A 72,089-nucleotide genomic window follows, 5' to 3' on the forward strand; every position below is an offset into this window, starting at 1 on the left:
ACTGAGCAATAAACAGAGAGGCAGATGATAGGTGGAGCACAATGAGACACAGGTGGGAGCAACACAGGTAATAATGAAACAGGTGAAAGACAGAGTACTCAGTAATACAGGGGCTGGAGTAGAGCAGGAGAGGGGACAGGAGCACGTGGCAATACACAGACTGACAGCTAGAGGGAAAAACACAAAAAGACAGAGCTCAACTGGAGGTACTGACAGTAACTCCCCCCCCACCACAGATGTCTCCTGGCATCACAGCAGGTAGTGCTGGGTGCTGGCAATGAAAGTCCCTGATGAGAGAGGGGTCCAGGTGGGGACCCAGTACCTCTCCTCAGGACCGTAACCCTCCCAGTCCACAAGGTACTGGAGGCCACAGCCCCGGTGACAAACATCCAGCAGTCGATGCACCATGAAGGCCTCTGACCCATCGATGAACCGTGGGGGGTGGGGGGGTTTGGGAAAAGGACACGGGGGTGGCTCATGAAAGGCTTGATGCAGGACACATGGAAGATGGGATGAATGTGGCAGAGAGTGGAGGGGAGCTTGAGACAGACGGCAGCAGGGCTGATGACTTTAGCATCAGCCCCTTTTCCATTGAAGTGAGGGGTGAGCTTGCGGAAATCCACCTTGAGAGGCAAGTCTCGGGTTGAAAGCCACACACGCTGTCCCTGGCGGTAACGCAGGGCCTTGGAGCAATGGCAGTCAGCTTGATGCTTGATCCTAGCAGGGGCACGAAGAAGGGCAGAGCGAGTGCACCTCCACATTCACTGACAATGGCGGATGAATGCCTCGGCAGATGGAATGCCAACCTCCTCCTCCTGGGCAGGAAACAGTGGAGGTTGGCAGCCAAGGCAGCACTCGAAGGGGGTTTAGGTAAAGGAATGAAGTGTACAGACTTGGAGAAATGACCAACTACTGTGAGAATGGTGGTGTTACCATCTGATGGGGGAAGACTGGTGAGCAAGTCCAGGGCAATGTGGGACCAGGGTCTCTTGCGGATAGACAGGGGTTGTAACAGACCAGCGGATGATCGGTTAGAATTCTTGCCTTGAGCACGGACCGAGCAGGCTGAGACAAAGTTGCGGATGTCATCTCTCATGGAGAACCACCAGAACCGCCGACTGATGAAGGCCTGAGTACACTTGGTTCCAGGATGACAGGATAACCGGGAGGAATGATCCCACCGCAATACTTGTGAGTGGACAGAGCTGAGAACATAACCACGGTTAGTGGGGCATTGACTAGGGGCTGCCTCGCTCTGTTGAGCAGCTTGCACAATGGATTCAATGTCCCATTGTGCTGCACCCACAAGCAGGGAGGATGACATTGGGTACCTCAGGGGTCTCAGAGGAGGGAAATCTTCGGGAGAGGGCATTAGGTTTTCCATTCTTGGAACCGTGGCCAAAGGACAGAGTAAAATTGAATCTTGAGAAAAACAGGGACTACAAGCTTGATGGGAGTTGAGATGCTTGGCAGGACGGATATATTTTGGATTCTTGTGTTCAGTCCAGACCAAGATTGGCACCTTGGCTCCTCCAGCCAATGCCTCCAATCCTCCAGAGCTAGCTTCACAGCCAGCAGCTCCCAGTTTTTGACATCTTAATTCTGCTCTGTGGGAGTGAGGTGGAGAGAGAAGGCAGCACAGGGGTGTACCTTCTCATCCTTGGCCGAGTGCTGAGAGAGAACAGCTCCTACACCGATGTCAGATGCATCCACCTCCACAATGAACTGCCGGTTGGTGTCGGGTTGAATCAGGACAGGGGCAGAGGTGAAACGTTCCTTCAGGTCAGAGAATGCTTTTTTAGCAGCAGGGGATCAGGAGAATCTGACAGATCAGGTAAGAGCAGAGAGTGGTGCAGCCAGTGTACTGTAATCACTGAAGTAGCGACAGAAGTTATCGAAGCCCAAGAAACGTTGCAACTCCCGACGAGTCAAAGGTTGGGGCCATCCGACTATCGCCTTAACCTTCTATTGGTCCATGTGAATGGAACTGCCTGAAATTACATACCCCAGGAAGGAGACGGTATTGCAATGAAACTCACATTTCTCAGCCTTCACAAAGAGCTGGTTCTCCAGAAGGCACTAGAGAACTCTGCAGACGTGCCCTGTGTGTTCAGCAAGGGACTTAGAAAAAAAATCAAAATGTCGTCGAGTTACACAAAAACAAATTGGTTCAGCATGTCCCTGAGAATGTCATTTACCGGGGCTGGGAAGACGGCGGGTAGACCGAATGGCAAGATCAGATACTCACAATGGCCTGAAGTGGTGCTGAAGGCCATTTTCCACTCGTCCCCTTTGTAGATGCGGACAAGATGGTAGGAATTACGGAGATCAAGCTTGGTGGAAACTGAGGCTTCTTGCAGTAGTTCAAATGCTGAGGTCATGAGCAGAAGAGGGTAACGGTTCTCAACAGTGACTTCATTCAGTCCCTGGTAATCAATGCATGGACGCAAGGAGCCATCCTTCTTTTCAACAAAGAAAAAAGACTAGCACCAGCAGGGGAAGAAAATGGCCGGATAATGCCTGCAGCCAGAGACTCTTGAATATACTTTTTCATGGCTTCTGTTTCAGGTACAGACAGGGAGTACAGGCTGCCACTTGGGGGAGATATACCAGGCAAGAGGTCAATGGTACAATCATATGGACGATGAGGCATCAGGGAAGCGGCCCAGGACTTGCTGAACACAGCCATGTATTCAGGAGGGATGGCACTAAGGTCTGGAAATTCCTCGGGAGGATCTGGGCTTGGAGACAAGGGGATCTGAGCATGGCGGAGGCAGTGAGAGTGACAGAATGGGCTCCAGCCTACAACCTTGTGACTGAGCCAGTCAATGTGGGGGTTGTATTTAGCTAACCAGGGATGGCCCAGGACAATGGGAGCTTGACTGTTAATGATGGTTGCCAGATAAACTGAGACTCATCGGGGCCATGACATGGGTGATGTTAGCCAGTCTCTGACTGTTCAAGGCATTGGCCATCAATGGTGACTGGAGAGCAGACCTGGGTAATCCCCACTGGGCAGCCAAGCCAGAATCGATAAAACGCACCTCCGAACCTGAATAGACCAAGATGGAGACTGCTCGCTGTTGGACACCCCACTCCAGAGAAGCAGGTATGAGATTGAGTGGTGTCGAGGAGGGTCGGACAGGGGTCACACTCACCAATACTCCTCGTCCTACTGGTGAGCGCTGGCTTTTACTGGGCAGGTGGCGATAAAGTGGTTTGGTTGGCCACAGTACAGACAGGAACAGGTGCTGATTCTCCTGTGTCTTTCAGTCGGCATCAGGCAGGTACAGTCAACCTTCGTAGCTTTGGGTTCTGGAACAGGAATTGTAGATGGGGGCAAACGGTAGGGCAATGTAGACCGACGAGGAGCTTGGAACTCACCCAGTGCCCCCAGGGACCTTCTGCAACCCCTCCCTCTGTGGCACTGCTGAAGGCGACAATCAATACGGATGGCCAAATCCACCAGGGCTTCAAAGGTGGCAGGAAGGTCCTGGGTGACCAGCTCATCTGTGATGTCTTCGGAGATGCCATTCAGGAAGGTGTCGTACTGTGCCTCCGAGTTCCAGCCACTGGAGGTACTTGGATTTCGGCGTAATCCAACACAGATCTGCGCCCCTGGTGCATGAGCAGCATTTCACAGGCAGTCTCTCTCCCATGTTTGGAGTGATCAAATACTTTTCTCATCTCCTCAAAAAATAACTGAAAACTACTGCAGAAAGGGGAGCCTGCCTCCCAGACGACTGTTCCCCGTTCTCTCGCCAGACTGGACAGTTGGGTGATAACATAGGCTACCTTGGCTCGATTAGACAGAAATGTTATTGGTTGCAATTCAAAAATGAGGGTGCACTGGGAAAGAAAAGAGTAGCAGGTACCAGGCGCACCTGAGTACTGCATTAACTCTCCAACATTTTGACCATATTTCCCCCCCAAGAGGACTAGGAGAACAGAACTGTTGAAGCAACCCAAATACCTATGGATGCAGGTACCGGGCTCACCCGAGTACTTTTCTGGAGGAGGTCAACGGGGCTCTTGGATGGGAGAAGCATGCGAGGATGCAGATGGCAGGGCGGAAGATGCAGTCGCAGAGTGTTGATGGGTACTCTGGGACAACTGGAGTGACTGAGTCTGGGCCATGAGATCGGCTACATTGCCAGGAAGTGACTCCACTGCCCTGAGAGCATACTCCAGCTGGCTCTGGTGTCTCCCCAGTATCACTCCCTGTTGTTCCTGGGCAGCTCTCAGATGATCAGGGTCTGCTGGATCTATTCTGGCTAGAGTGTACTGTCAGGACACTGGAGCAGGGATCCAATCGCAGAGATCCAATCGCAGACCCAGTACTGTGCACACAGTGATATTAATTGAGTAACAATTCCCAAGGTGCAAACAAAGTTGGCATCAAAGTTCAGGCAGAGATCAAAACATTCAGAGAAACCCAAAAACCAGAATCAGGAAACAAGCAGAGTCAATATTCAGACAGACAGAGTACAGATACAAATGCTGGAAAGACTCGGGAAAATTCACTGGCACAATCTGGCAACAAACAGGTGAAAACACAGGACCAAAATACACTGAGCAATAAACAGAGAGGCAGATGATAGGTGGAGCACAATGAGACACAGGTGGCAGCAATACAGGTAATAATGAGAAGCAGGTGAGAGACAGGGTACTCAGTAATACAGGGGCCAGAGTAGAGCAGGAGCCAGGACAGGAGCACGTGACAATACAAAACCACAGACTGACAGCTAGGGGGAACACACAAAAAGACAAAGTTCAACTGGAGGTACTGACAGAATCTGATTTGTACATATAACACTTTGCAATATGAGAGTTGGAGAAAAAATTGAGGCTGTTCTGCAAGAACTAGGGAGTCTCAAGAGAATACGAGCACATCAGGCAAGACTGAATCATTTGCATCCAACTTGTAATCCATGACACCCTTTATATCAGATTCCCACCATTGTGGAATCCAGTCTCCAGTTCATGGAGTTAACACAACAGGAATGACGGAGCACATCAAATATTGCTAAAGGCATAATTCCCAACATGATCTCAGCTGTAGTGTCAAAGATTTGTGCTCCAAACCCAGATAAACTTTAGCCAAACTAATCTAGCGGAGCTAGAAAAAATAGCACAGAAGCCACCCTTAATCAGTGGAAGATCGTCAGCTCACTATTCACACAGCCGCCCACCCACCTTATCTGGTACATCTCAGATATGGAAGAATCTGCAGTTTCCTTACTTGTCTTATCAAACATCTCTGAACTCATAGAACAAGAATGGAGGCAAGTCATCCTTGATGCCAAGGACTGTCTGAATAACAACAGAAGACAACCCTTCTTTCTCCTTACGTTATTAATCCGCACAAATCATAGGAAATCCAGCCTAATGAATGTAGCCTTATCGGTCTACATCTAATCTTTGCAATGGTATTGCTTATACTGCCAGCAAGTAGCACCTTATCAATAATTAGTTCAATGATTATTCACATTCCACTGGGACTTATTTGATTGTGGCTTTGGTCCTATCTTACATATTCGGCCACAACCTCAGCACCACGTTGTGGGCTCCTTTATTTTAAGGAGCTGGCAATTTGCAGGGATGGCTGGTACATTCGCAGCCAGGATCACTGTAGATGAGAAAGAAGCGGGACTTGTACAATAGCAGAGATGGAGCCACCCTGAAAGCTATATGTTGCACCACTAATTTTCAAGATTCCTTGCTGTAATCTACCAAAGTTTCTGAAAGAGCTTTCTCCATATCTGTAGCATCTGCCATTTAGAAGGCTGCGGTCAAATGTGCAGTGGGCATCATCACCTGCAAGTTGCCATCAGGACTCAGAAATACATTGCTGTTCTTTCATCAATATTGGATCAGATCCTTTCCTGAAGAACATGCTTAGATTATGAAGACACGTAGTCCTCTTTATTGTCATTTAGTAATGCATGCATTAAGAAATGATACAATATTTCCTCCGGTGTCCTATCACAAAACACAGGACAGACCAAGACTGAAAAAACTAACAAAACCACATAATTATAACATATAGTTACAACAGTGCAACAATACCATAACTTGATGAAGAAGTCCATGAGCACAGTAAAAAGTTCAAAGTCTCTCAAATGTCCCACATCTCACGCAGACGGGAGAAGGAAGAAAAACTCTCCCTGCCATGCCTGACCACAGTCCGACTCTGAGTCGTCCGAAAACTTCAAGCCTCTGATCAGCTCTCCGACACCGAGTACCAAGCGCCATCTCTATCCGAGCGATTCGACCTCAATCTCAGTCGCCAATAGCAGGCAAAGCCAGGGATTTTGAGGCCTCCCCTCCAGAAGATTCATGATCGTGCAGTAACGACAGCAGCGAACCGGCGTTTCAGAAATTTCTCCAGATGTTCCTTTGTGTTTTCTCGTCTGTCTCCATCAAATCAGAATTGTCCACGGCCCCTATTTAATGGATACAATATCATTTTTCACCGGAGGGCTGCGCATGCACACTCTCTCCTCCCACTTGATGTTGGGAAGTGCATTTTATGGCACTAGTTCATCTTCACCTTCTTGAGAGCAGTTCTGGATAAGCATTAAATGCTGGCCTTTCCAGTAATATCCACATTCCACAACTGAAATACAAAATCATTTACATACTTATAATTAAGATATGGCTTGCCATATTCTTGTTACCTCAGGCATAGTTTAACTAACACATGCACTTAGTACATTAGAGTCCTGAATAATTGCATTCTTTTAAGTGGGAGAGTATAATTTATCTGCAGTGAACTTATTGCATTTTAATTAATTTGTGATATGTTCTGCATGCATGAATTATTTTTTGTTGGTTACCTGCCACTTTTTATTCAAATGTCAACATTTTATGCACAAATTAATTACGAAATATTTCATGGGAGGATGGGAGTTCCTTTAGCATTCTGCATGGGGAGTGTAATTTACATGAATAACAGCAATTTATACCATAAGACATAAGAGCAGAATTAGGCAATTCAGCCCATTGTGTCTGCTCTGTCATTTTGTTATGGCTTATTTATTATCCCCCTCAACTCCATTATCCTGCCTTCTCCATGTATCCTTTGACATCCTGACTAATCAAGGATCTATCAACCTTCAGTTTAAATATACCCAGCAACTTGCCATCTGGGGCAATGAATTCCACAGATCCACTGCCCTCTGGCTAGAGCAATTCCTTCTCACCTCTGCTCTGAATTAGAGGGCTATGGGTAACCCTAGGTAATTTCTAAGATAAGGACATGTTTGGCACAGCTTTGTGGGCCGAAGGGCCTGTATTATATTGTTGGCTTTCTATGTTTCTAAATGACTGTCTCTCTATTCCAAGGCGGGGCCCCCTAGTTCTATACTCCCACACTAAAGGAAATATCCTCTCTACATCTACTCTATCTATGCCTTTTAATATTCCTGAAACCTCATCCTTAATAATAGACCAATATCTTTCCAACCACTGAAGTGAAGTTAACTGGCCTACAATGTCCTTTCTTCTGTCTCTCTCCCTTCTGAAAGAGTAGAGTGACATTTGCAATTTTCTAGTCCTCCGGAACCATTCCAGATTCTAGTGATTCTTGAAAGATCATTACTGATGTCTCCACAATCTCTTCAGCTACCTCTTTCAGAACCCTGAGGTGTAGTCTATCTGGTCCAGGTGACTTATCTATCCTCAGAGTTTCCAGCTTCCCAAGCACCTTCTCCGTAGTAAGAGCAACAACAGTTGCTTCTGCCCCCTGACACTCCTACGTTCCTGGCATTCTGCTCGTGCCTTTCACAGTGAAGACTGATGCAAATTACCTATTAAGTTCATCCACCATTTATTTGTCCCCAATTACTACATCTCCAGTGTCATTTTCCAGTAATCTGGATTCCACTCTCCTCTCTCTTTTACTCTTTATAAATCAGAAAAAACTTATTGTATCCTCTTTTATATTATTGGCTAGCTAACCTTCATATTTAATCTTTTCTCTCCTTATGGCTTTTTCGTACCCTTCTGTTAGTTTTTAAATGCTTCCCAATCCCATACCTTCCCACTAATCCTTGCGATATTATATGCCCTCTCTTTTGCTTTTATGCATCCTTGACTTCCCTTGTCAGCCTCTGTTGCCTTATCCTCCCTTTAGAATACTTCTTTATCTTCCCTCCACCTTCTAAACTGCACTCTGAAACTTCAACCATTGCTGTTCTGCTGTCATCCGTTTTGGTATCACCTTCCAGTCTAGTTTGGCCAGCACCTCTCTCATGACTCTGTAATTCCCTTTATTCTGCTGCAATTCTGATACATCTGATTTTAGCTTCTCCATCTCAAAATACTGGGTGTATTCTATAATATTATGATCACTACCTCTTAAGTTCTCTAATCAAATCTGGTTCATTACACAATACACAATCCAGAATTACCTTTACCCTAGTGAGCTCAACCACAAGCTGCTCTAAAAAGACATCTTGTGGACATTCCCTCTCTTGGGGTCCAGCATCAACGTAGTTTTCCAAATCCCCATGACTGTTGTAACATTACCCTTTTTACATGCCTTTTTCTATCTCGCATTGTAATTTGTCTCCCACAAGTGGGCTACTGTTCAGAGGCCTGTACATAACTCCCAAAAGGGTCTTTTTACCCTTGTAGTTTCTTAACTCTATCCACAAGGATTCTAGATCTTCTTATCCTAAGTCACCACTTTATAAGGTTTTGATCCTAATTCATCTCCTATGTCTTATGGTCTTATATGTGCAGAGGATGTTTCCTATAATGGGTGAATCGAGTGGGTCGAGATTGATGGATTCTTGGTTTGTCAGGGTGTCAAAGGTTCCAGGGAGAAAGCAGGAGAAAGGGGCTGAGAGGATAACAAATCAGCCATGATGAAATGGTGGAGCAGACTTGAAGGGCCAAGTGGCCTAATTCGGCTCCTATGTCTTTTTGTCTTACAGTCTTATCACTCCATTTTTTACCGACAGAGCCACCCCACCCTCTCTGCCTACTTACCTGTCTTTTTGATACAATATGTATCCTTGGATGTTAAGCTCCCACCTGTGATCTTCTTTCAGCGAATACTCAGTGATGATCACAATGACATACCTGCCAATCTCTAAATGTGTTACATGATCATCCACCTTATTCTGTAGACCATGTGTATTCAAGTATAACACCTTCACTCTTGTATTCATCGTCCTGATTTTGTCCCCATGTTTCACTTCCATTTATCCCACTGACTGTAATTTTGTCCTATCACCTGCCTGTTCTTTCTCACAATCTCACTACACACTCCATCTACTTGCATGGCAACTGCCCCATCCTCAGCCCTATCACTCCTATGTTCCCATCCCTCTGCCCAGTTAGCTTAAACCCTCCTCAACAGCTCGAGCAAACCTGCCCAAGAGTGTTGATCCCCCTCGGGTTCAGGTGTAACCCATCCCTTTTGTTAAGCTCATACCTTCCCCAGGAGAGATCCCAACGATCCAGAAATCTAAAACCAATGCCCCTGCACCAATTCCTTAGCCATGCATTCATTTCTCAAAACGTCCTATTCTTACTCCCACTGGAGCATGGCACTGGCAGCAATCCAGAGATTACTACCCGAGAGGTTCTGCTTATTATCTTTCTACCTATATTCTTCCTCAGGACCTCCTCCCTTTTTCTAGCTATTGTTGGTGCCAATACGTGCCTTGACTTCCGGCAGTTCACCTTCCTCCATTTATAAAGTGAGAGTATGAAGTCACAATAGTATTGAGGACATAACCATTAAGGCACTTCCATCAATTTCCCTAGAGGATGGAAGTAGCTGTTGATTGAAAAATTGTTGTCTGAATTTATTTATTTTATTTAGAGATACAAGGCTTTCCAGCCTAAGGAGCTCAGTTACATTTATGTGACCAATTAACTTATTGACCCATACATCTTTGGAATGTCGGAGGAAACCAGGGTATCCAGAGGAAACATCACGTAGTCACAGGGAGAACGTATAAGGTTCGTGCAGACAGTGGTGGGATTGGAACTGTGTTGCTGGTGCTGTAATATCATTACAATTACTGCTACACTATTGAGCTGCCCTAAAGTTCAGTGCAGATTTTGTGCACTTGCTTCCCTCTTCCCCCAGTGCTTCTTCCAGTGTTTAGCATGTATTAACATTAATTCCTCCATGAAGAGAAAGGGCAAAATGTGGCAGTTAGTTGGATGTTTCCTTGTCCATATTGTTCACAGGGTCCAGACCAAACATTAATAGCACCCAGGTCATTCTATTGTGACTGCATACTATTATATTATCATGGTATTATGTCTATATAGCAGAAGAGGTGGAACTTAATACTTAGATGGTAAATGGAGACTGTCTGAATGGTATGATGCTGTGAGTAAAATTAAGATTAAGCACTTGTGGAACAATTCTCCCAGTTTTGGCAGAAGTCCCAGATGTTACAAAGGACAAACTGTACTGGGTATGCCTTTGTTACACCCACATTCAATACCTAGGTTAATGCCTGAGTGCTTCATCCAATGTTACTCTCATTACACTTCTATGTAGCAGTTTAATACAATTGAGTGCCTTTCTGGGCCATTTCAGAGACAATCATATTGTTGTGAGTCTGCAGGCATAGAATGGGTAAGAGTGGAAAGCTTCCCTTTTAAAAGGGCATTAATGAGTGTGTTGTTCTCTTTTTATAGCAACCCAGTGGTTTCACAGCACAAGCTTTTTATTCTAGATATATTTAATTAGCTGCATTCAAATTCACAGACAACCATGATGGAATATGAGCTCATGTCTCTGGTCGATTAATTCAAGTCCCTCATTTACTGGTCTTTAACATGATGATCATGCCACAGTTTCAATTAATTCCCAGATTGCCTCTTTCATTTCAAATGCAAGAGAAAAGTCTTAACTCACAAAAAAGCAATGTCATGAAAGAACGGGAGTATTTTTACAGTTTTCGGCATCGTGTTTTTAGATTTGAATATCTGGTTTGTCTGTAACAGATCACTAAATATTTGAAGTAATTTTGGCTTTTTCTGTAAGCTCTTTAAGCATCATAAACTTTCATTAAATGTTAAACATAGAATAGTACAGCACAGTACAGGCCCTTCGGCCCACAATGTTGTGCCGACCCTCAAACCCTGCCTCCCATATAAGCCCCCACCTTAGATTCCTCCATATACCTGTCTAGTACTCTCTTAAACTTCACTAGTGTATCTGCCTCCACCACTGACTCAGACAGTGCATTCCACGCACCAACCACTCTCTGAGTAAAAAACTTTCCTCTAATATCTCCCTTGAACTTCCCACCCCTTAGCTTAAAGCCATGTCCTCTTGTATTGAGCAGTGGTGCCCTGGGGAAGAGGCGCTGGCTATCCACTCTATCTATTCCTCTTATTATCCTGTACACCTCTATCATGTCTCCTCTCATCCTCCTTCTCTCCAAAGGGTAAAGCCCTAGCTCCCTTAATCTCTGATCGTAATCCATACTCTCTAAACCAGACAGCATCCTGGTAAATCTCCTCTGTACCCTTTCCAATGCTTCCACATCCTTCCTATAGTGAGGTGACCAGAACTGGACACAATACTCCAAGTGTGGCCTAACCAGAGTTTTATAGAGCTGCATCATTACATCACGACTCTTAAACTCTATCCCTCGACTTATGAAAGCTAACACCCCATAAGCTTTCTTAACTACCCTCTCCACCTGTGAGGCAACTTTCAGGGATCTGTGGACATGTACCCCGAGATCCCTCTGCTCCTCCACACTACCAAGTATCCTGCCATTTACTTTGTACTCTGCCTTGGAGTTTGTCCTTCCAAAGTGTACCACCTCACATTTCTCCGGGTTGAACTCCATCTGCCACTTCTCAGCCCACTTCTGCATCCTATCAATGTCTCTCTGCGATCTTTGACAATCCTCTACACTATCTACAACACCACCAACCTTTGTGTCATCTGCAAACTTGCCAACCCACCCTTCTACCCCCACATCCAGGCCATTAATAAAAATCACGAAAAGTAGAGGTCCCAGAACAGATCCTTGTGGGACACGACTAGTTAACTGGGTTTCATCTCCTAAGTTACAGAGAAAGGTTGAACAAGTTGGGTCTTTATTCTTTGGAGTATAGAAGGTTGAGGGGGGACTTGATAGAGTTATTTAAAATTATGAGGGGGATAGATAGAGTTGACGTGGATAGGCTTTATCCATTGAGAGTGGGGGAGATTCAAAGAAGAGGACATGAGTTGAGAGTTAAAGGGCAAAAGTTTAGGGGTAACATAAGGGGGAACTTCTTTATTCAGAGAGTGGTAGCTGTGTGGAACGAGCTTCCAGCAGGAGTGGTTGAGGCAGGTTCAATGTTGGCATTTAAAGTTAAATTGGATAGACATATGGACAGGAAAGGAATGGAGGGTTATGGGCTGAGTGCAGGTGGGTGGGACTAGATGAGAGTAAGAGTTCGGCATGGACTAGAAGGGCCGAGATGGCCTGTTTCCGTGCTGTAATTGTTATATGGTTATATGGTTATAAACTATTCATACCTAATCCTTATCTCTGCATCTCATTTTCCTACTATCTGGAATATTTTCTTTGACTAACCTCTACCTTCACCATGTTCTTAGCCGTGTTCAGGAAGGCACAAACTCTCACCTGGGCTCACCTATGAACCAGAGAAGAGTGATAAAGAAAACACCTTGCAACCAATCCATTACTTACAAACACAATCCAATAAATGACACTTTGTAGAAGGTGGAGTCTCATCTGGGGAGAGGTTGCTATGTTGACACACGAGTGATATAAAGGCAGAAATGTAAAGAAATATGCAAGAACTAATTGTTAACAATTGTATGCCTTTGTCATGAGAGAATGTGTAAATATAGTTTAGGATTATAACGGTTTAGTATTGTATTTATTTGTTGTGGTCAAACTATCAACAAAGTAATGGTCATCAACAGAAGAAGACTAAAATAGGAATTATAGTGGAATAAGGATCATTAATTTTATAATTTTTTCTTTAACCATGGGGGATGGACAGCTTTTAATGACCAATGCTACTTGATTTTTGGAAGTTGATGAAATCCCTCCATTACCTGGCCTGCAGGTACCGTCACATTTCGGAAAGCAGTTCCAAGAATTTGTCCACAAAATTTAAAGAGGAGGAGCACAGATATGTATCCAGGTCAAGGTGTGAGTTATCTCTGAGGTGTGCTCTCAAGTGGCATTTGGCACAGTAGCATAGTGGTTAGCACCAGAGACCCAGGTTCAATTCGTGCTGCTGCCTCTTTGGAGTTTGTACATTTTTCCCGTGACCGCGTGGGTTACCTCTAGCTGTGCCGGTTTCCTCCCGCAGTCCAAAGACAAACCGGTTGGCAGGGCAGATGGTCATTGTAAATTGTCCCACGATTAGGCTAGGATTAAATTGGGGGTGGGTGGAGCAGTTCAAGAGGCTGAATGGCCTCTGCTCTCTATCTCAATGAATAAAAACAACAAATAACTATTCCTGTGCATTAGTTGCCATAGTCCTTCTAGATGGCAGAACTCCTGGGTTCCGTAGGCGCTGCCAAGAAAGTTTTGATACATTGGAAAGTAGATTCTCTGCTTAAAAATGACATCACCAGTTGCCTATTTTGCATATTTCTTCATAGTCATAGGGTTCAGCTATCCAATTCACGAGCAGCGAGAATTATAATAAAATTGTGTCTTCAATCCATGCTTGATATTAGAAGGGTATTGAAAAATTGCAGCCAAATTTCATGAATTTGCTTAGTTTTTCTCTTCCTGTTGGATGTAATATTGCTATATTTTATGACCACCTAATTGTTAGAACTGATTTCCAAACAGAAGAGAGTATTCCATGTCTTCTCACATTACATATTTGCTTCCCATTGTTAGTCATCGGCAAACCTTAGCTTTACTGTACATAATCTTTAGTGCATGCCGTGTAACACCTCGTTTTCTGTTTCCGTCATCAAAAAGATATGTTTGCTTTTGCCACTAGATGTCAGCATCTCATTGGTTCTTGCATTCAATGGAATGCATGTGGCTAAATAATGCATCTTTCAGAATATGGTTATTTTCAAAGTCAAAACACCCAAGATTTCAAATTGGTGTTATTATGAACAATTATAGTGTATAACAAATAATAAGAATTTTATTTTATGTCATAATATTGCTCTATTTCTATTTCTAGGAATAGTTTCTAGGGCACTGAGGCATGCTGTAGAACAAAGGGATCTGGGAATACAGGTCCATTATTCACTGAAAGTTGTGTCACAGCTAGATAGGGTCATAAAGAAAGTTTCTGGCACATTGACATTCATAAATTAAAGTATTGAGTACAGGAGTTGGGATGTTATGTTGAAGTGGTATAACACATTGGTGAGGCCTAATTTGGAGTATTGTATGCAGTTTTGGTCACCTGCCTACAGGAAAGATGTAAATAAGATTGAAAGAGTACAGAGAAAATTTACAAGGATATCGCTGGGACTGGAGGACCTGAATTATAAGGAAGGATTGAATAATTTCAGACTTTATTCCTTAGAGTGTGGAAGACTGAGGGGTGATTTGATAGAGGTATACAACATTATGAAAGGTAAATGCAGACATTTTCCTCTGAGGTTGGGGGGGACTATGACTAGCGGTCATGGGTTAAGGGTGGAAGATGAAAAGTTTCAGGGGAACATGAGGGAAAACTTCTTCACTCAGAGGATGTGGAACAAGCTGCCAACACAAGTGGTGCATGCAAGCTCGATTTCAACGTTTAAGAAAAGTTTGGATAGGTACATGGATGGTAGGTGTATGGAGGGGTATAGACCTGATGCTGTAACTACTCGATGGGAGTAGGTAGTTTAAATGGTTCAACACAGACTAGATGGGCCGAAGGTCCTGTTTCTGTGCTGTACTTTTCTATGACTCTAGTTACGGTTGACATTCTGAAGGATTTCTTCTTCCTCCTCTTCTTTATAGAAAAGCTCTCAGGGTGGCGAAGATGATTTGTTTCCACTATGGCCATGAGGTCACCGAAACTAGCCAGTGTGGGAACTATAATCTCTTCCCCCGGTGGGACAGGGGATCTCTGACAAGGCAGGCCAGTCAGCAGATGCAGAGATGGTGTGCCCCTCCCCCGCTGACGCAAGGCAGGTGTACAGATGATGCAAAGAGCTGAGCTTCATAACATCATATTATGATATTATATGATATCATATAATATCATATCAAATCTTCCTGATTTGTGCATTGTGGGTCAGTGAGGAGGTAGCATTTCTTTAAATGCATCTCTGAGCACATCCCAGAATCTTTTCCCCTGTCTGGTAATTTGCACAGTGACAGAGTTTAGAACGGAGTTTCTATTTCAGGAATGTGGTGTGAGGCATCTGAGTAGCACAGCTTGTTCGACATTGCTGATCGAAAGTGCTCGGAGCCTAATGCCGGGAATAGTGGCCTTGGCAAAGAATACTGGCATCGATTTGCTTACCCTTCCACTGAATTTGCAGGATTTTGTTGAGACAGTATTTTTCCTGCTGTATGGAATCCAGTTTGAAGCAATTCAGGAGAGAAATGAATGCTGCCAATAGACTATCTCTGTCAAAGCGGAAGTCTTGATCTTCAGGCATGCTTTTTCCATAACCAAACAAAGGCATTGAAGGTGATGATAAATTTCAACATCAATGTCTCACTTCACTGGGCAGGACAGTAGCGTAGTGGTTAGCACAGTGCTTTACTGTGCAGGCGACCTGGGTCCAAATCCTGCTGCTTCTTGTAAGGAGTCTACACGTTCTCCCCATGATCGCACAGGTTTCCTCCGGGTGTTCCAGTTTCTTCCCAAAGTCCGAAAACGTATCAGTTGGTAGGTTAATTGGTCTTTGTAAATTGTCCCATAATTAGGCCAGGATTAAATCAGGGGATTGCTGGGCAATGTGGCTTGAGGGGCCGGAAGAGCTGTTCCATGTTGTATCTCAATAAAAATAAATATGAGAAGTGATCTACACTGTGACCCGTTATTGTTAGAGAGCAGTGTAGTACAGCAGGGGCAGGTTGTTAGATGACTTTGCCTTGAAGATGTTGAGCATAAGGCCTAATCTCCTGTATGCTTCTATGAAATAGTCAATGCTGGTCTGGAGCTCAGCATCTGAGTGTGAACAAGCCCAAGTGTCACGTCGTGCTGCCTAGCTAGTCTCGGGAGCTCTTGGTCAAGACATTTTTGGAGCATATGCAAAAAGGGTGTGAGGAGTTAGGAGGGAGACAGTGCTATTCGGCATAAACCCACTTGTGTGTTTGGCTTGAGTGTGTTTGTGCATGTGCGTGTGCGTGTGCGTGAGTGTGTGTGTGTGTGTGTGTGTGTGTGTGTGTGTGTGTGTGTGTGTGTGTGGTGTGTGAAAGTACACCTACTAAAGCACGTGAGCATGAATGCTTGTTCAGAAAAGCCTAGTTTGCGGCTGTCTGTTCCCTCCCCCCCCCCCACCCCCACCATATCTGAGATTATCATCTAGTTCTGTGGTATCAGTGAGATTATGACCTAGTTCTGTGGTATCTGTGAGATTATGACCTAGTTCTGTGGTATCCATGAGATTATGGCCTTGTTCTGTGGTATCAGTGAGGTTATGACCTTGTTCTGTGGTATCAGTGAGATTATGACCTTGTTCTGTGGTATCAGTGAGATTATGACCTTGTTCTGTGGTATCAGTGAGATTATAGCCTTGTTCTGTGGTATCCGTGAGGTTATGACCTTGTTCTGTGGTATCTGTGAGATTATGACCTTGTTCTGTGGTATCAGTGAGATTATGGCCTTGTTCTGTGGTATCAGTGAGGTTATGACCTTGTTCTGTGGTATCCGTGAGATGACAAGTTGCAACAAAAGAAGCAAGAATCTGGCAACATTCAATCTGCTGATGAAGTTTGAGAACTGGAATGTCAGAATCTTCATGGACGATCCCAACAGCGATACATCTGAGCTTCATTATCATGGCCCAGGGACTCAATTGCTTTGAAATCAACATTATCACACTGGATTACACAATACAGGCAGGATAATGGGTCGGTTAAAAAACAAGGTGATTGGTATGCAGAGTTTCACAAATAAGACCATATGAGGCATTTTATGTTTAAGAAAAACTGTAACAACTCATTTTTTGTACTCCAAAGCCAGAATGCAAAGCACAGTAACCGAACTTCACATAGTTACATTGCCACATCAGACCATCCCCTTAAAGTGAACCCCAACTCAATATGGGGGGTTGAGCATTATGTATGTTTCCACCAGTTACGTTTTCCTGCACAGGCATCCCCACAATTCACTAAAACTGGCATTATGAGCCTGTCCAGAGCTCGGATGAGCTGCCCAGCTCCAGTCCTGTGTTCCATGGGTGGAGGAACAGCAAATTCCTCTGGCTCATCCAGAGGTGTGTTGACATGTTCATGGTCACATCGTGATGGCAGGGGCATGGTAATAATCCACCAAAACTTGGGGGGCCGGCTTAAGGTGACCTACTGAAATATATTCCGGTTTACCCTTCTTATCTATGATAAAAAGACTTCTCTCTCCGATCCAAAATGTGGCTATTGATAAGGGGGCCTAAGGGAATGTTGGTGTGCACCTTGGAAGATGAAAACAGATGAGACAGAGTGTAGGTCAACAGGAACCCCAGAGTGCAGTAGGCCATGATGGGGGGTAGGAATTGAATTTACTGAGGAGAGTGGAACACTGCTGAGAGGCCAACCAGGCGGTCGTGGTGTCAAGAATAAAATCACCTGGTACTCGTAACAGCTGCCCGTATACCAACTCAGCCGTGGATGGCTGTCCACCCTCTTTTGGAGCTGTTCTGAGCCCCAGCAGGACCCACGGGAGATGATCAACCAGACAACCCAGTCTGGCACTTAGCAGGGTTAATAATCAAGCTGTGTTGTCTTAAGCCCTCGAAAAGTTTGTGGAGGTGAGATACGTGTTCAGATGTGGATCCACTGGCAACGAGTAGGTCATCCAGGTAAACAAAAAGAAAATCTGAGTCTTTTAATACAGAGTCCATCAGCCTTTGGAAAGTCTGTGCTGCATTTTTCAGCCCAAACTGCATGTGCAGAAACTCAAAAAGGCCAAACGGGGCTATTACAGCCATTTTGTGAATGTCCTCCCAGCACACAGGCACCTGATGATAGTCCCTAACTAAGTCAACTTGGGAAAAAATTCACTTTCCAGCTAAACGTGGTGAAATGTCTTGGATGTGAGGGACTGGGTAACAATCAGGGATGGTGACCACGTTAAAGCATCAGTAATCCCTCCATGGGTGGCAACCACCATTGGACTTCGGGAGCATATGGAGGAGTGAATCCCTGAGGCTATTCGACCGGCGTACAATGCCGGGTTTTTCCATGTTGGCAAACTCAGCCTTCGTGGTTGCCACCTTTTCTGGGTCGGGTCTACATGCCCGGGCATGGACTGGTGGGCCGGTTGTAGAAATGTGGTGCTTGACCCCATGTTTTGTGACGGTAGTGGAGAATGTGGGCTTGGTGAGGTTTCGGTATTCGCCCAGCGGTGAAATAAACTCACCTGTGCTTGCGCTCGACAGAGTTGTTGTGGGGAACTTACTGGAGGAAGAGGGTAACGTCCCAAAACCCTTGACATCCACAAGCCAGCAGTTCTTAAGGTTGTCTAATAGTCCTTGGGCACACAGGTAGTCTGTACAGAGCAGAGGTCCAGCCACTTTAGCCAGGACAAAGTTCCATGTGTAACGTCATCCACAGAATCAGAATGTCACCTGTTGTGTCCTGTAGGTCTGGATCCTGCTGCTGTTAGCAGACTCCAGCCAGGTTTCTTTGCCTTCTCATCAATAGGCGATGGTGGCAGCACATTCACTTCAGCACCCGTGTCACACAGGAAGCGTTGCTCTGAATGGGTGTCCATAATGAACGGTAGACGACCCTGGCAGCTGGAACCCATGGTGTTCACAGATCTCTGATGTCCCAGTGTGCTGGCGCTGTTGAAGCTGCAGGGTGGTCAGTACTTCCTGGTGTTCGTACCAAAGCAGGCATGGTGAAAAGACAGGCCTGGTGTTGTCTGTTTGGACTGGGCTTTATTGAGGCAGGGAAGGGAGGAGGAATTATGCACCTCTGGCTGGCTGAGTGTAGACTGGCCAACATTTTACCAAGCTCCCTATAGTTTATTGCGAGTGCACTAGCAAGGGCTATGCGAATTTGATCAGGCATTTTCTTCATGAAGATCTCTTTAAAAATAAAGCAAGGATGGTGATTTCCCGGGAGAGGCATTAGTTCTGATGGTTTAGCATCGCTGAGGCCGGGCAAGGAGAGAAGTTGCTTGGCGTGCCCAGACTCCGATAGTCCAAAAGTCAGTAAAAGGTAAGTTTTCAGCGTTTGGTATTTATCGTGTTCAGGTGGGTACTCAGGCAGACTCACCACTCCCGCGATGCTACCATATTTGGTGTCGTCAGTGGAAATTCCTCACAGAGCGAATTGGGCCGTGGCTTGTACAAACCAAGCAACAACATTTTGTTTCCAAAACTCCAGCAGTTTCAAAACGACTGTGTTGGCCGACATGTTCAATAACTCAGGAATTGTCCTAGAGTATCGGGGTTACCAATGTAAGTTTTCGCAAATAAAACAAAGTGAGGCATTTTATGTTTAAGAAAAACCGTAACAACTCATTTATTGTACTCAAAAGCCTGAGCACAAAGCACAGTAACAGTACTTTACAATATTTTTATTAATTTGTTTTGAAATAATAAACTTCTCTGGCAAGTAATCTAAATAACTAAAATTAAACAGTAAATAAGAGGTGAAGAGTCCTGATGAAGAGTCTTGGCTCAAAACGCTCTTTTCCATAGATGCTGCTGAGTGTTAGGTGTTTCCAAAAGAACAGGGAGGGAGGCAAAAGAGGGTGTGGCATTGCTAATCGGGGTCGTGTCCTGGCTGCAGAAAAGGAAGAAGCCATGGAAGGATTGTCTACTGAAGGGGGCAATAACCCCACTGGGTGTCTTTTATAGACCACTCCCCAATAGTAACAGAGACATCGAGGAGCAGATAGGGAGGCAGATTCTGGAACAGTGCAATAATAATAGGGTTGATGTGATGGGTGATCTTGACTTTCCTAAGATTGACTGGCATCTCCTTAGAGCAAGGGGTTTGGATGGGGTGGAATTTGTTAGTTGTGTTCGGAAAGGTTTCCTGATGTAATATGTAGATAAGCCAAATAGAGGACAGGCTGTACTTGATCTGGTATTGGGAAATGAACCTGGTCAGCTTTCAGATCTTTTGGTGGGAGAGCATTTTGGAGGTAGTGATCACAATTCTATCTCCTTTACCATAGTGCTGGAGAGGGATAGCAGCAGACAATTTGGGAAAACATTTAATTGGTGTAGGGGAAAATATGATGCTATTAGGCAGGAACTTGGGAGCATAAACTGGGAACAGATGTTCTCAGGGAAATGCACAGCAGGGAACATTTGCATGGAGTTCTGCATAGGTACTGTATGTTCCATTGAGGCGGGGAAGGATGGTAGGGTAAAAGAACCATGGTGTACAAAGAATGTAGAAAATCTAGTTAAGAAGAAAAGAAAAGCTTACAAAAGGTTCAAGAAACATACATCAAAGTTGCTGGTGAACGCAGCAGGCCAAGCAGCATCTATAGGAAGAGGCGCAGTCGACGTTTCAGGCCGAGACCCTTCGTCAGGACTAACTGAAGGAAGTCCTGACGAAGGGTCTCGGCCTGAAACGTCGACTGCGCCTCTTCCTATAGATGCTGCTTGGCCTGCTGCGTTCACCAGCAACTTTGATGTATGTTGCTTGAATTTCCAGCATCTGCAGAATTCCTGTTGAAAAGGTTCAAGAAACTAGGTACTGTCAGAGCTCTAGAAAATTACAAGGGTGCCAGGAAGGAGCTCAAGAATGAAATTAGGAGAGCTTGAAGGGGCCATGAGAAGGCTTTGGTGAGCAGGATTGAGGAAAACCCCAAGGTATTCTACAAGTATGTGAAGAGCAAGAGGATGAGCCGTGTGAGAACAGGACCAATCAGGAGTGAGAGTGGAAACGTGTGCATGGAGTCGGAGGAGGTAACAGAGGTACTTAATGAATACTTTGCTTTAGTATTCACCAGGGAAAAGGACTGTGGGGATGTATAAGAATGTATAAATAATTGTAATTTTATACATATAAAAAAATGGAAAAGGTTATATGTGTGAAAAAAGTACATGATAATTGTGAACTCCTTATCCAAATAAAAATAAAATTAAAAAAAAAAAGGAAGAGGATGATCTAGAGCTTTTGAAAGGTATTAAATTAGATAAGTCACTGGGATCAGACGAGATATACCCCAGACTACTGTGGGAAATGAGGGAGGAGATTGCTGAGCCTCTGGTGATGATCTTTGCATCATCAATAGGGATGGGAGAAGTTCCAGAGGATTGGAGGGTTGCAGATGTTGCCCCCTTGTTCAAGAAAGGGAGTAAAGATAACCTAGGAAATTATAGTCCAGTGAGTATTTCTTCAGTGGTGGGCAAGTTGTTGGAGAAGATCCTGGGAGGCAGAATTTATGCACATCTGGAGAGACATAATCTGATTAGGGATAGTCAGCATGGCTTTGTCAAGGGCAGGTTGTGCCTTACAAGTCTGATTGAATTCTTTGAGAATTTAACAAAACAAATTGATGAAGGTAGAGCTGTGGATATAGTGTGTATGGATTTCAGTAAGCCATTTGGTAAGGTTCCCCATGCAAGACTCCTTCAGAAAGTAAAGAGACCTTGCTTTGTGGATCCAGAACTGTTGCCCACAGAAGGCAAAGGGTGTTGTAGATGGTTTGTATTTGGCATGGAGGACAGTGACCAGTGGTGTTCACAGGGATCTGTTCTGGGATCCCTCTTCTTTGTGATTTTTATAAATGACCTGGATGAGGAAGTAGAAGGGTGGGTTAGTAAACTTGCTGATGACACAAAAGTTGGGGGTTTTGTGGATCATCTGGAAGGTCGTCAGAGGTTACAGTGGGACATCGATAGGATGCAAAACTAGGTTAAGAATTGGCAGATGGAGTTCAACTCAGATAAGTGTGAGGTGGTTCATTTCGGTTGGTCAAATTTGAAGACAGAATATAACATTAATGGTAAGATTCTTGGCAGTGTGGAGGATCAGAGAGATCTTGGGGTCCATGTCCATAGGACACTCAAAGCTGCTGAGCAGGTTGACAGTGTGATGGCCTTCTTCAACCATGGAATTCAGGTCAAGAGCCGTGAGGTAACGTTAAAGCTATATAAGACCTTGATCAGACCCCATTTGGTGTACTGTGTTCAGTTGTGGTATCCTCATTACAGGAAGGATGTAGATACTATAGAGAGAATGCAGAGGAGATTTACAAGGGATATTGGCTGGATTGGAGAGCATGCCTTATGAGAACAGATTGAGTGAACTTGGCCTTTTCTCCTTGGAGTGATGGAGGATACGAGGTGACCTGATAGAGGTGTATAAGATGATGAGAGGCATCGATTGTGTGTGTAGCCAGGAGCTCTTTTCCAGGGCTGAAATGCCTAACACGAGGCGGCATAGATTTAAGGTGCTTGGAAGTAGGTACAAGGGGGATGTCAGAGGTAAGTTTTTCACACAGAGAGTGATGGGTGCGTGGAATGCACTGCTGGTGACGGTGGTAGAGGTGGATACAATGGGGTCTTTTAAGAGACTCTTTACATAGGTACACGGAGCTTAGAAAAATAGAGGGCTATGTGGTAGGGAAATTCTAGGCCGTTTCTAGAGTAGGTTGCATGGTCGGCACAACATTGTGGGCCGAAGGACCTGTAATGTGCTGTACATTTCTACGTTCTATGTTCTATGTTCCAAAAGAATGAAATAACAGTTGAAGTGTAAATCCCTGCAGTTAATTACCTCCTCAGTCTCTTGGTTATTGTCATGGTTGTTGGTTGTTCTTGTTAGAGAAGCCAAAAATCTCTTCACAAGTGCCATTCATGGGGGCTTTCATGCAGGCCATAAGATGTGAACACTTTGAATCCACTATTGCCTGAGATCTGACTGTTTCTAGTGAGGCTTTGTCCAAGAAGAGCAACCTTGTGGAATCCTTGACACCTTCAACAATCGTCTGTTGATGCTGATGCTTCAGGACCAGGTTGATGGAGACAACAGAGCAGGTTAGTTAGTGATCCATCGTGCAATCACAAGTAGCCATCATGGCAAGAGCAGTCTGGATGTGCTTGTACTCCAAAGTATAATCTAGCAGGTGCTGGTACTTGGACCAGGATTATTGCCTTGATTCCTTTTGCTCAATTTTCTGATGAAACAGTACGGTTGTTGTAACTCAGTGCTCCAAAGAAGGACCACGTTGGAGCTAGTCATCTCCACTTCCTTCGTGTTAATCATGCCTGGGCAGAAGTTTACGTCCTTCCTCTCCTTCAACTTGAAGCTGATAAGGAGTTAAATTTAGTTATTTAGATTACTTCCCAGAGAAGTTTGGATTATTTCAAAAAAATTTCATTAAAACATTGTTTTGACACGCACTCAATCATGCCAACTTCCGGGGACTGGACACTCTGACTCTCTGGAACATGGATAGCTGGCACAGCCCCTTGAAAGATTCAAGACTGTCCCACTAGTTTCCAGTCATGTTTTGGGTGCTGACAATTGAGTCTTTAAAGAGCACCTGAACAGAGCCTCACTGCTCAACCAAAGATATCGTCTGGCCTTGCCTTTTGTGCTCAGTTCTCAATCCAGTTTTATTCCGTTCCTCGATCCTTGCCTCAGACACTACAGCATTTGGGTCCAAGCCATCCTCATCAAGGACTCTCATCACAAATATATACTGTGCAAGAAATCCAAAATCAGAGCATGGCTTTATTTACATTTGTGGTCTCATTCCATTCAGTGTTACCTGTTCTATATATTTGTATTGTTAGCACTATCTGTGTACGGGGTAACAATTCCATTCGTGCATCCTCCTTGGATGATACAATCTCCAAGTGTTTGAGATGCTTTTACTCAGCTCTGAAGGATAACTTTGTTCACTCTCCCCCTGCCTGCAAGGATCTGGTGCTGCTGGGTGTGGTATGGCTGTGTAGTCAGTCGCCATTTTATTGGGTACACCTGTAGACCTGCTCGCTAATGCAAATGTCTAATCAGCCAATCCTGTGGCAGCAACTCAATGCACAAAAGCATGCAGACATGATCAAGAGGTTCAGTTGTTGTTCGGATCAAACACCAGAATGGGGAAGAAGTGTGATCTAAGTATCTTTGGCCATGGAAAGATTGTTGGTGCCAGACAAGGTGGTTGGTGTGGTTTGAGTATCTTAGAAACTGCTGATCTCCTGGGGCTTCCATGCACAATAGTTTCAAAACTTTATGGAGAATGGTGTGAAAAATAACAAAAAAAATCCAGGGAGTGGCAGTTCTGTGGGTGAAAGCATCTTGTCAGAGAGGTCAGAGAAGAATGGCCAGACTGGTTCAAGCTGACGGGTAGCAACAGTATCTCAAATAACCACAAGTTACAACGGTGAACGGTAATGCAGGGGAGCATCTCTGAATGCACAACATATTGGTAGCAGTAGAAGGCCACACCGAGTTCCACTCTTGTACCTAATAAGGTGGTCAGTGAGTGTCTATTACTTGCTTGAAGTCTGCCTCATACTACTTTGGTGAAGGCACTTCCCCTAGAGTCAGGACTATAATTCTCTTATTTAAAGGGTAGAATAACTTTATTTAAATGATGGAATTGGATGTTTTTTTTCAGGGCCTGTTTTCAAGTTTTCAGTTCTCAAGAGCACACCTGCCACTTGATGAATTAGCATTTCTTGATGCTAGTGGGCAAAAGGGAGCTGATGTATCTACTGGATGAAAGGATGTTTCTTGTGGTATGTTTTGCTACTCTTGAAGGTGTTCTTTTGAGAAAAAAAAGAACAAGAATCTTTGGGTCTTGCACTCTTTGTGGCTGCAGTCATTGATGGTCAGAGGTGTGCCTCATGGGTGGAGGATGAAGAATAGAAACAGCAAGGAGGACACCTACTGAGCTGTTGGAGATGCTGGAAGCAGGCACTGTGCCTCACCCACAATAGGCAGCGAGCATCTCTTCACTGTTACCTTTACTCATGAGCGATGTCTGAGATGCTATCCCTTACCTAGAAGCTTTACTCTCAGATATGGCATCTTCATTGCAAATAAGTCAGAACTGGCTCCAGTGGAAAGCACTACTTGACTGTCCAGACGTGCTGGTCCACAGGTTTGTTGCCGTATGCTGCTTTAAATGTGTTACAAATAACACTAGTGATTGCTCCTGCATGGAGCCTTTCACTACAACATTAACTCATCCCCATCTCCCAGTGAAGCTGCTGTAATGTGCCTCAAGGTACCCTGCAGATTCAAAGGTGCTTTATAAATACGCTGTTGTTTTGACAGCCAGGATGCTTCTCCTTTATATGGAGCTCTGTCACAGGAAACGATTCCCAGATGACAGAAGAAAAGCTTCAAAGATTTTTTCACAGCCTCCTTGAAAAATGCATTATCCCTACAGGCTGCTGTGAATCCCTGGCCCCTTGCTCGTTCCAAGTAGAGAAAGAAGAATTCAGAAGCTAAGTGTAAATTTAGAAATGGATGCACAGCTCACAAAATGTCTAATTCTCTGTCAGGTAGATCCTGTCCCATCTTTGGAAGTGTCTTTTTAGGATCCACCAAATTGAGTTAGAAGCAGCTTATCCTTGCTCTTGGCCTGAAGTTAATGCACTGGCTCTGAAGACTGGAAGAGAGGTGGGCAGGGGGACTTGCCTTTTTGCTGTGACAAGGGGTATATTTGATCTCTTTAATTAAGATCAACTGGATTGTCAGCAATAGTCTTTTGATACATTTGGATAATGTATCTTTCATGGCAATAGCTGGCATGCTGTATGTAAGATATGTATGTCTAAGGCAGCAGTCCCCAACCACTGGGCCATGGACTGGTGCCGGGCCGCAAAGAATGTGCTACCGGGCCGCGAGGAAACGCTATGATTTGGCGACATGAGTCAGCTGCACCTTTCCTCATTCCCTGTCACGCACTGTTGAGCTTGAATGCACATGGGGTCATTACGCACGCGTCATCCATGTCAGCGCGGGAAGGAGATCAACTCCTCGAGCTTGCAAATGACGGTGGGCTGAAAAGTATGTTTGACATAACATCTCTGCCTGCTGGCATTCTGGATCAAAGTCGAGGCTAAATATCCTGAGATAGCCACGAAAGCACTGAAAACGTTGCTTCCATTTCCAACATATCTCTGCAATGAATGCAACGAAAACTAAATTGCGGAATAGACTGGACTTAAGGAATCCCCTTCGAGTATCGCTGTCTCCCATCACCCCTCGATGGCACCATCTTGCTGCAGGGAAACAAGCCCAGGGCTCCCACTGATTCAGCGATATTGGTGCGTTGCAATGATTTTATATTTTCATACGAGGAAAATATGTGCTGTGTGTTTAATATCCAAACATTACTTAAAATATTATGATGCTATTGACATGTAACTTATATAACCATATAACAATTACAGCATGGAAACAGGCTATCTCTGCCCTTCTAGTCAGTGCTGAATGCTTACTCTCACCTAGTCCCATCGACCTGCACTCAGCCCACAACCCTCCATTCCTTTCCTGTCCATATATCTATCCAATTTTTCTTTAAATGATAATATCGAACCTGCCTCTACCACTTCTACTGGAAGTTTGTTCAACACTTACTTCAAGCTCCCCTGTCCTCCCCAATAATTGACTTATCACTATATTCATGCATGGAAAATATGCGCTGTGTGTTTAATATTAAATTTGTTAGATAAACCCTTTTAGAAACGAAATTGAATGTATTAGCCACTTATCACCTATATTCCGGTCATGATTAACACCCCCCCCCACCCCGAACAGAATCGCCAAAAACAATTTGTAGAAAAAAATCAGCACGTACACGCATGCGCATACAAGTGCCCGCGCAAGGCTTCATGGTCATTGTAGTCTTTCTCGGGGTAAACACAACGTATTTGACTACTACTCTTGTTCGTTGGCAACCCTACTCCCCCTCCCCCCCACCCCCCGGGTCAGCCGGTCCTCAAGAATATTGCCAATAATAAACCGGTCCGCGGTACAAAAAAGATTGGGGACCCCTGGTCTAAGGTGTGAGAGTCTGTTGCAAACATGGTGAGATAGATGTCTTGCTATGACAGCCCTGAAAAGACAATTGAATATACAGTATTCTGGTACTGGCAGTCATGCTCTTAATTCCTTACTTCATGCATTGACCTTTTATATGACTTCCTTTAATATGCATTAGTGATACAACTTCTTATTCCCTGTCTGCACTACAACCTTTGACACATCATTAGAGATCATAACTGTTTTATCTAGAATATCCTAGGCCTTTGAGAATATCTTCTACTCTCTGCTCCAGTATATCTCCCTTTTAAATGGTTTCAAGGCTGTTTAATTTCCGTTTCCCTTCCACCTAGATCTAAAAATCTGACAGAGTTCTAAATCTTTCTAGATCTAGAAACCTGTCTCTACCACTCCATATAAAAATGTGCAGGAATGACAAAAATGATGATTCAGTTCCTGCACACTTGAATCATTTTGTAAAGACCTAGCCCAAATTTAATGTACTGCCATGAGCAGCCTTGTGAAACAGTCAGCCCACTCCATGCAAGCATTTGATTTCCATCCAAATCAAATGTTTAGGCATCCTGTCCTAAGGATGAAACATAAAGTGGAACTTTCATCTTCCCGTCAGCTAGTTGCAAGCGGTCCCATGGCACTACATATAGGAAAAAGCAGGAACATACTCCTGAAGTCCAAACCAATATTTATCATCCAGCCAATGTCATGAATTCTCTTGAAATTATTTAGGTATCTTGATAACTGCTGTTTGGAGGAGGACAGGATCTGGATTCATGGGCAATTGACCAAAGGGAATGCCAGATAAAATAGAACTCAGGTAAGCACAAAGTAATGGATGGTGGGGTATTACACCCGCTCAGCGCATACTCAGTAAATGACAAGGTCTGAGGGAATGTTATCCACAGCAAGATCTAGCACTATAAGTACATAGTTCCCAGAAAGTGAGTAGACCGAATGCTGATATGAACATACAACATAGAACATAGAAATTCACAGCACCTTACAGGCCCTTCGGCCCACAATCAATGCCCCTCACCATCTTATGCTTCATATACCTGGTATGATTTCCAGGAGGAGAAGATGGCGGCGCGACGCAGCTTGCACGGCCATGCTGGTGAATGATATCTGTAATCTGTCAAGCAGGGTGCCATGCACAATTCTGATTTGATGGAGACAGACGTGAGAGAATGGAGGAACATCTGGAGAAACTTCTGAGATGCCTTTTTCACTGCCACTGTTACTGTGTGATCCTGAATCTCCGGAGGGGAAGGCCCCGAATCCTCGGCTTTGCTTGTTGCTCGGCGGCTGGGGCGGGGTCGAAGCGCTCGGCAGAGGTGGTGCTCGGTGCTCGGTGTCGAAGGGCTGGTTGGAGGCTTGAAGTTTTCAGACGGACTCAGAGTTGGCTGAGGTTGGGTGCTTCCAATGCATCGATTGTTGTCAGTGCCTGGAGGTTTATGGCAGAGAGAGTTTCTCCCTTCTGCCGCCTGCTATCGGGGACTATCGGAACTCTGAGACTTTTTGTTATCGTTCCCATGGTCTGTTCTTTATCAAATTATGGTATTGCTTTGCACTGCTGTAACTATATGTTATAATTATGTGGTCTTGTCAGTGTTGGTCTTTGGTTTGTCCTTTTTTTTGTGATATCACTCTGGAGGAACATTGTATCATTTCTTAATGCATGCATGCATTTCTAAATGACAATAAACGAGAACTGAGTGCTTGATATGCTTGCTTTCATCAGTCAAGACATTTTATACATTAGGATGTCTAAAACTCGAGGGCGTATGACCTAATGTGAGAATAAAAACATTTAAAAGGAACCTAGGAGACAGAATTTTCACACAGAGGGAACAAGCTGTGAGAGGAGGAGGTCGGGACAGGTATAATTCATCAGTTAAAAGAATTTGGATAGGTGCATTGATAAAAAAGGTTTAGAAGGATATGGGGCAAACACAGGAAAATGGGATTAGTGTAGATGGGCATGGATGTGTTAGGCCAAAGGGCTTATTTCCAAGCTGTTTAACTGTGAATCTACGAGGATCCTTTTACTAAAGAAACTAGATGCTACAGTTTCTGACATGACAGCAGTAATTTCTTGACTAAGATTTGCCAAAGTGATCGATAATACAATTCAACTGCAAATTGTTTCTTTCTAATTCCACTTGTCACATTTTGCAGCTAATTGTGTGAATTAACGTTTTTATGGTATGAACCTTTGAAACAAGCTTCTACATACAACTCAAAATGAAGACTTGCTGATCAGCATACTAAATGAACAATTATCTTAACAGACTTGAATTTGTTTTTTTTAATTCAAAGCCACTGCATCTGAGTACATTGTGTGACAGTCAAAGAAAAATGTTTATTTGGTCAAAGTTTTAAATTTATGCAAAATGAACATTGTCACAACACTGTCATAATGCCAGACTGTGACAAGTTCTTTAAGTACATGAACATCTTAAACATGAGTTTTTTTAATATATATGGCTAAATATATTTCATCATATGACACACATTTTGACTAAAATGACTAATTTCAGACTAAAACAGGACACAGTTATGTTGGAACCACGAGAATGTAAACAGTTAAAAGGGTATTTGATTCTGTCTTATCTGCTTTCTGCTGATTACCAAATGATGGGAGGTCAAAAATGACCAGAAGTCATGTAATTATTATTTTTGTTGAAAATCCTGGACAAGCACTTTACATGAATGTATACATGTGTTATAGCAAAGATCAAAACAATTTAAATAATGCGGTACATTATTAACAAAACACTTCATTACGCTGTAACAATTGAAAACATTATTAAATAATGCAGTATGTAGATGTATTTAATTTACAAAAAAAAACAATAAAACTTTAGATAGGTGTATAATCCTTTCCATAGTTTGTAAACTTATTCATGCTTGGAGATATAATTTTAACTGAAAGGTCTTCATTTTTGTCTTGGAGTAAATACCTTCTTTGCTTCCAGAGGAGATGTCGATACTTAGCATTTGCCAGCCACATTTCACACCTGGAGAAGAAGATGATTCCTGTAGTTCCCAGGATCACAAGACACGTCAATAACCCAAGTACTGTAAAACAGATCAGTTGACTGCTGTTGAACAGAGAGCCAGATGTGTGGGCGGTTTCTTTCCTTGTGATCTTGATCAAATCACTTTCTTGTTGTGGTGTTGATTTACGAGAGCTGTGTAGCACAGAATGAAAATACTTGCTATGACTGATCCATTTTGCTCTTGGATGCTTGGATATGTTCTGCTTCGAGTCATGCTTAAAGTTCTTAAATACTTTTTCTTGGCAGATTTCTCCTAAATAATCAGGCAAACATGTGCAATCAAAGCCGCCCTCGGGACGATCGTGGCATGTGCCTCCATTTTGACATGGATGGTTAAGGCAAGATGTGACTCTATATTCACAGGATTTGCCAGTGAATTCTTTAAGGCAAAGACAACTGAAGCTGGAAACCAGATCTGTGCAGGTTCCATGGTTGGCACAAGGGTTTGGATTACAATTATTGATGCTTATTTCACAGAAGTCCCCAGTAAAACCAGGCAAACATAAGCAGTAGTTCTTAACTGCAGTCCTACTATCTTCAAAGCAACTTCCTCCATTCTGGCAAAAAGGTCTGAAGGCAAAAAATAAGTAAGATATTGAATAGCATTGAAACATGGACACTAATTCATATAAAATCCATAGTTAACACCTAAACAATAGTATATGCTATTGTTTTAATGGTGTTATTGCCTTAAAAAATGTCAATTTAGTTTTCCTGTGCCTGGGTCATTTGATCACCTAGATATATTAAAACTGGTAAAGCATGAGGATGTGTGAATGCATCTATAAAGGCAACATTGTTTTTGCCTGTAAATTTTGCATTTAACTATATCCATATTTCTGAAATAAAGGACCTCACCGAATGGGGCAGAAACAGGTAAAGGGATATCTAATCTAATGTTAAAAGATTATCTGCTAGCCTTGCTCCTTTCTGTATTATTACCACAGAAACTGTAAAACCTCTCGGCCTGGTACATCAATCTAATACCATGTTTCTGATTAATTGTAAAAAAAATCTTATATTAATGGTCTGGTACACCACTATTTCCAGTGACTTTAATATTTTAGATATCACACGTTAACAAACTCATCATCGAGCTTCAAAACCAGGGCCTCCATACCTCTCTCTGCAGTTGGATACTCAGCTTCCCTTAGGTAGACCTCAATCAGTGAGGACTGGTAATAACATCTTCTCCTTGCTGATCATCAACACAGCTGCATGCTTAGCCCTTACTCTGAACTCTCTATACATACACATGACTGTGTGACTAAGCACAGGTCCAATGTCATCCTCAAAACTCACTGATGATGCTATTGTTGTTAGATGAACCGTAGGTAGTGATGAATCACCGTACCAGACCAACAACAACCTCTTGCTCAACTTGAGCAAAACTAAAGCGCTGATTCTTGACTTTAAGAAAGGGAAGGAAGACCAACATGTGCCCTTCTATGTAGGAGGAATTGACAGTGGAAGGAGTCGCCAGCTTTAAACTCCTGGGTGTTAACTTGTCCTGGGCTCAGCATATAGATGTAATCATAGGGAAAGAGTGATGAAACTATCTTTACTTTCTTTTAAGGTTAAGGGGGTTTTGTTTGTCACCGAACACACAAACAAGCTTCTGCTGGTGCATTTTGAAAGTATTCTGACTGGATGCATCATAGTCTGGTATGGCATTTTGAATGCACAGGAACAGCAGAGAGTAGTGGATCCTGCCCAACACATCAAGGGCCCATCCCTCCCCAGCCTTGGTACTAACTACAGGAGCCACTACCTCAAGAAGGTCCGTACATCTGGCCCATGCAGTGTTTTGCAACTACAATTGGGCAGGAGGTGCAGAAGCCTGAAGTCCCAAACCACCACATTCAAGAACAGCCACTTCCCTTCAACCATTTGTTTCTTGAACCAGCTGGCACAACCCTAATCACTGTAGTTCAGCAACGTTATAACCACTTTGTTCTACATTGGACTTTGTTTGTTCTAAATGTGTTCTTTCTTGTAAAACAACGTGCATAATATGTTTTTCTTATGAATACTGCTCACATAATGCTATGCGTCTTTGATGCTACTGTAAGTTTTTCATCATACCTGTGCATGCATGTACTTGTGCATATGACAATAAACTTGACTTTGACTTTAATGTATTTTTGATCTTGTTATCAGTAACTCCAAGGGCAATCTGAACATTATGTAATGAAGTTCTAGAATGTGAACGAAAGAACTCAGATCCTGAATCCATTACAAAATAGCATAAAATGGGCAGGCAAATCTGACTATAAATTGCACTGACTGACATACTGGTGAGGGCATTGATCTTTGCACCAGTTACCCCTGTGAATGCATGCAGAGTAGACAGTTTGTGATTTTGCATTGATTTAACAATAATGATATCATGATTAAACTCAACATCTGGTCAGTGCCTTCTATTAAAGTCACTTCCGTCAATCACAAACACAAGAAAATCTGCAGATGCTGGATATCCAAAAGCAACACACACAAAATGCTGGAGGAACTCAGCAGGCCAGGCAACATCAGGGTGAAGGGTCTCGGCCCAAAACATCAACTGTTTGCTGCCTGGCCTGCTGAGTTCCTCCAGCATTTTGTGTGAGAGACTTTGGTCAATACCCATTCAACAGCAGGGACGATATAGCCCACTCCCAGTCAATACTACATCCACTGCTGACTGATTAGTTGCTGATTGTTATCATCATACAGTTGCCGCAATTCTACAAGAGTCTGTTACTTCATAGGGTTCTGTATGGGGGTGGGTACAGATATGTAGGAGCCAGATATCTATTTTCTATTTGCTTTGTATTCAGTTTTGCACGTTTATTATGCTAACTGATCATATTAGTGGGGGTGTGGTAAAAGCAAAGGTAATAAGTTACATATTTTGCTTATTTCGCAGCAGTTTGTAGTTTGGGACTGGCAGATGTCACATCTTTGCTGACCGCTTAATATTGCTGAGATAACACTCAATGATGCTTAATTGTACGTTTGCTGATTGCTAATAAAGGATTCAGCTCTTTGGAATAATCATTTCATTGAAGCTGGGGTGCATCATACAAGTATAATAACCCCATGGCAGTCACAGGCCAGTGACAGTCGTTTTATTTGATCTTGGATTAGTTTTGCTGCTATATTTTATAAGTAAAGATTTTGACAGTTATGCCAAATGAACATCAGCATCCTAATGTGCATGAGAAATTAGAAGCACCACAGCTTGGAGTAGCTTGCAGTAAATAATGAACCTTTGTTGATTTGTGCTGTGTGGTTTTGGATTTGAAACACAGTTTTCAATGGTCAAATGGTGCTGTGTCCAGCTGGGTTGGACTGAAAAGCTGTATCGTGGTGTCTGCCTGAAGTGTTCTGCTGAAAAAACGACATCATCGTTCTGTTGAAAAAAAAAGCTGACAAATTGAAATATTGCTTCCATTGTTGAAAAGCTGAATTGAATTGCCATTGTTTTGTTTTGCTTGTGCACTTGGAAGACAAAATGAGTTCAGCTGGAAGCATTGACCTTAAAGCCAAGAGAGAAATTAAGCAAATATGCGATGTTGAAGGTCAGTTCCCTGGGGGAGATAAAGAGCAACTTAGAAGGAAGGTGGAGAGCTTAAGTTGATGGAGGAAATTACAGCCAAGTTGGTCAGAGTTAAAGTGCTACAGGCTTCAAGTGCCATGGGTGCTAAATGTTCTCCAACAGAGCCGTCCTCTGGTGAGAGTTCCTATGTTGTCGTGGAACAGAGAAGATTCAACATACTCGATACAGGTGGATACAGTTGAGAAGCAAATGTTTATGAGCCATGAGTTTGAACCCCAAGGGGTAGTTCATTCTCAGCCTGCATCAAGGAGGTAATCTCAACCCATGCTATATCCAATAGCACAAGGTGCTTCTAAGAGCATTGATTTACAATGCTCATGACACTCATGTTTCAGATGATAAAGGTCTAAATGTTGTGCTGGAGGCCATAAGAAAATGATAGGAAATAGCACGCATATTGATACAACAACAATGCATTGCATCTCTGCCTAAAAGAGAGATTCCAATCTTCAATGGTGATCCATTGCAGTATCATTAATTTATGAGGGCTTTCAAGAATAGCATTGAAGGCAAAATTCAAGAGTATGGTGACCATCTCGATTTTCTTGAATAGTACATTGGAGAGAGTTTGTCAAAAGTTTCCAGCAGGCCAATCCAAAGGAAAGATATCTAAAAGCCCAAGCTTTACTACAGGAACATTTTAGTGATGAGCAGATAATTAGTGTGGCCTACATGGAATGGGCTCTTCCTTGGTCCTATATGAAATCAGAAGACATGAAAGCTCTTCAAGACTAGTCTTTTTCTTAGAAGTTGCTGCAATGCTATGGAAGGTGTGCAAGGCATGCCTGAGTTAAACATGCCTGCTAATATGAAGATTGTTGTAACTAAATGGAGATCAGCAGTGTATGAACTACAAGAAAGGCACAATGGTAAGGTTAATTTCACTGACGTTGTTGACTTTATGAAAGGCAAATAAAGATTGTTACACACCCAGTGTTTGGGAAAGTATACAAGGCTACATCGCCAGCAATAAAGTAAAGGTGTGAACAAAACTGGATCATGAAGTCATTCTCAAGTTAAAAGAAGCAGCTTTGTTGTTATTGTGGCTACTGTGGAAAGTGAAAATGAGTCTGGAACTAATGATAAGGTTTGCCTATTCTGCCAGGGTGAACATATTTTGGATTTATGCTCTAAGTTGATGACAAAGGTTCATAAGGAGAAGTAAGCTTTCCTAAAAGACAATGGGGTCTGCTTTGGTTGTTTGTATAGGGAACACATCAGCAAGAATTAAAGGAGTGTCTTTCATGTAAAGTATGTGTTGGCAAACATCCCTGCATACTTCATATGAAAAGGGTGCAAGACGTGGAAGAAGCAAGCACAACAGCAAGTACTGCCCTGGTATCTACTGGTCTTACAGGGACTGGTGATCAAACTTCCTATTATTCCAGTTCAGGTGAATTCTAAGAAGAGTAACAAGATAGTGGTTAGCTATGCTTTCCTAGATCAAGGAAGTACAGCAGTATTCTGCACCGTGAGCCTCATACACAAGCTCAACTTGACATGAAGAGAAACATACATTCTCTTACGCATTATGGGTCAAGGGAAGGTTGTGAGTAGCTACTTTGTTTCAGGATTGGAAGTGGCTGGCTTAGATAGCGAAACCTATTGTGAACTGCCTAACATCTATACAAAGGAACATCTTCGTCAATGAGATCTTCAGGACTGGTCTCACCTGAAGTATGTTTATTTGCTGAACATTGATTCAGAAAATGACCTGTTGATAGGGGTGAATATGCCTAAGGCATTGGAGCCATTGCAAGTAATTTGCAGTGTTAGTGATGGACCCAGAACAGTGCTAGTTTGGACTGTTAATGGACCATTGAAAGGAGACCGTGGTGGTGGAAGAGACTGTGCTTGGCCAGAGCTAACAGTTAAAGGAACTTCAGTTTTGCACTTGGATGAGCTTTGGCAGCAGCAATTCAAGACAGATTTTTCTGAATGTATTCAAGACCTGCTTGGCAGGAGGAGGTCACAATCCAGGATAGACTACTTACCAAAGAGGACATTAAGATTTTATGTCTCCTGTGTCTTAGTAGCATGTAGTTGTAATTGTTCTAGTATAATAATTAGGGGGCTGGAATGTAGCAGCCATGTATTTGCTTTGTGTTCTGTGTTGTGCATTTATTATGTTGATTATGGTGACTAGTCACATGAATGGGGGCGTGGTAAAAGCGAAGGGAATAAATTCTTGCTTATTTCATGGCAGTTTGTACCTTGGGACTGGCGGAGGTCATATCTTTGCTGGCCACTTGATATCACTGAGGTAGTGCTCAAAAATACTTAATTGTATATTTGCTTATTGTTAATAAAGGATTGAAATAAAAGAGATTCAATTCTTTGGAACAAACATTTCATTGGAGCCAAGGGTGCGTCATGCAAAGATAACAACCCTGTGGCGGTCGCAGGCTAGCAGCAATTGTTTTGTTTGATTTTGGATTAGTGGTTCTTCCAGGGAATGGATTTTGCCCAACCTTGGCAGCTTCTGCACAAAGCAGCTGCAAAGAAAGGAAAAGGAATAAGAGGGGAGATAACTTTTTATGGGAGACCATATTCGCAGGTAGCATTTCTCCATACTGAACCTCAAAAAGTCTTCACTTAAATCTGCCACGTGCTGCAGCCACAATTGCAGCTTCAGACCAGACCTAGGAGTATATAACCATGGCTATGGTATTTGGAATCCTTCAAGACTAGAACTTGTTGTCTGAGGTACCAGCCTCATATCTATTCAAAGAGAGACCACAGTCCATTCTCTTTCATTGAGATGCTGCCAATAGAACAACTAGGCACTGTGATGATGATTCCGGTTCCCCACATGGTACTGAGTGTCACTGAGTGCATGTATATCATTTCCACATCCTGCATGTCAACATTGCGATGTCTAGAAAGCAAAAGGAGGTTTGTGCACCGTGTGCCCACTGCCAGGGGTCCAGGTAACAGTACTGAAGTCTTTACTGCCAACACTGTGCCATCTACATCTGACTAGCATGGCAAACCAAAGGGATCAAAAAAGGTGGCAAGGCTCCTGATCCAGGAGCACAAGACCACACACACACAAAATGCTGAGAAATAGAGTGTAAAAGACTGCACTGATGTCACATTCAAAGAATGATTTCCATAGTGATTGAACAGCCTCAGACAAGTCCCGCAGTATTCTGTGCCCAGATTTAGGGTGGCTTGTCAAATGCTGCTTAAACTTTAATGTCTGGATCATTTAGCTTGCCAACAAACATACAGCAAACATCTGTGAAGAAAGAAGAGAAAGATAAGCCATGGTCTAGACTGCCATTTCCCAGACAAGCACTTTATAATCAGCTCTTAACAATGAAGTGGCAATCCCAATTCACTAGTCGTTAACCTTATCCTTCATTGTTTAAGACCACCCTAGCTTCCAAGATATTATAATATGATGATAACTCAGCAGAAATGAAACATTTCCAACAAATTTATAAAATGAAAATCAATAAAGTGAGCACCTAGAAACTACCTGCAGAGCTGACATTACAGTATTTATGCTTTACTAGAATCTAGCTGTGTGGTACATGTGACTGCACACTTATTTTTAACTTAAGGCTACAGAAGGACTTCGATAGATTAGGGGAATAGGTAAAGAAGTGGCAGGTGGAATACAGCATCAGGAAGTGTATGGTCATGCAGTTTGGCAGAAAAAATAAAAGCATAGACTATTTTCTAGATGCAGAGAAAATTCAAAAATTTGAGGTGCAAAGGGACTTGGGATTCTTCGTGCAGGATTCTCTAAAGGTTCATTTGCAGGTCGAGTCAGTAGTGAGGAAGGCAAATGCGTTATGAGCATTGATTTCAAGAGGAAGATAAAAGCAAGGATGTAATGATGAGGCTTTATAAGCACTGTTGAGGCCTCACTTGGAGTATTGTGAGCAGATTTGGGCACCTTATCTGAGAAAGTATGTGTTGAAACTGGAAAGGGTTCAAAGGAGGCTCACAAAAATGATTGTGCGATTGAATGGCTTGCCATATGAAGAGCATTTGATGGCTCTGGGCTTGTACTCACTGGAATTCAGAAGAATGAGGTGGGATCTCATTGAAACCTATTCAATGTTGAAAGGCCATAGAACAGAGGGATGGCCTTTTAGAACAGAGACGAAAAGGAACTTCTTTGCCCAAAGACTGGTGAATCTGTGGAATTTTTTGCCACAGGTGGCTGTGGATGCCAAGTCATTGGGTATATTTAAGGCAGAGTTTGACAAATTCTTGATTAGTCAGGGCATGAAGGGATACAGGGAGAAGGCAGGAGACTGGGGCTGAGAGGGAAAATGGATCAGCCATGATGAAATGGTGGAGCAGACTCGATCGGCCAAATGGCCAAAGGAGCAGATATTCTGCTCCTATATCTCATGGCCTTATGCAAGTCTGTCTCCTGCTATGTTGCTGAAGGTGGCTATCCTAGAGGCAGAGATCAACTCACTTTCAAGGACTCTTCATCTTATATTCTTGAAAGTTACTGCTTATTTATTTTTAATTATTATTTTGTGGTTTTTCTCTTTGCACTTGCACGTTGTTGACTTTTGCACATTGGTTCAAAGGTTCAAAGTACATTTATTATCAATGAATTCATGCATACACACAACCCTGAGATTCTTCTCACAGGCAGCTACAAAACAAAGAAACACCATGGAACCTGTTCAAACAAAACATCAAACACCCAACATGCAAAAAAAGGAGTAAATACTGCAAACAACAAAAGAAGTGCAAATAACACACAAAATATGAAGCAGTCTAGGGGTGTTCAGTTTAGCTCAGTTCAATTTAGCTCTCTGTCACTCATAGACTGCAGGCTATAGAACCAGGTCTGTGAAGTGCCCTGATCAAAATTGCATAAAATAGCAATTTTTAAAAAAGTAACCAGAAATGAGAAACTCATGTAACATGAACCACAGAGTCCTCTAAAAACGAGTCCAATCCACAAACTGCACCAATCAAACCTTGCCCATGATCCAAGACTCCTGCAGCAGTGAGCAAGAGGAAAGGAGTCCGATCAAACGCAGGCAAATGACGCTGGACATCCACTTGCCTTCTGCTCACGTCCTTGTCGATTTCAATCTTGCTCGGTGTTTTAATTGGTGAATAATGGAGATGATCACGCTTTCGTGTTCTGCTATTAGGCCGCACACTCTGTTCTCAACCTTGCTCTCAACACCTTGCCGAATTCTCTCGGAGACAGCAAACACGCTACATTGCTTAGTCGGCCCAGAAGTACATTATCAAAATGTAAACTACAGGTTCCAATCACATGCAGATTAATAGAAGTATATTTAAAATAAGGAGGAAAAGAAGTATTTCATGAACTGTCTGCATGACGTCATTGTTGGTCGGTGGCGTCGTGGTTGTTTGTGGATTTTCATCGATTATATTACGATTCTTTGTATTTACTGTGAATGCCCACGAGAAAATAAATCCCAGGGTATTAGATGGTGACATATGCTGTATGTACTTTGATAATAAATTTACTTTGAACTTTCAAATTTGAACATAGATGCAATCACAAGAAAGGCACACCTGCATCTTTACTTTCTTAGGAGGTTAAGGAGGCTTGGCTTGTCACAGAATATTCTAACAAATTTCTCCAGATCCACTGTTGACAACATCTTGACCGGTTGCACTAGAATGGCAATTTGAATGTGCAGGAATGCCAGAAGCTGCAAAGAATAGTGGACTTAGCCCAATGCATCACGTGTATATCCCTCCTAATGATCGGCAGTACCTACATGAACTGCTGCCTCAAGAAAACAAGGTCCACATCAAAATTCTCCACCACCTGGGCCATGCAATCTTCTCACAGCTAACACCATCAGGTTCAAGAATTACTACCCTTCAACATTTAGTTCTTGAAACAACTGGTACAACCCTAAAACCTACAGTTTTGCAATACTGGGATCACTTTGATAACTTAGCATTATCATTGACTTTGATTTTGTTTTGTTCTAATTATGCTCTTTATTGTGTATAAGTTATGCTATTTTTAATTGTTTTCTTGTAAATGCTGCTGAAAAAATGTTAAGTCAATAAATTTTTGTTTGCACTGCACACATGCATTCATGCATTTGACAATAAACTTGAATTTGACTTTATTATTTAAAAGGTAGAATAATTTTATTTAAATGATGGCCCTAGTTTTCTTGTACAGCCTGTTTTCAAGTTTTGAATTCCCAAGAGCACAAACTCCATTTTTAAATTTGCATTTGTTTCACCCCCAGCTATTCAGAACATGTCAATAAATAGGATGTGGGAGCAGAAGCAACACACGCAAAATGCGGGTGGAACGTAGCAGGCCAGGCAGCATCTCGAGGAAGAAACACAGTCGACATTTCGGGCTGAGACCCTTCGTCAGGACTAACGGAAAAAAGAGCTAGTAAGAGATTTAAAGTGGGAGGGGGAGGGGGAGGGGGAGGGGGAGGGGGAGATCTGAAATGATAGGAGAAGACAGGAGGGGGAGGGATGAAGCTAAGAGCTGTGAAGTTTATTGGCAAAAGGGATACAAGGCTGGAGAAGGGGGAGTATCATGGGACTGAAGGCCTTGGAAGAAAGAAAGAAAGGGAGGGGAGCTCAGGAACAGAAGACAATGTTACTGATAGCACAAGACTGGGTGGGACTGTGAGTTTAGAGGAAGATGCAAAGAAGCTTGAAGGTGATTTAGACAAGTTTGAGAGAGTTGACAAATACATGGCAAATGCACTGTAATGTGGTTAAATTTAAAGTCCTCCACTTCTGTGGGGAAAGGAAAGATAGAATATTATTTTTAAATGTCAATGCACAAAGGATTCTGGCTGTCCCTGTGTACCAGTTACTGAAAGTGAACAAACGGTAGCATCAACCAGCTAAGAAGGGAAATAGCATGTTTGCTTTCCAGGTGAGAACAGAAGCAAGGAAGTCCAAGGGCCCCAATGAGATCTGTGGAGCAGCATGCAGTTTGGGTCATATCTGAGAAGAGGAATTACTTGCCAGAAAACAGGTGCAACAAAGGCTCACCAGTCTGATTCCGGTTGGCAAAGAGTCAGAGAGAAACACAGCAAGGAAAAAGGACCTGCAGCCCAGCTCATCCATGACAACCATGGTGCCCACCAAGCTAGTCCCATTACATACGTTTGCTTCATATCTTTCTATCCGTGAACTTATGCAAATGTATTTTAAATGTTATTTTACCTTCCACTTCCTTCAGCAGTTCATTCCATATACACACGACCCTCTGCATGAAGAGGATGCCTCTTAGGTCCCTTTTAAATCCTTCACCTCTCCCCTTAAACCTGTGACCTCTAGTTTTTAGTTCCTCTTTCCTGGGGAAAATACCAACATGCATGCTCCCTATCTGTACCCCTTTTGATGCTATGCACCCTAAAAGGTCGCCCATCGATCTCCTATATTCAAGGAGAATGCTGGAGCCTGCCTACCCAACTTCTCTCTATAACTCAGGCTCTCGACTCCTGGCAGCTTTCTCATAAATCTTCTTGGTTCGCTTTTCAGTTTAATAATGTCTTTCCTATAACAGGGCAACCAAAACTTAACACTAGACTCCAAGAGCAGTCTCACTGAGTTGTGCAACTACAACACAATATCCTATTTCCTATATTGAATGTTTTGAGTGATGAAAGCCAGTGTATCTATCTGTGACAACACCTTCAGCAACTATGTGCTTGTACTCTTAGTTCCTCAGTTCCACAACACTTTCCAGAGCCCTACCAGTCACTGTACAAGTCCTATCCTGGTTTGATTTCCCATAATGCAACACTTCACTCTTATCTGAATTGAAAGTTATTATCCAATCCCTGGCCAATTTACATAAGGTGACCTAATTTAGTATCATCCTCAAACTTACTAACCTTCGTTGAACACGTACACAGAAATTGTTTCTACAAATAACGAACAACAAAGGTCCTAACACTGAGGCATACCACGAGTTACCAGCCTCCAGTCTAAGAAAGAACATCTGGCCATCAGTATTCCTTCTTACCATTGATCCGATTAGCTATCTCTCCCTGGATCCCATGTGATCCTACCTTCCATGTGGGACTTTGAAAGGAATAAATGAGACTCCGTAGCTACGGTTGGGGTCCATTCAGCTCAAGCACAACGGGTTGAAATTTTCAATAGGTTTCTGGTTTTCAATTTCTGTAAGTGATGACAGTGCTTTCTGAATACAGTTCTGCAAACTGACTTGGTAGAGTGATTTTCAAACCAGTGTAACTGTGCACCAAACGCCAGCTAAAAATAGACCTTTTGCAACTTCGGATTTATCTTTACTATGGGATATTTTGAGTGCATTCCATTAATTCTGGCAAAACACAATGTAATTCACACTCCACTAACACAAGCAGTGTAAGACATGCTTCAAAGATATTTAAATCCAATGCTTGGGCAAAGGATCAGGTTGGAACCCAAAATACACAAAACTCTTAAAGAAAGAAAAGGCAATTCTTAGGACTGTATCAGATGATCCTCCTCGTACACAGAATGATCAATGTAAAAGGAATGTGTCAGAAACAAAGATGCTACAATTAGTTGCACACCATGCTGATTGTCCCATTTTGAGGGCTGATTAAATGAGTCAAATTCACATCTAGCACATGCACCACATATGGAGTTGATGTACAGTATCTTATTAATGTAACATGAAAATTGTACACCATCCATCCCTTACCCATTGTCATTGCAAGGCCTTTTCCTAAAATGGCATTGTTTTCCTGTGAACTCCTCTACACAGCTACACATATAATCACCATCTTCATTCCTTATACATGTAGAGTTATTAGTACACGGATATTCAGCAGAACAATTATGGGATGCTGTAATGAAAAGTGTAGCTAATTAAACATAGAAAACATTTTGCATTATGAATAATAATGTATTAATAAAATAAATGTTTAGTTGTTAATTCATTTTATGTTGCATGAAAGGTTTTTCAGACATTACTAAAGCATTGATCTAAAGGCACAGAAACACACAGATAGAGTTCAGTAGATACTGGAATAAAACTAAATACCAGAGAACTCTAAGGTAGAGGCTTCCCTCTATTTTAATGATAATGGATATTGGGCCCTGAATGCATAAGTTAGCATTCAGGGCATCAGTAATCAGGGCAAATAGCAGGGGGATTACACTAGGCAACAATTTTTTTCACAAGTGTTGTTTCCTCAGAATTTTTGTTTATGATAGACTGCTTGAAGCTGAACACAAATATAATTTCCAGAGTACTTGTATCATGTAGGAGTTTGAGAAACAAGAAATTAACTTTTATTGAATATAATGTGTTTAATTGCATAACAGTGCTGATGCTTTGCAATAGTTCAACTAAGTTAAAAATGTTTCGTTGATGATTTTCGTTTGTACTCAGTGTCTGAGGCTTCTCGCTTTAAGTATCCAACAATAATCACCCAGCACTGATGGATGCCAGTTGCCCCAATACAGTTTCTCCATGACTAATGTCCTGGTGAAACCCTTCACCGTGCTTGTCACTGACACTGCCAAGATTTGCAGGGAATAAGTCTAAATGGGAATGCGAAAAATGGATCTTTAGTGACATGTTCCACTTCATGGTTTTGTATGCTTGAAGCATGTTGTCAACCAGCTGCATGTAGTTTGGTTCACTGTTGTTGCCAAGGAAATTGTCAACAAGTTCCTTGAATGCCTTCCATACGTTTTTCTCCAGTCCCACTAGAAATTCTTCGGGTTACCTGATGACCTGTTTGATTTGTGGATCAATAAAAATGCCTTGCTTAATCTTGGCATCAGTTATTCTGATTGGAATTATGAATTGAAATAATGAGTATAGGTGATATAAAAAATGGTTAGTGATAGGGAAATTTCATGGTGACTTTCATGATCTGCAGCCCAAGATCTACAAGATACATCCATAATCTTTGTTGTCCAGTTGTATCATTATCAGATTGATACAGTCCCATTCCAGGAAGGACTTCCATGGAGCTTTATATTAGCCAAAATATTAACTAGCTCATAAATAACCACTTTTTCTACAAGAGCTATTTGGGAAACAAATATATTATCAGTCACATTTCACTGAACTTTTGAAGGTTAGAGAGATTAAAGGCTTTCATACTAAAATTCAGCTTGAGATGTGACAATTGTGGCATAAACTCAATATTATCGATAGGATAGTAAGAGTAGGCAGAAAAGTTGTCCACATGATCTTATGAGAAATATTTGCCATGAATTTGGGGCAGAAATTCTCCTACTTATTACCGTAACATTTGACGCCCTGATTAATCAAGAACTATCAACCTCCACTTTAAGTATCCCCAATGACATGTTTCCACAGCTGTCTGTGTCTGGCTAAAGAATTTTTTCTTCATTTCTGTTGTACATGGATGTTCCTCTATTCAGAGGCTGTGGCCTCCGGTCCTAGACTCCCCCACTATAGGAAATATCTTCTACAGGCTCAGAGCCATCAAATACTCATACATTAACCCTTTCGTCCTGGAATTATTCTCATGAACCTACTATCAACCCTTTCCAATAACAGAACATCTTTTCTTAGATAAGGAGCCCAAAACTGCTCACAATATTCTAGTGCTGTCTGACCAATAGCTTATAAAGCTTCAGCATTACACCTTTGCTTTTGTATTCTAGTGCTTTCAAAATGAATGCCAGCTAACCTTGCATTTGCATTCCTTACCAGCAACTTAACCTGCAAGTTACCTTTTAGAGAATCTGCGTGAGAACTCCCCAGTCCCTTTGCACTTCTGATTTTTGAATTTTCTTCCCAGTTAGAAAATAGCCCATGTCCTTATTCCTTCTCCCAAAGTGCATGACCATACACTTTCTGACACTATATTTCATCTGCTACTTCTTTGTTCATTCTTCCAATCTGTTTAAGTCCTTCTGCAGACTCCCTGCTTCCTCAACACTACCTACCCTTCCACTTATCTTAATATCATCCACAGTCTTGGCCCCAAAGCCATCAATTCCATCATCCAAATCATTGACATATAATGTGAAAAGAGTTGTAGAACACATTAGTCACCGGCAGCCAACCAGAAAAGGCTCCTTTTATTCCCACTCTTTGCTTCCTGCCAGTCAGCCAATCTATGATCCATGCATGTATCTTTCCTGCAACACCACAGGCTCTTATCTTGTTAAGAGCCTCATATGCAAAACCTTGCAAAATGACTTCTGAAAATCTAAATAAACAAAATCCACTGACTCACACAAAATGCTGGAGAAGTTCAACAGGCCAGACAGCATCTATGGAAAAGAGTAAACAGACAATGTTTTGGGCTGAGGCCCTTCAACAAAGGTTCAAGGCTACAATTTAATATCAGAGAAATGTATACAATATACATCCTGAAATGCTTTTTCTTCGCAACCATCCAGAAAACAGAGGAATGCCCCAGAGAATGAACGACAGTTAAATGTTAGAACATTAGAACGGTTAAATGTCCCCCCCCTCCAGCTCCCCACTTTGCGCGCAAGTGCAACAAGCAACAATCCCTTCCCCCCACTGGCAAAAAAAGCATCGGCACCACCACCGACCACTCAAGCATGAGCAAAGCAACAGCAAAGACTCAAAGACTTCGCATTTCACCCCGTATTCAACATACCATAGGTTCTCTCTCTCCCTAATAAGGGAGAGAAAGGTGTCTCAATTTTCTCAGCGAATGGGGAGACATAACAAACAACTCGCTAGTTTATGATGTTAAGGTCTGTTAGGTCACTTTTTTTGAGCTCTGTGCCTGAAGATTGCAGAGATCCTGGGTCTCCAGGCACAGAGTTCTGATGCACATTTGTAATTTTCCAGTCCTCCAAAACCATTCCAGAACCAAGTGATTCTTTAAAGATCATTCCTAGTGTCTCTAAAATCTCTTCAGCTACCTCTTCTAGAATCCTAGGGTGTAGTCTATCTGGTCCAGGTGACTAATCTACCTTTAGGCTTTTCAACTTCCCAAGCACCTTCTCCTTAGTAATAGCAACTTCAATCACTTCTGCTCTATGACACTCTAGCACTTCTGGCATTTTGCAAGTGTCTTCTACAGTGAACACTGATGCAAAATACTTAACTTCCTCCACCATTTTCTGTCCTCCAATACTGCCTCTCTAGTGCCATTTTCCAGCAGTCCAATATCTATTCTCATCTCTCTTTTACTCTTCATATCTCACCTTCACATTTCATTTTTTATCTCTTTATGGTTTATTTAGTAGCCTTCTGTTTGTTTTTAAATGCTTCCTGATTCTATAGCTTCCCATTATTTTTTGCTATATTATATACCTTCTCTTTAACTTGTATGCTGTCTTTGACTTTCCTTGTCAGTCATAGTTACCTCATCTTCCATTAAGAATCTTTGGGGATGTATCTTTCCTGTACCTTCCAAATTGTTCACAGAAACTCCAGATTTTGCTGTTCTGCCATCATCCCTGCTAGTGTTCCCTTCCAAGTAACTTTAGCCAGTTTCTCTCTCATGACTCCGTAATTCCCCTTACTCCACTATAATACTGATACATCTGATTTTAGCTTCTCCTTCTCAAATTGCAGGGTGAATTCTATCGTATTATCATCACTGGCTCACTAATCAAATCTGGGTCATGACACAGTATCCAGAATTGCCAGTTCCCTTGTGGGTTCAACCCACAAGCAGCTCTAAAAAGATATCTCATAGGTATTCTACAAATTCCCTCTCTTGCAATGCAGCACCAACCTGATTTTCCCAAACTATCTGCCTATTGAAATCCCCTACAGCTATCACAGCATTGCCATTTTTACATGCTTTTTTAAAATTTCCCATTATAATTTGTAGCCCATTTCCTGGCTACTGTTCAGAGGCCTGTGTATAACTTCCATCGGGGTCTTTTTACTCTTGCAGTTTCTTAACTCTATCTACATGGATTCTACATCTTCCAACCCTTTTCACCTCTTTCTGAGAATTTGATTTCTTTTTTTTAACCTACACAGCATCCCCACCCTCTCTGCCTATCGCTTTGATACAAAGTGTATCCTCAGATGTTAAGCTCCCAACTCTGATCTTCTTTTAACCATGACCCAGCGATGCCCACATCACACCTGCCAATCTCCATCTGCACAACAAGATCATCTAACGTATTTTGTATACTACACGCCTTCAGTCTTGTATTGGTCACCGTTTTTGATTTTGGCCATCTGTTGCGCTTTAACTCATCCCATTGACTGCAATTTTACCCTAACACCTGCCTGTCCTTCCTTGCAGTCTCACTACATCTAGCTCTATACCAACTGCCCAACCCTCAGCCTTATCAGTCTGTTTCCAATCCCCCTGTGAAATTATTTTAATCCCTTTCCAACAGCTCTAGCAAACCTACCCACATGGATATTAGTCCTCCTCAGGTTTAGGTGTAACAGGTCATAGCTTCCCCAGAAGAGATCCTAATAACCCAGAAACCTGAAACCCTGCCCCCTGCTCCAATTCTTCAGCCATGTATTCATCTGCCATATCGTTCTACTCTTACCTTCACTGGCACATGGCAAAGGCAGCAATCCAGAGATTACTACTCTAGAGGTCCTGCTATTCAGCTTCCTACCTAACTCCTTGTGTTCTCTCTTTAGGACCTTCTCCCTTTTCCTACCTATGCAGTGGGTACCAACATGTATGACTTAAATCATCAATATGAAAATATCACATAAGTAGTTCAAGTTGTCTGAATAAAAAATGAACTTGTGTACTAGACTTAATAATAAATCTGCAGCAACACATTATTTTTCAGCTCAGGTGTGAGTCTGGACAGCTGCCAGCTGTTTGCAAGTGATAACCTGCATTTTACACATTTGCTTTAATATTGAGATGTTACCTCATTGATGGACTAACCTGTGTTGCACAGACTGCCAGTCCAACCCTCTTTACAAACACACTGCCAAGGTTTGGTGCACGTCCCATGTAAACAGCCAGGAGAAGGGATACACTTATCACACAACTCTCCTTGCCAACCAGGCTTACACCTGCAACAGAGAAAAGAATCATCATATTCTGGGAATGTGTGGCTACTGATTGTCGGCTATGAAACAGGATACTAACTCTTACTCTGTACAGTAATGCAATTTATTAACATTAGCAGTTAGTGGGATATAAGCTCCCTAGAAATGGTACAATGTCTTTAATATTTTATGTCCAAGACAAGGAGCCTGCTGCATCATATATTCTCTTCAGTCTCTTGCCTGCATTAAGGTCAGGACTTTAAATTCCCCTTCATAAGTAGAAGTTCCAGAATTACTTTTATCTCTCCTTTTTGATCGATGATCAATGTGTGCACTGCAGGCAGGTTGGCAGGGTTCCAGCCTACTGTTCTAGATACACCCTTACTCATGATTTATGCCCAGTGAGAATAACCTTTAAAAATGAATGATCAAATGACTTAGAGATGAATTGCACTGTGATAAATGGCAATGTTATTCTTTATTTGGTAGTGTTATACCTGAAAGTGTACTGATATTTTCACTAAATACAAGAAGTGGAGCAGGGGTTGGAGACCATGTTTGACTCTTGATAAGAACATCCGTTAGCTAATGAGCACACATTTCAGCAACAGTGATTCTTTCTTCCTGACTAGCCTTGCTGATCATTTTTTTTTCAAACTGCCACTTCAACGAGGTTTTATTTCTGCTTCCTTGGGAAATTTGTCATTTACAGGAGTCACCTAGCACAGGGAACTATTCAGTAGATATGGGACAGAAAGTTAACAATGAGCATTTCTGATCTGGCTATTGTTCATGATTGCACTTAATAAAAAAAAACACAAATGAGGAGCTGGAGTGGCCCTTCAGACCTTTCAGTAAACCCATGACTGGTCTGATTAATAAAATGTTAGTAGATCACTCTTAGATTTCAACTCATTATTTCCATCTCTTGGATAGAGCTTAGCACATCCTCATTTAACTGAAGTAGCCTATCGAGAATCTCTGCTTTAAAAATATTCACAGAATCTGCTCCTTCCACTTATGAGAAAGAGAGTTACAAATACTCATAAGAAAAAGTGATTGTTTCCCATGAGAAATAGACCTTGTAAAGAAACTAAGATCATGTATAGAAAAGCCTGACATTATTGTAATATCTAGCTGTCTACATGGAGAGCTTTCACTCTCGTTCAATATGTCTAAATTCTATACTCATTTGAACAATTGAGGGCTAAGCTCTATACAAGAGGTGGAAATTAGGAGAGCTGAGTGATCTATTAATACTTTATTTATCTCTACTCACTTTTTGGGATGTGGGCTTCACTGGTAAGGTCAGAGTTTATGCCCTTTGCCCCTGAGTTGAGAAGGATAAGCCAGCTCTTTGACCTTCTGCAGTTCTTCTGGTGAAGGTATCCCTTCACTACTGTGGAGTGGAGTGCTAATTCCGTTAATGAAGGAATGGCAATATATTTTCAAGTCAAGATGATATGTGATTTTATAGGAACAATGCTACAAATACTCCTTACACAAGTTGATTCCAGGAACATCTGTAAGGAACATGCTAAAGAAATAAAGGAACAAAGATCAAGGAGAATTTTCATATGAACGTGCATGTGGAAATGAACTTCTGGCGGATATACAGTATGACTGTCAAGTGCTGTACCTTCAGCAAAAGAGCCAAGGAAATGTCCCTAAACTGCTGGAGAACAGTGCAGAAAGAACAGTTGCTGTTTTCTCCTGGTAGGGATTAGTTTTTAGTTCCAAGTGCTCCTGCCACATTTTGTCACCCTGCAGCCTTATCCTTCAATCTCTTTGAATTATGGAGGACAGCATGTATATAAATGTTTCTCTCCAGCAGACTTCATCATGATCTTCATGACTCCAGTATTTCTACTTTTTTTTAATGTTTCTGAATGGTACATATGATTTTTTTTGTGTTCTATCGTTGAGCAGCAGTGAACCATCTCACTGGCCTATCAGAGTTCTCTTTGGGAACTAGTTGACTTGATCCGCATTTCTGACCTGGCTATTATTCACGATTGCATTTAATTTTAAAAAAAATGTCAGAGATTAGTTATCAGGTATAATCTTCCTATAGGATTTTTCTCAAGAATCCTTGAATAATACAACCTTGGCAGAAAGGGCAGGTCCTGTTTGACAAACTTACTGGAGTTCTTTGAGGACATAATGAGTGCAGTGGATAGAGGGGAACAGGTGGATGTCGTATACTTGGATTTCCAGAAGGCATTTGATAAGGTGCCACACAAGAGACTTATAAATAAGATACAGATGCATGGAGTCGGAGGAAGTGTATTGGCATGGATAGTGGATTGGTTAACCAATAGAAGGCAGAGAGTTGGTATAAATGGGTGTTTCTCCAGTTGGCAGTCAGTGGTGAGTGGGGTGCAGCAGGTCAGTACTGGGCCCACAGCTGTTTACCATTTACACTGATGATTTGGAAGAGGGGACTGAGTGTATCATAGCAAAATTTGCTGATGACACTAAACTGAGTGGAAAAGCAAATTGTACAGAGGATGTGGAGAGTCTGCAGAGGGATATAGATAGGTTAAGTGAGTGGGCCAAGGTCTGGCAGATGGAATACAATGTTGGTAAATGCGAGATCATCCACTTTGTAAGGAATAATAGAAGAGCAGATTATTATTTAAATGGTGAAAGATTGCAGCATACTGCTGTGCAGAGGGACTTGGGAGTGCTTGTTCATGAATTGCAAAAAGTTGGCTTGCAGGTACAACAGGTTATTAAGAAGGTAAACGGAATGTTGGCCTTCATTGCTAGAGGGATTGAATTCAAGAGCAGAGAGGTCATGCTGCAACGATACAGGGTACTGGTGAGGCCGCACCTGGAGTACTGTGTGCAGTTCTGGTCCCCATACTTGAGGAAGGATATACTGGCTTTGGAGGCAGTGCAGAGGAAGTTCACCAGATTGATTCCAGGGATGAATGGGTTAACCTATGAGGAGAGATTGAGTCACCTGGGACTATACACTCTGGAGTTCAGAAGAATGAGAGGGGATCTTACAGGAACATACAAAATTTTGAAAGGGATAGATAAGATAGAAGTAGGAAAGTTGTTTCCATTGGTAGGTGAGACTAGAACTAGGGGACATTGCCTCAAGGTTCAGGGGAGAAGATTTAGGACGAAGATGAGGAGAAACTGTTTTTCCCAGAGAGTGGTGAATCTGTGGAGTACTCTGCCCAGGGAAGCAGTTGAGGCTTCTTCACTAAGTATATTTAAGAAACAGTTAGATAGATTTTTACATAGAAAGGGAATTAAGGGTTACAGGGAAAAGGCAGGTAGATGGAGCTGAGTTTACGGACATATCAGTCATGATTTTATTGAATGGCGGGGCAGGCTCGATGGGCCAGATGGCCTACTCCTTCTCCTATTTCTTATTTTCTTATGGTGATAAAGTACCTAGTTTTCAAAAAAGTAGGACCCACATACATGAACATCTTTCAAGATCACAAGACTGTAAAGTGTTTTACATTTGATGTTGTTTTAGTGTGATCATTGTTGTATTGCAGGAAGTTTGTAAGCCACATATGCCACAAACAGCAATCTGATAATGGTCATATACTGTGAATATTTCAATGTAATTTAAGGGAAAATATCATTGCAGTATACCAACAAAAATATCCTCAAAATATATGAACAAGCTGTCAGTGGAAGTGGTGAATGTTGGTTCAATTTCAACACTTTAGAGAAGTTTGGATAAGTACATGGACAGGATGGGGATGGAGGGCTATGGTCCAGGTGTGGGCTGATGAGACGAGGCAGAATAATAGCTCAGCATGGACTAGATGGGCTGAAGGACCTGTTTCTGCGCTATAGTGCTTTATGACTCAATGACACTTTTCATTACAATAGCACAATGTTATCTAAATAGACTTTTATATTTACATTGCCTGGGTTTGCGTGGGATGATGAGGAAACGGAACCAATAGTGTTCAGAAAAGATTGAATCCACAGGATTTAGACTCAACAATGAGACTGCTAAAAATGGATTATATTGTTATGATCATGCTCCTTGACCACAGTGAATAGTTAGATTTAAATGCAAGTTAAATAAAATTTTAACAAAATTTAAATCAAAGCAGGCTAGTTCCAAAAGCCAATAGATTACCAAAGAACAACTATTTCAGGAATGCCTAAAAATTGCTTTCTTAACAAGACAGAGGTAAAACAATATTAATATGATTTTAATTATAATGTTTTAATTATTATTGAGATGTGTGTACAATGAATTTTGTTAATTTAGTATTGGACAAAAAATGTTTTAAAAAATAAAATCCTTAGTTCAGTCAGTTCTCCTCCGGTTGAATACGTTATGAGTTTGTACCTGCATTCACCAGTGATCTCACAGAATCCATTTAATGAATGACAGCCAGGCTGGCACTCAGCCCCTAAAGGCATAGAAAAAAATGTCAGTTATTGATTATCAAACAAGTAATTTGCAGAGTTATTTTCTATACCCAACAAGGAACACCTCTGCAATTTTAAATGGACTTTCATTTTCCCTCTAGTATATACAAAAGATATTTAATACTGTAGATAGTAGAAGTGTAATTACTTCTGGTATACTGAATAGAGAAATATATCAACTGATTTCCCAACTATCTACTTTTTTTATTTTATCATTTTCTTACAAAAATCTATCATATTTAATTTAAGAAATGGATTGGATTGAAAACTCCAGGAAAATGGGGATTTAGGATTCTGTTGCTTATAAAGAAAAGCAAGTCTGAATGAATTGTGATGCAATGTCAATTAATCGCCTGCATTAAAGTTTCCAGAGAATTAGAGTAAAACATCATTCTAATATTTAAAATAGTCAATTTGAAGGTCAAAGAAAATCTGTTATCAAAGCACATATATGTCACCATACACAACACTGTGTGGGCACGTGGCCAAGTGGTTAAGGCACTCGACTAGCGATCTGAAGGTTGTGAGTTCGAGCCCCAGCCGAGGCAGCATGTTGTGCCTTTGAGCAAGGTACTTAATGACACAGTGCTCTGCGATGACACTGGTGCCAAGCTGTATGGGTCCTAATGCCTTTCCCTTGGACAACATCAGTGTCGTGGAGAGGGAAGACCTGCAGCATGGGCAACTGCCGGTCTTTCATACAACCTTGCCCAGGCCTGTGCCCTGGAGACTGGAGACTGAAGACTTTCCAGGCGCAGATCCATGGTTTCACAAGACTAACAGATGCCTTTAATACAACACTAAGATTTGGTTTCTTGCAGGCATACACAGGAAATTCAAGAAACACAATAGAATCAATGAAATACACCACCCAATAGGACAGACAAACAACTAATGTGCAAAAGACAACAAACTATGCAAATATAATAATAATAAAAATAAATAAGCAATAAACATCGAGAACATGAGATGAAGAATCCTTGAAAGTAAGTCCATAGGTGTGGGAACAGTTCAGTGATGGGCCAAGTAAAGTTATCCCCTCTGGTTCAAAGGCCTGATGGTTGAGGGGTATAACTGTTCCTGAACCTGGTGGTGTGGGTCCTGGGGCTCCTGTACTTTCTTCCTGATGGCAGCAGCAAGAAGAATGCATGACCTGGATGGTAGGGGTCCTTGACGATGGATGGGGCTTCCCTGCAACAGCTCTCCATGTAGATGTGCTCAATGGTGGGGAGGGTTTCACCCATGATGGACTGGCCATATCCACAACCTATGACAATCTTCTACAGTATCCTCAACACCACCAACCTTTGTGTCATCTGCAAGCTTACTGACCCACTCCTCCACTTTCTCATCCAAGTCATTTATATATATATTTTTTAAAAATCACAAAGCGCAGGAGTCTCAGGTCAGAGACTTGCAGATCACAACTGGTTACTGACCTCCAGGCAGAATTATGGTCCATCGACCATCACCCTCTGCTTTCTATGGGCAAGTCAATTCTGAATTCACTCAGTTTCCACTGGTGAGTCTTGACTGAAGGAACACAGCCACAAGAGAAAAGAGAGGTCACTTAAAACTGAGGTGCTCAAAAGTTTCTTCTCAAAGAGAATCTCTGTAATCCTCTGCCCTGGCAGGTTTTGGAACCAGATCACTGGAGGTATTTAAAGTGAAGGGAAATTATATTCTGAAATAATTGAGAGCTATGAGGAACTGTCAAAGAAAGAAAGTTGAGTTCAGGGACATATCAGTCATGATCACCTTGAGTATTTGGGCATGCATGAGAGGGAAGGTTGTCTGATTTTGTTTCTGGACGTCATGTACTGGCGTTATGATAACCCCTATAGTCTGGCTTCTATAAAATACCTTCCTATCAATTGATTCCTTTTCCTGTTGCAACCACCTGGACTAGATTTTTGGAAGTTCTTGATACTACAGCTCATCGACTAAGTGTGAAAACTCAAGAGTGGCGAGTGTCTTGTGTCCAGCTGGAATGCAGGAACACCTAAAATTATTTCAGATTCCAGAGAGTAATATTACATTTAAAAGGCCATAAACATGTCCAATCTCTTTCATTTTAATAAAGTTATGAATGACGACGTGATCATATTTACAGACGGCAGGAATAAATTCAGATGAGAGATATAAATTTCGCAAATTGTAGTGTTGACAATGAAATAACTCAAATCATTCGGGCAATGAAACCGCTGCAAAGCGGCACCACGTTCCATGGCAGAGACACAAGGCGGCAGTTTGTCCCCACACAAAAGGACTATGCAGCATCTGACTATAATGCTCCATAAACAGCAGACCACCTCTCTCGTTTATTTATATTATAAACTGTTTAAAACCACGGTGATTTAACATAATCCACTCGCTTTCTCAAAGGATGCCTTCTGCCTGTTTCTCCGAGAGAACGGGGATCGCCAGATTTGTTTTGGCGAGATCTTAAGAGCTGAGTTTCAAAAGAGACTCTCCCTCTATTTCAAAGCTGCAGCTGTACAGGATCTCGATTTGATCACATTTCTTAGCACACTCTTGGATTCAGTTACGTCTAATGGGCTATAAATCATGGACAGTGGTTGCGTCCAGCGTTTTAAAGCTTGGCGAATGCCTTAAACAATCTGCTTTAGTATTGCATTGCTTGAATCTTGAATTGGTGCTTTTGGTCTTCCAATACCTCCTTCAAATTATTGTTTAAACGTGCCCAAAACAAGTTGATTTAAGGAACTCCCTGGACGGGTTATCGAATCTTTGCCCTTGCTTCACTATACTTTATAATCAATTCTTCACTTAAATAACCACTTATCATCGGCGATCGATAGTCCTTCTGCTATCTAAGCACGTACGGATAGTAACGTGAAAGTACGGGTTGCATTAACTTTAACCCAGTAATTGATACGAATCGAGTTTGTTCATCTTTCTTTCATTTTGCATTCAGACTTGTCTATTTAGGTGTTACTCGGATTGAATTCAAGTTACTTCGCATCTGGGAATATGCAAGTCGTATTGCAACGTATATAGCAAGACCGCCACCGTCAGCGGTCGTCCCTTACTACCGAAAGCAAATTCATGCGTGGGCGGCCAACAGCATCGTTAACGAGATAGATCTTGTTTCCTGACTGACGAAATATTGGCCCCTTCTTCAGAAAACATTTTACTTCTGCTACCGAATCTGAAATAAATATCAGTTTTACCTTGGGCAAATCCACCGACAGCGAGGACCAAAATGCAGCACCCTAGCATCGAATGAGCAGAGCGATGATCCATTGCTGCTTCCTTGCCGGGGGTTTATACACTTGTAACAGCCTAGGCAGTAGTTAGAAACATTTGTAATTCAGATCGAAATCGCAGTAATACCACGTTCGTCATCCCGCACAGGGGTCGTCCGTCCGTGAGATGATAAAGTTATATATTCCCACGAGAATTCGCGTCTCAATGTCCCAGAAATAAAAACACCGGTTAAGATAATTTGGGTTTTAAATATGCAGGAGCGCAGGAGGGCAACAGAGTTTGCCTATAAATAAGAAAGAAAAGTGGGACTCTATTCTCAGATATTTAAGATGCGGTTAACCGCAACCAGTTATTTAAATACATTCGTGGAATGGGACAGGTAATAATTTATATCCTCCTTTGTTCGTCTTATTCGGAGGAGGGACTGATGAATCACGATTAACAACAGCAATAGTGAAAGACACATCAAAGTTGCTGGTGAACGCAGCAGGCCAGCCAGCATCTGCAGAATTCCTCTTGTTAGCAATAGTGAAAGGGCGGTTTACCTGAAGCTTGACAACCTTTTTCAGTTCCTGTGTGAGTAAAGGTGGTGTGAGAAGGGTGCTGTTGCGCCCGAACATTTTTGTTTAAAGTTCTTCGCTGGACTAGTATTATCTTACCTGCTGCCCAACACCGCCAAACAATGACCACAGACCAATCAATGAGGCCATATCGTCTGTCCAAACGTGAGAGTGCACCCCGAAAGACGCATGCGCCCACTCCAACCGGCGCTCTATATCAAAGCAAAGCCACTTTCTGAAAGGGTGCTTCGTGCCAGACATCAGTTATCTTGACAGCAAGTAAGAGAAAAATTGCTGAGGGCGTGACCCAATTAACGCTTTTAAAATTAGAAGGCGTTTTTGTAGTGGAAATGATTCTCTTTATAAATAAAAGCAATCTGCGTAAGACAATCACCAAGAAATCGGGAAGAAACTTCAGCACACAGAAAGTGGCGTCAATGTGCAGCTCGCTACATAAGGAGAAGCCACGGCAAGTAGCAGGGCAGTGTATGAAGCGACTGATACATGAAGGAAAACGGGCATTTCCGATGGGCAATAAACACCAACCTCGACTGCTTGAATATCACGTGCTGTTTATGTGCCATAGGATTCGCATATATACCAATCTACATGAGGCGAACCTTAGACCTATTAGGAATAATCTTATGCTGAGTTTTCCCCGTCACCTGTTTCTTTTTGTCAGTGATCACAAATCCGAGTTTTACTGTTATCAAATCATACATCATTTCCCTTTCTGTGTTTACCTATTCAATCATAGGTATCACTCTGGTCATATTTTTAAGCAGTTTACTTCATTTTTATCTGTCAAAATAATTAGCTGTAAGCATCACAATTCACTTTCTCTCTTAAAGCCTGCAGTCCCGCAAATCCCAGTGATTCCCCATTTTTGTGAGCTGTCGTCCTGCAGGACATGACGCTTGATTCACAGTCAGAAGGATGCGAGGTTAAGCCCCGATCCAGAGATTTGTACTCAAATATCCAGGCTAACGCTATAAAACAGTGATGCGGACTTCTGTCCCAATGAGCTGCCAATGGACGAGCGATTAAACTGCAGTCCTTTTGTTGCTCATATGGAGAATATGCTTGACGAGTATGATAGTTATCCCTCATGGTGAGAAAAAAAATAAGGTAATACAGTAATCACAGCACTGTTTGTGAACACACACTCAGTTCTAATTGGTTCATATGGGGGAAACGATGACTACTCTTCAAAAACTTTTTATTGAATATGAAGAGCTTTGGTACATTCCGAGGTCATAAATGATTCTGTTGGCATTGGTTTAATATTTTACATGTGTACCAAGATACAGCGGAAAAGCTTGTCTTGCAGTACCGTTCATACAGATCAACCCATTACACAGTGCACTAAAGTGGAGCAAGATAAAATAATAACAAAGCAAGAGAAAATCTGCAGGTGCTGTAAATCCAAAGCAACGCACACAAAATGCTGGAGGAACTCAAGAGGCCGGGCAGCTTCTATGGAAAAGAGTAAACAGTCGTCGTTTTGGGCCGAGACCTTTCAGCAGGAGTCCTGATTACGTCGACTGTTTACTCTCTTCCACAGATGCTGCCTGACTTGCTGAGTTCTTCCAGCATTTTGCGTGTGTTGCTAAAATAATAACAATGCAGATTTAAGTGTAAAGGCTACAGCGAAAGTATATACAAATATAACGTTTAAATGTATAATTCACTGCAGCACAAACGGCATTTCCTGTGTTCATCAGTGACATAGCTAATGTTATCACGGACCTCAAAATATGGCAATAAATATTGCTGTAAAATAGGTTTTCACATTCCAATCAGTTCGTCGTTTCTATTTTCACCGTTCACTCTAGCCTTTCATGATACGAGAACGCTAACATTATTTTACAGAAGTTTCACCGTTAGGACAATTAATTGCAATCTCAATAGTGGTAACTCGGAAGAGAAAGGTTTGACCCACACAAAGGAAGTCGTGCCAGATCACTTACTCTAGAGCTCGTGAGTCCAACCACAATCCGGATACCAAACGCTAGTGTCTTTGTTGGGCTACTCTCATTCACGTGGGAGCTCATCCACGTACCTATTTACAAAAAATAGATAGACATTTTCCAGAAGAACCACAGTAACAAGGCCGGAGATCACGAAGGAAAAAAAACAATTTTGATACACCTAAATCTCTTTAGCCCAGCCTTGCTGGGAAATAAACTAAAATTGTAATTGTGTTGTAATAATCCAGCTCAGTGGATCACGAATCGACTGATACGCAGTCTGCTTTAGGAATTGCAAAGCACATTGCCTTCTTAAGTCAAACACCGTGGGTAATGCAACTAAACAATCTGCCGCACGAGCATTTCACCAGCTACTGCAGCCAGAAGCTCGTACAAGACAGACACGTCCATCATTCTTTCCTTGCTTAGAGTACTGAGATGTGGTACCACATCAAAGCTCACACTACATTAAGTCAATGACCGAGTATTAGCCTCGTTTAATTCATCTTTCTTGTTTTTTAATCCAATTTATGTTCAGTTTGACAATAAATACTGGCGCCACTGCAATGTTGTGATTTTCCCCCGTAAATTCGTCCTTTCAAAGTCAATTTGCATCTGACAGCTGACAGTGAAGGGCACTGAGACGTTTATACGAGGTATAAGTACAAGGAGTTGATTCCAAAATGTCCAGTTGCTTCTTAAAACTCATAGCTTTTTGTTTTGCTGCTAATGTCAGCAATCTACTTGATAATTATTTGATCAAGTTGTATTATTATTTCCTCATTTTCATAAAGTAGTGGTTAAATTTGTCCAATAAAATTAGCTTGCATCCTTAGAACCATAGAACCATAGAAACTACAGCACAGAAACAGGCCCTTTGGCCCTTCTTGGCTGTGCCGAACCATTTTCTGCCTAGTCCCACTGACCTGCACACGGACCATATCCCTCCATGCACCTCCCATCCATGTATCTGTCCAATTTATTCTTAAATGTTAAAAAAGAACCCGCATTTACCACCTCGTCTGGCAGCTCATTCCATACTCCCACCACTCTCTGTGTGAAGAAGCCCCCCCCCGCTAATGTTCCCTTTAAACTTTTCCCCCCTCACCCTTAACCAATGTCCTCTGGTTTTTTCTCCCCTTGCCTCAGTGGAAAAAGCCTGCTTGCATTCACTCTATCTATACCCATCATAATTTTATATACCTCTATCAAATCTCCCCTCATTCTTCTACGCTCCTTCGTATTCAGAACTTTAATATTTTTAAACAATTGCGTACTATTTATTCTTCCAACTGAAAAGAGATTCAAATCATCATTAGCTTCTCATGTGTCGCTTCTTTAAATTCAGGCGTTAACCGGAAGATCTGACAGCTTTAACCTCTGGCTTCGGCATTCTGGGATACCGACCTGATTGAAACACATCGGTGCCCAAGGAGAGCATGGTGACCTGCCGCAATGATTATTATCCCAGTAGCATTTAGTTCCACTGCGACGAAGTGCTTTGAGTGGGTTGGTCGTGACGCATATAAACCCCCGCCTGAGAAGCGACTTGGATCCGCTCCAATTTGCCTCCTGTCACCAAGGTCAACAGCAGCTGCCATCTCGTTGGCTCTTCACTCAGCTCTATGGGTTCTCTTTCAAAGACTCTACGACTCATGTTCTCAGTATTGATTAATGAATTAATTGTTTTTTTTATGTTTGTAGAAAGGTATTTTGATAATGGGTTTACTTTGAACTTTGATATATCCACTTCTGTCCCTATAAATGATAGTTTTTTTTTAAACGGGGACTGAAGCTGGTGTTTTGCCCAGGCCTGGTTGTACTTAGCCAAAATAAAAACATAAAATATTGGAGAAAATCAGCAGGTCAGGCAGCGTCTGCAGAAATAGACGATAAGGTATAGAAGCAGAATTAGGCCACTCAGCCCATCAAGTCTGCTCCGCCATTCCATCATGGCTGAGTAACTATCCCTCTCAACCCCCTTCTCGTGACTTCTCGTAACCTTTGACACCATTACTAATCACGAATTTATCAAACTCCGCTTTAAATATACTCAATGACTTAGCTTCCACATCCATCATTGGTAACGAGTTCCCCAGATTCACCACAACCGGTTCCGACCTGAAACCTTAAATCTAACCCTCAAATCTCTGAGATTTTCCTCCTGCTCCAGTACATTCTAATTTATTGCATAATTCACACAAAACTCCCCGTTAGATTTCACCTCTAGCTTGTATATACTGGATTTGATAAAAAAAAAGAACATCACTCCGAAATTAATTTCCTCTCTCAGTAGATGTTGATTTTTTTTCAGCGTGTTTACTTTTTAATTGTACAATGCATGTTTGATATTTACCCGGTACGGGATGAAATATGTATGCTGATACCGTGATGTTAACCTTTTAGAGGCTCGCTTGAGAATCATGGAAAAAAAACCCTACTCACGTCCGTTACCTTCTCAAAGGATACAGTGTGAGCTGCTTTCTTATGCTAATGACCTAGCTCATCCCTTATTTAGCAAAATGTACACCGGGGCGCGTTGTTAAAATTCATTCAGCCTGCAAACCGGGTTAATAATCGTTTGGGCAGCTACTGAAACCGGACAGTTAATCAGCATGAACCCGGTTCTTCGCTCACACATGGTTTATCAAGATCTTCAGTAACGTTGACGTAAAAACATAATTTTATTTTTTGAAAGTTGAATAAAAGGGTTCTTACTCTGGTAGCAGATTACAGGCGCTCTAAACGAATTTAAGAATACTCGGTCTCAATTATCTTTTAATTTTTTATTCTTTTTTTTCTCGATGGGTTGTTTGACAGAAAAATAATATCAGACGATGTATTTCATTTGCTGAATATAAATAATAGTAATTTTCACGTGAAATTAGCCCATACTATAAAGCTCAGCTCAGATAACGGAAGGCTGAATGCGTATATTGACATTAACCTTTACTAACCAATGGAAACACACTCCTATTTCAAACGTGCGCATTTTAAGTAGGCATTTAATCACAACTCACCACTGATCACTACTCCTGGGTTTGCTCGGCTCTCTTCCGCATATCTCATCGTTTTCTTTCAATGCTGCATTCTTAACTAATAGAAAACACTACTAACCTCATTCTTGAACGCTTTAGTTGATCATTAGCATGCAAAGCCATTGGAAGAGAGTATTCCAGAGATCCAGCACCTCCTGTGTAAACATGTGCGTTTTGAAGACCCGGTTCCAGTTATACATTGCCGACAGCGTTTGCCATTGTTGTTGATGTCAGGTCTGCTCCAGAGCTTGTCCTGACCCCTGACCTTTGGTAGTTATAGAAAACATAGAAAAACTACAGCACAACACAGGCCCTTCCACCCACAATGCTGTGCCGAACATGTACTTACTTTAGAAATTACCGAAGGTTACCCATAGCCCTCTATTCTTTTAAGCTCCATGTACCTATCCAAGAGTCTCTTAAAAGACCCTACTGTATCGTCTCCACCACCATTGCCGGCAGCCCATTCCATGCACTCACCACTCTCTGCATAAAAAAAAATTTACCCCTGACATCTCCTCTGTACCTACTTCTAAACACCTTAAAACTGTGCCCTCCTGTGATAGCCATTTCAGCCCTGGGGAAAAAGCCTCTGACTATCCACATGATCAATGCCTCACATCATCTTATACACCTCTATCAGGTCACCTCTCATCCACCATCACTCCAAGGAGAAAAGGCCAAGTTCACGCAACCTATTCTCATAAGGCATGCTCTCCGATCCAGGCAACATCCTTGTAAATCTCCTCTGCATCCTTTCTATGGTTTCCACATCCTTCCTGTAGTGAAGTGACCAGAACTGAACACAGTACTCCAAGTGGGGTCTGACCAGGGTCCTATATAACTGCAACATTACCTCTCGGCTCTTAAACTCAATCCCAAGGTTGATGAAGGCCAATGCACCGTATGCCTTCTTAACCACAGAGTCAACCTGTACAGCAGCTTTGAGTGTCCAATGGACTTGGATTCCAAGATCTCTCTGATCCTTCACACTGCCAAGAGTGTTAGCATTAATATTAAATTCTGCCATCATATTTGACCTACAAAGATGAACCACCTCACACCAACATCCCATTTGCCTTCTCAATAGCCTGCTGGCCTGCTGCACCTGCAAACCAACCTTTTGTGATTCATGCAGAAGCACTCCCAAGTCCCTCTGCACAGCAGCATGCTGCAATTTTTACTATTTAAGTAATAATCTGTTCTTTCATTTTTCCTTCCAAAGTGGATGACCTCACCTTTACCAACATTGTACTCTATCCACCAGACCCTTGCCCACTCGCTTAACCTATCTATATCACTCAGCAGACTCTCCATATCTTCTGCACAATTTGCTTTTCCACCCAATTTAGTATCATCAGCAAACGTAGATACACTACACTCGGTCCCCTCTTCCAGATCGTTAATGTATATCGTGAACAGTTGTGGGTCCAGCACCGGCCCCTGTGGCACACCGCTCACCACTGATTGCCAACTAGAGTAACACCATGTATCCCAACTCTCTGCTTTCTACGAGTTAACCAATCCTCTATCCATGCTAATACATCACCCCGAATTCTATGCATCCTTATCTTATGGATGAGTCTTTCATGAGGCAACTTATCGAATGCTTTCTGGAAATCCAAGTAAATAATGTCCATCTGTTCTCCTGTATCCACTATGCTTGTAATATCCTCAAAGAACTCCAGTAAATAAGTTTGTCAAACTTGTTCAGATTCCTTTTTGGTTTTGATGGGTCTTATGCTACATGCTCAAGGAGATCTGTTTTTTTTAGTGAGAATGATGTAATGATCTTTTGGAGGTCACCTGTTGTGATTTTCCCACCAATGTGAGGTCACGTGATGACATGTACCCTGTGACTATATAAGGGTCTACTCAGGTGACGCAGTAGGGTTTTTAAGTTTGTAGATTTCCAGGTAGAACGTGCTGTGCCTCCGTTTCTCTTGCGTTTGTTTTTGTGACGCAGTTTCATTTTTAAAATGGTTGTGCATTCTGTTGAAAGATTCCATATTATTTGGATTGGAAATCTGTGGCTGGATGTGCCAATTTACTCAATTCCAACAGCTGAAGGGAGAGTGAAGAATTTATCGAAGGACCGCGAGAAGTCGGCATCGTTTGGCAGTTTAATAAAGAATTGACCTTATTGAGTCTTTGTTGGAGGAGTACTTGCATCGAGATAACTCTTGCCAGAAAGAGCAAGGAGTTCATGCAAAAAGGTGTTCTCTCTCTCTCTCTCTCTCTCTCTCAAAAGGAATTTAAGGTCAGTTGATTTAAACTGTTTATTTTCAGCATCGTGAATCCTGTGGACAGAACCGGCAGTAAAGTTGCGTCTGTGAAGAAATCCTTCTCCAGAGAAGTCTCTCCCAATTGAACGTGTAAAACTGTTGGACTTTCGAAGTTGTCGCTTGAAGAACTATATCTGACTGTATCACTTTAAGAACTGTTTTCGCATTTAACGCTTTAAGAACCAGAGCCGAGTGGCGAGTTGGTGAACGGTTGCATATCTGTTAACTTCCGGTTAAAGTTTTCCTTTGTTTTTATCCCCTTATCGTTTATACGTGTTTAATAAATGTTCGGTTGTTTTTATATAACCTGTCTTGATTGATATTCACTGTTGCCGTATACGTAACACTTAAAACAGGTCATTCTAGCAGTAGGTCAGATTTACTGTTGGAAGCTCCCAAACATTATTTCGTATACACAGTAATGCTTTACATCAATCTCAATCATCAATAATCTATGCTTTCAACAACAAAAAACAAATTGTTGGAGGAATTCAAAATGTGAAACAGCATCTGTGGAGGCACAGGGATTGTTGATGTTTTGAATCAGGACTGATGTGAGATGATGAAGAGTTTTGACATAAATGTTGACTACCTCTTTGCTTCCACAGATGCTGCTTGTCTTTTTTATCCCCCGCCCCCCTTCAGATTCTAACATTGGTATTTATTTTTGTCTTTGAGAACCTGTGTTTGCTGTATACAAGAGTATACAAATGCTGCTCCCTTGTTTACTTTAAAATGCCTGAGGTTACTTCACAGGAGGGTTCTCCCATTAGGAATATTGGGGCAAATGGGGGATAGGCATGTTCACGAAGCAGAGAAAAAGTTGATGGTTTTAAGGCTTGGGGTTTATTCAGCTGCATGTCTGACGAGTCAAGTGATTGACATTGGAAATAGGAGGACGGAGTTAGAGGAGTGAAGATATCCTGGATGTGTAAAGCAGGAGAGGATTGTAATGAAAGGGGGTAAGGTTATAGAGGGATTAGAAAATGGAGCTAACTTTTTAATATGGATTCATTGTGGGTTGATTATTAAAGGAGTAATTGGTGGATAGGACTTATAGTGAGTTAGAACAAGGATAATAGAACTTTGGGTAACCTTAGGTTATGGAGGGGGAAGGAAGTAGGAGACTGACCTGGGATGTGTTGGATCCAAGGCATAGGCAGAGTCAAGGATTGTTAGTTGTCTTCCAATAATAGATCTCAGACAAGCAGTCAGACAGCTTAGAAACTGTGGAGGGTTGGTGGCAGTTGTCCATTGTCCAGCACTTATTTTCTATGCTTAGATGATTTTAGTGCTTGTTTAGACACTTCTTAAGACTTCCTATTGATCAGCTTCCATCAACCTCCCAAACACTGTGATCCAGGTATTTGCCCTCTCTGGGTGAAAAGGGTCTCCTTTCCGATTTCCTCTAAGCCTCTTACCTCTTGCCTAAAATCTATATCCTCTACTTCTATCTACATTTGATATGGGGAAAGGTTTCCTGCCATCTATTACCTATACGCCTCATAATATTATATACCTTAACATCCCGCACTCTAAGAAAAACAGATCCATTCTTTCCTCTTAATTAAAATGCTCTCATTTGGCAAGAGTCAGATCCACCAACCTAAAACGCAGTTTTCAGAAATGGTATTTCAGAAAGATGAGTGTTGATTTGAAATAAGACCATAAGACACGGGAGTGGAATAAGGTCTCTGGGCCCATAGAGTAGCTACATCATTCAGTCATGGCTGACTTATTTTCCCTCTCAATCCTATTGAATTGAATTGACTTTATTACTTACATCCTTCATATACACTTCTCCTTGTAACCTTTGACACCCTTAGTAACCAAGAATTTATCAATCTCTGTTTTAAATATACCCAAGGACTTGGCCTTCACAACATATCAGTGGCAATGAATTTCACAGATTCACCATCCTCTTGCTAACGAAATTTCTCTTCATCCTTGTCCAAGGGATGTCCGTAAGTTCTGAGGCTGTGCCCTCTGGTCCTAGACTCCTGCTATTGGAAACATCCTCACCACGTCGACTTGACTTGGGCCTTTCAATATTTGGTACATTTCAATGAGATCTCCCCTCATTCTTCTAAACTTGAGTGAGTATAGGCCCAGAGGCACGAAACACTCCATGCATGTTAGCTGTTTTGTTCCCGGGTTCATTCTTGTAAGCCTCCTCTGGATCTTCTCTCATTCTAGCACATCCTTTCTTTGATATGGGGTCCAATACTGCACACAGTGCCTCAAATGCAGTCTGGCCAATGCCTTGGAATTACATTCTTGAAAAAAGTAATTGTAAAAATAAAGATCAGAAAAGAAACAGCCTTAGATCAACTGGACGATACAAACCCATGTCAGGATGCTGTTCATCGACTATAACTCAGTGTTTAACACCATCATTCCCACAGTCCTGATCAATAAGCTACAGAACTTGGGCCTCTGTACCTCCCTCTGCAACTGGATATTTGGCTTCCTTAACCGGAAGACCACAACCTGTGCAGATTGGTGATAATATCTCCTCCTCACTGACGATCAACACTGGGGTGTGTGCTTGGCCCACGGCTCTACTCCCTCTATACCCATGACTGTGTGGCCAGGAACAGCTCAAATGCCATCTATAAATTTGATGATGATACAACCATTGTTGGCAGAATCTCAGATGGAGATGAGAGGGTATACGGGAGTGAGGAATACCAGTTAGCTGAGTGGTGTCACAGCAATAATCTTGCCCTCAATGCCAGTAAGACCAAAGAGCTGATTGTGGACTTCAGGAAGGGTAAGAAAAGGAAACACAAACCAATCCTCAAAGGGGGATCAGAAGAGGAGAGTGAGCAATTTCAAGTCCCTGGGTGTTAAGATCTCTGAGGATCTAACCTGGTCCTAACATATCGATGCAGCTATAAAGAAGGCAAGACAGTGGCTATATTTCAATAGGAGTTTGAAGAGATTTAGTTTGTCACCTAAAACAATCAAAAACTTCTATAGAAGTACCATGGAGATTATTCTGGCAGACTGAATCACTGTCTGGTTTGAGGGGGCTACTGCACAGGACTGAAAGTTGTAAAATTAGTCAGCTCCATCTTGGGTACTAGCCTCCATAGTATCCAAGAGATCTTCAAAGAGTGGTGCCTCAGAAAGGCAGTGTTCATTATTAAGGACCTCCATCACCCAGGACATGCCCTCTTTTCACTGTTACCATCAGGTAGGAGGTACAGAAGCCTAAAGGCACACAGTGATTCGGAAACCGCTTCTTCCCCTCTGCTATCTGATTCCTAAATGGACACTTGGGATGCTGAATCCATGAACACCACCTCACTTTATTATATATTATTTCTATTTTACACAATTTTAATCTATTATATACATATTTACTGTAATTGATTTACTCATCTAGTTTTTTTCTTTCTATATTTATCATGTATTGCATTGTACTGCTGCCACTAAGTTAACAAATTTCACGATACATGCCGGTGATAATAAACCTGATTCTGATTTTGATTCTGATTCTGAAACAAAGAAAAAGGTGTTCAGAGCTGGGGCAGGAGGTGCCAGTGGAGAAGGGGGAGTGAAGGATGAGGCACAGTCAGCCAATATGGCCTCAGTCCTAGTGACAAAAAAAATCATGTTTTTTGCATTTGTTTTGGAAGGTAAATTGAGATTCATTGGACAGAGAGGATTAGTAATATAACTTGCTGTAGAGATATGTAGCCAGGGTTGCATTTGCACTGCCTTTGTATTCCTGAAATGATGAGCTATTTTGACAATTGAAAGCCGGGTGACCCAAGCTTTCTCTCCTTTCACAATAGATCTAATAGTCTCATTACTCAGAAAATGTCCCAACCCAGTTTCAAATTATGTGAGTAAAGACACCTCGTTTTCCTTTATCTCCCCCATAAATAAAATTCTGTTGTGTTTTCAGAAGGAACAAGTCAATATCTTTGAAGGATTCAGATATTTTTCTGTCTCCTGCTAAATACCTACTGTCTTTGATTTTATGAGGCATTACGCCATGTCTGTAACATATGCATGTCTTATACATAAAATCTTTGCTAGTTCACCTAATTAGATGAAACTAAGCTTTCATGTAATCCAATTTTTGAAATACTGCTGCTTTATATAAGTAGGCACTTTAATAGGTACACCTGCACAGCTTGTTAATTCATATAACTAATCAGCCAATCATGTAGTGGCAACTCAGTGCATAAAAGCATGCAGACATGGTCAAGAGGTTCAGTTGTTGTTCAGACCAAACATCAGAGTGGGGAAGAAGTGTGCTCTATATGACTTTGATTGTGGAATAATTGTTGGTGCCAGATGGGGTGGTCTGAGTATCTCAGAAACTGCTGATTTCATGGGATTTTCATACACACCAGTCTCTAAAGTTTACAGAGAAATAGCGCATTTTTAATCCAGCGAGCAGCAGTTCTGTGGGCAAAATGTCTTATAAATGAGGGAAGTCAGAGGAGAATGACCAGAATGTTTCAAGCTGACGGGAAGGTGACAGTAACTCAAATAACCACATGTTACAACAGTGGTGCGTAGAAGAGCATCTCTGAATGCAGAACACGTTGAACCTTGAAATGGATGGGCTACAGCGGCAGAAGACCATGAACATACACTTAGTGGCCACTTCATTAGCTACAGGAGCTACCTAATGAAGTTGCCATGGAGTGCATATAGATTTTTTAAAAATAGCGTTCTTTCCATTTCAAAACCAAGCAGCCTCATTTTTCTCCTCTTCGCTCAAATGAAATACTGTTTCTCCACAGGAATTGCAAAGCACAAATGAGTAGGTCTGTTTATATTGAAACTTGTTTGATTGTTATAGCTAAAAGTTATTACTGCAAACAAGCCAGCATCTCTTAGCACTACAATGAAGAGTCAGATCATCCATGAGCTCAAACCCTGAATGGCAGTTAAGCCCCAGGTTTTCTGACTTGGATTGATACACAGTACTAACAGCTGAGCCAAACTGAACAAATCCAATGATTTTATATTATCATAAACAAATATAATGGTGATGAGTCAAAACCAGTTTTACGGTCACATTATAAGCATTTTGCAGCCATGCAGAATGACAATGGATTTGAAATCCACGGTAATCCTGCAGCCTTCTTCACTTAAACTTCTTTGTGGTCTACTTTGTAGCATTCTCATTTCCTAAAGTTTCACTTCAATGTTGTGAAAGCAGAAAGACAGTGCTTAGAATAATATTGATGTTTGTACTAACCTATAGGTCTTTTAAACCAAGGGCCCCTCTTCCCTCCTTCATGGCCACAAAAATTCCAAAGTTTCTCTTTTGAAGAAGATGATTAAGAGTTCTTCCCAGTGTTCCTTGATCAAATCCATAAAAAGTGTAATTATTGGGTCACTCTGTTTCTGAAGCAGCTGCTAAGATTCCTTTATTCTAATATTCTCTACACTTTAAATGCAATTAATTGCTGTAAAGCTCTTCAGGATGTTCTCCTGTCCATAAAAGTGCTCTATAAATAGACATTTTTATGCTGATGTGTAGTGATTAAACCACACTTCAAGAATACTATTAAGCAAATAATACAAAATATTCTCAAAAGAAGGCAATTGAGAATTATTAATGGATGAATCATTTTAAATACATGTATGACAGGTTGCTCAGTCCCTGATTGATTTATTCCAAATATGCATTCTGTTGCAAGAAATAATTCTACAATAAAGAATTTCACAAAGAGCAATTCCTCTATGCAGCATGGGAATTATAATCAATGTTCTTTTATTGATATTAAACCTTCACAAAAGGAAGATAACAGCAAGTGATGTGTTCCAGAACCTAACATGATAATATTTGACTATTTTAACATTTCTAAGCCTATGGTGAAAATCAGCTTCTTGAATTAAATTGAACTGGAATGAATTTCTGACATTTTACCCTTCCTTTCCAGTCCTGAAGAGGGGTCTCAGCCTGAAACACTGACTGTTTATTCATTTCCATAGATGCTGCCTGACCTGCTGAGTCCCTCCAGCATTTTGTGTGTTACCTGGGATTTCTAGAATTTGTAGACTTTCTCTTGTTAGACCACAAGACCATAAGATATAGGAGCAGAATTAAGCAATTTGGCCCATTGAGTCTGCTCCACCATTTCATCATGGCTGATCCAATCTCTAGCCTTCTCCCCATATCCCTTCATGCCCTGACCAATCAAGAATCTGTCAACCTTTGCCTTAAATATACATAAAGACTTGGCCTCCACAGCTGTCTGTGGTAAAGTATTCCACAGATTCACCACTCGTTGGCTAAAGAAATCCTTCTTCATCACCATTCCAAAAGGACGCCCCCCATTCTGAAGCTGTCTTCTCTAGTCTTAGACTCTCCTACCATAGGAAACATCCTCTCCACATCCACTTTATCAAGGCCTTTCACCATTTGATAGGTTTCAATGAGTTCGCCCCTCATTCTTCTGAAATCTAGTGAATACAAGCCTGGAGCCATCAAACACCTTTCATATGACAAGCCACTCAATACTGAAATCATTTTTGTGAACCTCCTTTGAATCCTGTCCAGTTTCAGAATGTCCTTTTTAAGATAAGGGTCCCAAAACTGCTCATAATACTTTGTGAGGCCTCACCAGTGCTTTATAAAGTCTCAACATTACATCTTTGCTTTTATATTCTAGTCCTCTTGAACTGAATGCTAACATTACATTTGCCTCCCTCATTACAGACTCAACCCACAAATTAACCTTTAGGGAATCTTGCACAAGCACTCCCAAGTCCCTTAGCACTTCAGTTTTTTTTTTGTATTTTCTCTCCATTTAGAAAATAGTCAACCCTTTCATTTCTTCTACCAAAGTGCATAACCATACACATATAGGCACTGTATTCCATCTGCCATTTCTTTGCTCATTCTCCTAATCTGTCTAAGCCCTTCTGTAACCTCTGAACTTCTTCAAAACCACCTGCTCCTCCACCTATCTTCATATCATCTGCAAACTTTGTGACAAAGCCATCAATTGCGTCATCCAAATCATTGACATATAACATAAAAAGTATCAGTCCCAACACAAACCCCTGTGGAACACCACTAGTCACCAGCAGCCAGCCAGAAAAGTCTCCCTTTATTCACATTCTTTTCCTCTTGCCAATCAGCTGCTGCTTTATCCGTGCCAGAATCTTTCCTGTAATACCATGGGGTCTTGCCTTGTTAAGCAGCCTCGTGTGTGACACCTTGTCAAAGGCCTTCTGAAAATCCAAGTACACCATCAACCAATTCTCCTTTGTCTATCCTGCTAATTATTTCTTCAAAGAATTCTAACAGATTTGTCAGGCAAGATTTTCCCGAGGGGAAATCATGGTGACTATGACGTATTTTATCATATGTCTCCAAGTATCCTGGGACTGTATCCTTAACAGTCTACTCCAACATCTTCCCAACTATTGAGGTCAGACTAATTGGCCTATAGTTCCCTTTCTTCTGCCTCTCTCCCTGTTTGAAGAGTGGAGTAACATTTGCAATTTTCCAGTCTTCTGGAACCTTTCCAGAATCTAGTGCTCCTTGAAAGATCATTACCAATGCTTCCATTATCTCTTCAGCCACCTCTTTCAGAATCCTGGGGTGTAGTCCATCTGGTCCAGGTGACTTATCTACCCTCAGACTTTTCATTTTCCCAAAAACCTTCTCTTCACACACATTCATAATCCCTGACACCTGGAACTTCCACTATGCTGCTAGTGTTTTCCACAGTGAAGACAGACACAAAATATTTATTCAGTTTGTTCACCATTTTGTTGACCCCCATTACTACCTCTCCAGCATCGTTTTCCAGTGGTCCAACATCCACTCTTGCCTCTCTTTTATAATTTATGTATCTGAAGACACTTTTGGTAACCTCTTTAATATTATTGGCTAGCTTACTTTCATATTCTACCTTTACCTTCATGACTTTTTTAGCTGTCTTCTGTAGGGTTTTAAAATGTTCCCAATCCTCGAACTTTCCACAATTTTATCTTGAATTAAGTAATTTATAAATACATGAAAGATGAATAACTTATTTCAAATTTACCTGTGAATTACTGTTGGTTTACTTTTGAAAAAAAATTGCACCACATCTTTTTATTCGGACATGGCAATGTAACAATTGCTTTTAAAATAATGTCAACATTCAGAATTTTGGTTAGGTGCACATATAAATCAATTTTACATTCTCCTGTATTCGGCACACTAAAGTTATCCTCTACAGTTCTGGGTAATGAATGATGGGAAGAGTCTGCATTTGTCCCTGGAGAATACACATTTGTGGATATTGGGTAAGCATCCAATTTAATTCATTTTTCTACCTTGTCATAATGGAGCAGATGGCCAACACCATTGTTCAGAATGTGAAGAAAGATCTCTTGAACAAAATATTCAGTGACTTTTGACATGAATGAAATGATATCAACTTTAGTAAAAGATAATTTTTTAAAAAGAAGAAAATGGAAACTCAGTTGGTCTGTTATTTAAAAAACTTCAACTCCTCGCCTGTTGCAAACGTTCTTCTTTCAGTAGCAATGCTTTCAGTGGTAATGCTACTGTGACACTGCAATTTCCTTTGGGATCAATAAAGTATCTATCTGCCTATCAATAATAATTTGCAATGCATTGCTTTTTACTGCAGTTGTGTTATATGTACCTCATCACAAACAACTTCAGTAATGTTAATTGTAAATCAATGATAAATGATAATTAGGATGATTTAATTTTGCCTTTTAATGTTTTTATCAAAGGAAACTAAATCTGAACTTCATGCATTCCTGCTTAGTGGCTTCTGTCACTTATTCTTAATGTGGGGATCTTATCATTATAAAAATGATTAACCGGTATACCAGCATTATTATACCAGGGTTGAATATGCCCACCACTCAGAATACTAATTCTTGTATTTCCTTCAATTACAA

At 41.8% G+C, this 72,089-nt stretch overlaps 1 protein-coding gene across 1 annotated transcript; it reads right to left on the minus strand.

Annotated features, from left to right (window-relative positions):
* Window positions 1-29,443: 29,443 nt before the first annotated feature.
* LOC134354850 (protein delta homolog 1) lies at window positions 29,444-59,339 on the minus strand. The gene is made up of 7 exons (XM_063064278.1): window positions 59,267-59,339; window positions 57,860-57,951; window positions 55,293-55,404; window positions 52,016-52,079; window positions 47,573-47,703; window positions 42,424-42,568; window positions 29,444-30,727 (listed from the first exon to the last, which is right to left on the minus strand). Exons 3-7 carry the CDS (start codon window positions 55,363-55,365, stop codon window positions 29,959-29,961), a joined length of 1,182 nt encoding a protein of 393 aa, XP_062920348.1. The 5' UTR covers window positions 55,366-55,404; window positions 57,860-57,951; window positions 59,267-59,339; the 3' UTR covers window positions 29,444-29,958.
* Window positions 59,340-72,089: the final 12,750 nt, after the last annotated feature.

The sequence above is a fragment of the Mobula hypostoma genome, chromosome 1 (genome assembly GCF_963921235.1).
Source record: "Mobula hypostoma chromosome 1, sMobHyp1.1, whole genome shotgun sequence".
In the NCBI taxonomy this organism is placed as follows: domain Eukaryota; kingdom Metazoa; phylum Chordata; class Chondrichthyes; order Myliobatiformes; family Myliobatidae; genus Mobula; species Mobula hypostoma.

Excerpts from the sequence above, each read along its gene's own strand:
- LOC134354850 (XM_063064278.1), bottom strand. The coding sequence starts at position 55,365 with ATGGATCATCGCTCTGCTCATTCGATGCTAGGGTGCTGCATTTTGGTC. Across the intron at positions 52,080-55,292 it reads TGTCGGTGGATTTGCCCAAG|GGGCTGAGTGCCAGCCTGGC; the intron begins GTAAAACTGATA and ends CTATGCCTTTAG. Across the intron at positions 47,704-52,015 it reads GAGATCACTGGTGAATGCAG|GTGTAAGCCTGGTTGGCAAG; the intron begins GTACAAACTCAT and ends TCTCTGTTGCAG.